This window comes from Martes martes, assembly GCF_963455335.1.
Source record: "Martes martes genome assembly, chromosome: 5".
NCBI classification, from domain to species: Eukaryota; Metazoa; Chordata; class Mammalia; order Carnivora; family Mustelidae; genus Martes; species Martes martes.
This window is the reverse complement of record NC_137892.1, coordinates 61,283,715-61,344,662: the sequence shown is the minus strand read 5'-3', so window position 1 is coordinate 61,344,662 and position 60,948 is coordinate 61,283,715. Positions and strand designations below refer to the sequence as shown.

General features: G+C 36.0%; 1 protein-coding gene across 1 annotated transcript; it reads left to right on the top strand.

Annotated features, from left to right (window-relative positions):
- Positions 1-3,105: 3,105 nt before the first annotated feature.
- ZFYVE16 (zinc finger FYVE-type containing 16) lies at positions 3,106-53,787 on the top strand. Its single transcript, XM_080804699.1, has 19 exons — positions 3,106-3,492; positions 6,656-6,705; positions 17,913-18,021; positions 18,863-21,120; positions 22,018-22,114; positions 25,072-25,233; positions 28,874-29,016; positions 31,005-31,383; positions 32,871-32,993; positions 33,686-33,841; positions 34,431-34,655; positions 38,530-38,612; positions 39,360-39,464; positions 39,839-39,986; positions 41,691-41,771; positions 46,398-46,560; positions 47,368-47,473; positions 49,156-49,323; positions 52,091-53,787. Exons 3-19 carry the CDS (start codon positions 17,952-17,954, stop codon positions 52,250-52,252), a joined length of 4,629 nt encoding a protein of 1,542 aa, XP_080660825.1. The 5' UTR covers positions 3,106-3,492; positions 6,656-6,705; positions 17,913-17,951; the 3' UTR covers positions 52,253-53,787.
- The last annotated feature ends 7,161 nt before the right edge of the window (positions 53,788-60,948 follow it).

Genomic DNA, 60,948 nt, shown 5'->3' with positions numbered 1-60,948 from the left:
AAGGAAAAAGTTTAGCAAACAACACTGCCACAGAGAGTCTCATTGAGGCACCCAGAGTATCATTCAGAATAGCCACCTCCAAATCTCAGAGGCATTAAACAAAGTTTATGTGCCATGACAGGCTAAGCTATGCTGCAGTAACAAATCACCCCCCAAAATCTCAGTGGCATATAACAAACCTTACTTCTTATTCTAAAAGTGATCTGTTCATTGGACTCTCTCAAGCACTCACACTGATGGAGAAGCCACAGTATCAAGTCTTGTTTGTTGCTGTGCCAGAGGGGAAGTAAGTTCTAGAATATCTTACACTGGTAGGTAAAAAGAACCCAGTCTAGAAAGACACATGTCACTCACTTTTCACAGTTCACTTGCCTGAATCCGTCACATGGCTCTATTCAACCACAAGGGGCCCAGAAATACATTGCCATCATTTGCCCAGAGAAGACAATTAGAAATACTTGGCAAAGAATTCTGACTTCCTTGCTAAGAGAACCTGTGTCATTACGCTGAAGCTGTATCATATATGAGTCCTGGGGATAACTGTACCTTGTTGCCACCTCTAAGACAGTATCTAGACATTTAACAGCCTTTTGGGTCATTTCACTCTTAATGACCCATAGTCATGCAGTAGACTGTATCCAGTATGCAATGTATTGATTGCATAAGGAATGTGAAATAATTGGTTGACTCAATTATAAATTTAGAAATACTTTTTTAAAGTGTTCTAGTTTCTCCTTGGATTATTAAAGTAATATGTTCTCATTGTAAACACTTGGAAAACACAAAAAACTAGAAAGAAAGAGGAGAAATCACTCATAATTTCACCTTCCAAAGATTATCAGTATTTTAGTGGATTTCCTTCCAAACTTTTTCTATGCATTTAAAAAAATTGATTCTCATAATCACCAAAACTATAACCATTTCTTCATTAGTGACATTGCTCCAAATAGCTAATCTAAGTGGCCCTAAGCAGATAATTAAAAAGTTATTTTCCTTATAACATGGGTATTCTAACATGTTAGATAGCATTAAATACTAATGGTTAACAGTTCCATGTTGCTTTCTGTGTTTGGGAGCAATGAACCCCTAGTTCGAAAATTGCTTATTAGTATAAGACCAGCCATGAAACAAATGAGTAATTGTAATTATTATTCTCATTTGCTTCTGGTATTTTCGCCATCCAGATTACTAATGGAAAGGGAACAGCTTTGTAAGTTCACATTACTGTGGAATTTAAGCCTCTTAAAATAATCAAGATTCTGGTTACCTTTCAAAATAATAAAAAAATGCTATGGTCTAAGCGATGATTAAAGTCTAAGGAATAAATTGGCCAAAAAAGTTACAATTGGAATGATTTCCTAAAGTTGAAACCATTTAGTTATAAATTGGGATCTTTAGAGGTCAAATATGACACATGGAGTTTTTCAATAAGTATTACTCAAACTTTGCAAGGACTCTTTTTCATTAATATTTTTACTTGACATTGCATTCCATGTGCAGATTTCTTCTTCATTTCAATCAACAAAAGAAATAGGAAATTTAATTGACAAAGAAGCTACAAAAACAGCTTGCAATTTTATTATATTGCAGCAACCTCTCAACTATTTATGTTAGTAAATAAGAGAATGACATGGAATTGTGAACTTCTTAGGGCAAATTTCATGAATTATCCATTTTTGTAATCCTTGCAACTCCTAGCACAATGCACTGCACAGAGGAAATACCCATAAACAAATGTGATACAAAGTATAACTGCATTTGTATATGAAAGGCATTCTAGTTTGGGGGAGTTTGCTTACTTTATTGTTATTTCATATAAATCTTTGTATTCTGCAATATGTTTTTGAAATTTCTAGAAGGGAAATTATTAATTTAGATCAAGTGAACATTTCTTGCTCAGATTTGACAAATAACTTTCCAAAATCTTTGTCCTAATTTATATCCCCAAAAGAGTGAGTGCTCATTTCACTCTACCTTCACCAATGGAATGTATTCACATTTTAAATGAACTGGCTAATTAGATCCACTGGAAATAATATCTCTTTTGTCTTCATTTCATTATTAATGAGTTTGAACATTAGTAAAATATACAGTAGGCACTGAAATTTCCTGTTTTGTGAACCGACCATTCATGTGTATATTTTTCCTATTAATCTCTAAGATCTGTTTTGTTTCAATTCTTTGTCCTCACACTACATATATAAGTATGTATTATACTATATGAATAGTTCTATATAAATACTTCTATCCCAAATAAACATTTGTATATATGAGTCTCTGCTATTAGATGGTGGTTCCAGAAGGGCAGTTACCCCATTTTATTTATCTGTAAATAACCCCTAACACATAGAGAAAATGCATACTGTACTTGTAGACTTGCTTAGGAATAAATGAGATAATGTAAGCAAAGCATCTAATGCAGTGACTGTCACATAGTAGATGCTCAATAAATTATTTTACGCTATCAATAAAAGTTTTACTGTTAGACTAAAACCACACAGTTTCATTTTAGTAAAATCAAGGCTAGAGAAAAAAATCAAGATTTAGTATTTTTGAAAGATCACAAGCTGTAATTGCAAATTGCAGATTTAGAACTGATTCTCAAATCCTTCACCATAAATCACATCTGAATGAAATACTACTGATATAACTGAAATTTTTTAAAAGATCTGAGAGAGAGAGCCCAAGCACAAACCAGAGGATCACAGGGAGAGAGAAAGAGAACGTCACGCCCACTCTGCACTGCGCTAGGAGCCCCACACGGGTCTCCATATCAGGATCCTGGGGATCAGGTCCCTGAAATCATGACCTCCCCTGAATTAACTGGCTACCCCGTTGCCACTAACTCCTGAAATTTTTTTTGACTAGTATGAATTATGAGCTGGTAACTTTTTGGCCACAGATGAATTATTCATACCATAGAGATTATCTCTTCTTCCCTCATTTAAATTTATAGAAAACTTGTAAAAATAGTAAAGTTTAACAAGCACAAACATACATCGCATGAGTAGCATTTATTTCTCCAGTTGGTTAGCTTTTGTTCTTAGACGCGGGGAGGCAGCTGTCCTTGTGGTCACTGTTAGAAAAGCAGAACTAAAGCAATGAGAGGGAAGGGCAGCAGCGTTGGGAACAGGCAGTCAGCTGAAAGGCTTGAAGCTCGGGAGTGGGTGGGAGCATTTTTGTAGCGGCCGGGAGGAAGAGGAGGGTGGCCAGTATGAAGTAAAAAGGCTTTCTGAGAGGACAGCAGCGCTGAGAGCAGGCCTGGTTAGCTGCCCCGCGGCAGGCGTGTCTGGTACAGGCCGGTGCGCCGCGCCAGCTGCGGAGGGGGGCGGGGGAAGCTGAGTCTAGGTCAACGAAGGGCAAAGGAAGCCGGACACTGACGCAGTCGGCCTCCCGATTCCGGCTTCCAGGCGTCTAGTGGGAAACCGAGTCCTCATCTAAAGCCGGTCTTCAAGCTGCCTCATCATCCCACAACCTTCCCAGGCACTTCCGGTAAGAAGCCCGGCACCCACAGCCCGGACTCCGCAGAGCAGCGCGCAGGCGCTTCGGGACCTGGCGGAGGCCGTGAACGCGGAGGGAGGGGGGCTGTGAGCCGTAGGAAAGCCTCTTATGCGCATGCGCTCTCAGCTCTTCTCCCCAACCCCCCCCCCCCCGCCCCAACAGGTCGGGGGGAAAACAAACCCTGAGCCGACGTAGCGCACCCCGGGGTTCCCGGCCGGGGTCGCTCTTCATTTCTCTGCCCGGCGTCGCATCGAGTCCCTAGAGAGCTCCTCTGGGGTGTGGGGAGGTAAGAGCCCCATTAACAGGCAACTTGGCCTCTCCTCACTCCTGCTGCACTCACGGAGGGGGCGGGGTGGCCGCTGGACCCGCCGACCTGGGTGCCGGCTCTGGCCCTCCTTTTCCTCCAAGGGCCGAGCCTGTGCCCCCGACTCGTTCTCTTTCCCAGGCCGCAGATTTGAACAGGGAATCACGACCCTCAAACCTCGCGTCCGCTCTGTAGAGCTTGGAGGGCCGGAGCGGGCAGGGAGGGCAATCTCAGCGGCTTTTTGCCGGGTCCCACCCACCCGGACCGCCTCGAGTCGCCCCGAGTGGTCGGGCAGCCGGGGAGCGTCCAGGGGGCCGCGGCGGGTGCAGGGAGAAGGGTGTCCCGCCAGGGGAGGGGCTGTGCCTATCTGAAGGGACTGTGGTTCCCGCGGAGAGGTAGTTTCTGCGCTGGGAGGACTCGGCTCTAGCAGAATCTGTCACTGCCCTAGCTCTTTCGCAAACCCCATTCTCGCACCGATGCATTTTCTCATCATTTTGGACAGAAGGATGCAGCGGTGTTCTTTTTTCTCCCTTTTCTTTGGTACCTCTGAAAAATTCTGAAAGATGACCTAACTTTTAAACTATTAACTTACTTGTACTACCGTGATTGCAAATTATTCCAGACTGAGTGTTCTTGTTAGTTTGACTCGTATGGAAACCAGTCCATACACTTGATAAGTTCATCTTTTTCATTTAACAAAATAGGAAATTGGTTCGTCGATTTAGCTTCCGTAAATTATTATTTTGAGCTTGTTGTCTTCTGAATTGGCGGAAGTGTAATGGTTTTTGACCCAGGAAAACTATATATTTTTTTCACCCCATTTCTCCCCTTTTTTCCCTCCCGTAGATATTAAACTGCATGCTTAGGGTCCAGAACAAAATCTTAAACATAATAAAGATTACGAAAAAATAATAAGCCATAATTTCACCATTTAAAGATAATCAACCACAGTTAATATTTTGACTTTTTACCTTCCAGTCTTTTTTCTCATGGCATTTTCTTAATTATGATGATTTTATAGAGTTGGATTACCTGCTTTTCTCGCTTAAATTTAAGTGTTTCCTATGTTTTTAAAAATCTTCATAAGTATAACTTGATGTTTGATTATACAAGTAATGCATGAGCAAAATATCTTTTGAAACAGTCACATTACAGATAAAGCTCTGTTCCCACTTAATTATAATCCCAGTGTTACATAATATGGTAGTATCACAGTTTTTTAACCCAGTGGGTCTCAGGATCCCTTTACAAATTTAAAAATTGAGAACTAAAAGAGTTTCTCTATAGTGCAATATATTTAGTATTTTATAAATTAAAACTCAGAAAATTTCCAAAAATTATGCATTAAAAGCCCTTCACATGTTGAATTAAATAATATTTCTAAAAAATATATTTAAAAAATTTAGTGAGACGGGTGGCATTGTTTTTTATTTTTGCAGATCACTAATGTCTGGCTTTGTAGAAGACAGCTGGATTCTCTTATTTGCTTCTCCCTTTAATCTGGTGGGTTATCTTGTCTGCTAAAGCACATTAGCAAAATCCAGCCATGCATAGATAGGTATTTGGAAAAGGAAGGACCCCACTGACCCCCTAAAAAGTTCTGAGGTCTTCCAGGGGTCCTCAGACCAGTTTGAGAAAGATGATTTAATTATTGTATTAATGCGCTGTTAGGTTCTTCACAATTTTGCACTGTTAGGAACATTTCAAGTTGAAAGTTATTTGTGATGTGTTCCCCCACACAATTGCTAATGTTTCTCTAAAAGTAGAATTACTTTGGATGCCTGGGTAATTTTCTTTTGTGTCCTAATATTGGGGTTTAAATGGTTTCAGTTAATGATTTGATGCAATGTCTTTGCATGTTTTCAGTTGCTTTGGATTATTTTCTTAAATTTTTAAAAAGAATTGTTAATATCAAATGGAATCTCTTCGGGACTATAGATACATGTTGTCACATTGTTTTTCTGAGAGGGTATACCAGTTTACTTCCTATCAGTAGTATCTGAGATGTTCTTTTTATCATACTCTTACAAACACTGAGCACTTTTATTATTAAAAAAAATTATGGGGGTGGCTGACTGGCTCAGTTGATCATGCAACTTTTGATTGTGAGTTTGAGCCTCATGTTGGGTGTAGAGATTGCTAAAAAGAAAAATTGTGTTCTGATTTAGTAGGCAACAAATGATATGTGTTCCAACTCATATTACATTGATAGTACAGATTGTGCTTTGAATATTTTTTCCATAATTTTATTAGTTGTTTGTACTATTTGCCCATTTATAGTCCAATGTCAATGTGTTTTTCTAACAGTTTTTCATTATTTTTTTTTTTTATATTTTAAGGATATGCACTATACTTTTTTTAGGAAAGGAACAAAATTATCTTTTCTCCTGTTTATAGAAGTAGTGCATTTTTGTAAAAAAACAAAAACAAAACTAAAATGCTGTAGAGATACATAATGTGGATGTGAAAGACACGCATTATCACAGATACCATCATTAACAGTTTGGTGTTGGCCCTCCATATTTTTCTTCTGTGTCTTTGCTAATACTTTTTTTTTTTTAAACAACTTATTTGTAAAAATGGGTTTGTACTGTGCATGACGTTTTGCAGTTTGATTTTTTTTTGTCATTTAGCATTATATATTGGCTATTATCCTATAGAAGTACATATAACTCTGGAAAAGTTTTATCCAGAGGGGCTTTAGGGACATTTATTGTAATCTTTAGTTGCCTGATGTCAGGCTCCTGTCCTTTTCTATATTCTCTTCCTAGGTGATCTCATCCATTAACAGGTATGTGTTGCCAGTTCCCAAATATTTTATCTATCTCAGACTTTTCTCCTGCATTCCAGATCCTTATATTCAACTGCCTATTGGATATCTCCCCCAGGATGTTCTCAAGGTACTGCAAACAATAGTCCAAATGTGAACTCATGTTTTCCCTTGGTCCTGCTCTTCTCTGTATCACCTGTCACGGTCAGTGGTACCACCGTCTACTCAGTCACCCATGATGGAAACCTGGCAGTAATGCTAGCTTTCTTCCTTGCTTTCACCCTCCAGAATTTACCACTCTTTAGCCACTTTGCTATAGATCTCCTTTCCTTCTGCTTTGCCCTCATCGTCTCTCATCTGAACCATTTTAGGAGTCTCCTTCCTATTGGTTTTGTTGGTTTTCTGGTTAATCTTCTATGTTGCTGCCACTTTTTTTTTTTTTTAATCACGAAGAGATGCTTTAAAATTATTTTTTGTAAAATGCTGTAAATTTTTTATTGTAAATCTGAGAGTATGTAAATGGTCAGGTGAGTAGAAATATTACCTAAATAAAATAGGTTATCATATGTACACATAAATAAACTTCTTCAGAATAGGGAGTGTATCTTATATTCCTAGTGTAAGTGGTAGATTATTGGCACACTAAGTACATCTTAGTTGAATGAAATGGGAAGTATGTGCAGCTTCAAATTTCATGTTAAAAGGTTTCATGTACAGTACTTATATCTTATATAAATTGTTGAATTCTGTTATTATTTATCTTACCTTTTCTGCACCTTTTTAGGCACCTCAGATGACATAAAGCTTAGTAGTACAGTGCTGTATAGAGATAACTCTGTAAATAGGTATTTCATGAATTCCATACTTTTTTAGAAAAATTGTTTTTTTTCTAATGAGAGACTATTTCTAGATTCCTATGATTCTCATTTCTGTGCTTTATGTTTTTAATATGTTCTATATTCAGAGTTCCTTTACTACTTTTTGCTATTATATTTCTTAATATAATGTTAATGTTTATCAAAGGGATACTTGTATGTAATTTAAAGAGTAAAATAAGACTACAGGGCTTAAAATGAAAAGTAATAATCTTTCGCCCCAGTCCTCTCTCCTGAATCCCACTCTGCAGAAGCAGCCTTTTTCAATCAGTGTTCCTCATCTGGAACATAAGTTGCAGTGCTGTTTCCTTAATTCCCCCCTTGATGGTTTAAAACTAGTAACACTTTTAAGCATGGGAAAGAAGGTAGTTCCTTACATAAAATGGATGCCCTAGGGCATTAAGGCTTCATTCTCTTACAGAACCCTTGCTGACAAAGGCTCCTGCAGAGTGAAGAGACTATTCAGCTCTTTATTTTTTGTTCAACTCTTTTTCACCTCTAGGTTTTTAAATAACCTGCTTACTTATATAGCTATCTCCTTGTCCTACTGCAGTTTTAAGTATTATTTACCAATTTCCTATGATAGGAGATGAGAAATTAAGTTTGTTACACAAGGCCCCACCTTTAAACACTGCACTTTTCATCACCTCTTATTTGCAGATTAGTTCTATGCTAATTTTTAGTTAAATGACTATTTAGTGTTTACATCATTTAACCATGTGCATAATGTGTACAGGTAAGCCAGGTATATTGTACTATTTGTTTGTAATATAATATTTTGGTTTTTCTTCCTAGAGTTTATAATTACCTTAGTTTTGTTTTGTTTTTCTAAGATTTTATTTATTTATTTGTGAGAGAGAGAGAGTGCACAAGCAGGGGGAATGGCAGGCAGAAGGAGAAGCAGGCTCCCTGTTGAGCAAGGAGCCCATGTTGGACTCCATCCCAGGTCTTGACCTGGGCTGAAGATAGACGCTTAACTGATTGAGCCACCCAGCTGTCCCTACCTTAGTTCTTCTGTATTATCTACCTCTTATGTATCTTTATGAATGTATGTTTTATATCTTTTTAATGTACCCTACATATTTTAAGATGTTATTTAAGTAATCTCTACCCCCAGTGTGAGGCTCGAACCTGCAACCCCAAGATCAAGAGCTGCACCCTCCACTGACTGAGCCAGCCAGGCACCCTTCCTTTATAACTTTAATTAATTAGTTAATTAATTTTTAATTTTTAAAAAAAGATTTTATTTATTTATTTGAGAGAGAGACAGTGAGAGAGAGTATAAGGGAGGAGAAGGTCAGAGGGAGAAGCAGACTCCCCATGGAGCTGGGAGCCCAATGCGGAACTCTATCCCGGGACTCTGGGATCTTGACCTGAGCTGAAGGCAGTCGCTTAACCAGCTGAGCCACTCAGGCGCCCATAACTTTAATTTATTAACAACCCTTCAGACAAGATACGTAAATCTCCTTTTGGTAGATTCAAAATGTCTGTTGTTTGTTTTGTAACATCTTTCCTGTAATAGCGTACCACTCTGCATCTGTCTTCTTGCCTTGCTCTCTAGGCCTATTGTTGCACGGCTGTCTTTGAGGTATGACCTTTTATGATCATCTGTGCATTGCATTTGTCTCTCCCTGTGTTGAATAGCCTGTTTCCAACTTCAGCCCTTCCTCTTTCTTGTTGTCTCCCTCATGTTGATAGAGTACATATTCTGAGAAAGACTGAAGGGGAGGCAGCGTTTTTAGATTCTTGCCTGTCTAAACATGTTTTTTAAAATTCTGCCCTCATACTAGCTGAATATAGAATTCTAGGTTGTAAATAATTTACTTTTAGAATTTTGGATGCATGGTTCCATTGTTTTCTGCCTTCTAATGTTGCTGCTGAGAAGTACAATGCCAGATATGATAACCATTCCTTTATATGTGACCTGCTGTTGCTCTCTGGAAGCTTTTATATTTATTCACTAGGTTTGTAGTAAGCATAATTTTTGTGGCAGGCATTGCTCAAGATACTTTGAATATATTGGTGAACAAAAATACAAGATATCTACCCTCATGAAGCTTAATTTCTTGGAGGGACGAGTTGTTCCAGATGGTAAACAATATAATGAATACATTATACAAAAAGTTAGAAGGTTGTAAAGTTAAATGAATGCTTTAGAACAGAGACGAAGGTGAGCAGGATGGGATGGGGCGGTCAGGAGTGTAGGGGAAAGGTGGTGGATGCTGTTACAGCCTGAAATGGGTTGATCTTTCTGTAAACCACTCAGGTATTCTGAAATTTCAATGATGGGGCACGATAAGGATTTTTCATTCATTGTGTTGGGCCTTGACTTGGCTCTTCCCACCTGGAGATCATATCCTTCAGTTCTGAGGTATTGTATTTGACAATTTCTTCCTTTGTTTATTCCTATACTTTTTTCCCCTGGACTTCTTGTTACTTGAGTATCAGACCTCATTAGATTAAATTTCTAATCTTTCTTCTTATTTTCTTTCCCTTTCTTTTTGTTTTACTCTCTAGGATATTTTCTCAAGTTTATTTTCCAGTGCTTTCACTTCATTAAAAAAAAATCTTTTTATTTTAGAACAGTTTTAGATTTATAGGATTATTGGGAAGATAGTCCAGAGAGTTACCATTTACCCCTCTACCCAATTTCCCTATTACATTATTTCCCATTATTTCCCTATTACATAATTTCCCATTACATTAATATGGTACACTTATCATGATGAATGAACCAGTATTGATACCTTAGTATTAACCAAAGTCCATACTTTATTCACATTTCTTCAATTTTTCCCCAATATGTTCTGATCTAGGAGTCCATCCACGATACCACATTTACCCTGATTAGTCTTGTTTCCTTTGGTTCCTCTTTGTTGTGACAGTTTCTCAGATGTTCTGTTTTTTATTTTCTTGAGAGTTTTGATACTAGTCCACTATTGAGAAGAATGTCACATATGGTTTTTCTGATGTTTTTCTCATAATTAGGTTGGGGTACTGTGTTCTAGGAAGAAGACAACAAGATAAAATGCCATTGTCGTCACATCATATCAAGGGTACATATTGTCAACATGACTTAACACTGTTGATGTTTTCTTTGATCCAATGGCTTGAGGTAGAATTGGTCAAGTTTTTCCACTGTGAAGTTATTTTTTCCCCCTTTCTGTACTGTACTCTTAAGAAGAAAATATGTGCAGCACACTTATGTTGCACTTCCTTGAGAGCAAAGTATCTATGCAAATTATTTAGAATTTTTCTGTGTGGGAGATTTGTCTTGTTCCCTGTTTATTTATTTATCTCAGTATGAACTCATTTTTTTTAATGCTATGGGTAATAAGCCTGTACTGGTTTATATATTTTGGGAGCTCTTTCATTTGACTCCTGTATCCTTTTGACATACCTCCTTCATTGTATGCGTGTATACATCCATGCATGCATGTGTACTTGCACTTTACTTTTGGGATTTCAAGATGCTCCATGCTCATCTTGAATATTTTCTGCCCCAGTCTTAGAATCAGCCATTTCTCCAAGGAGCCTTGGTTCCTTTTGTTGGAGAAACCATGTTCTGGGTGCTAAGTATGATGTCTTGGTTCTAGGCCCTGTCAGCTAACAGAGCAAGAGATATACATGTTTATACTAATATCTATAAGTATTTCAAGTAAAAAATTGGGACAGATATGTAACCATCTCTATCCATATTAAGCTAGCCATGAGTTTATACCAGTGTCTCCAATTCAAATCCGTTACCATGTAGATCATTTTAGCTTCCTTCTCTTTTGCTTATCTAACCTTCCCTTCCAACAGTGAGAAACCTGGCTCCTGTCATCAGCCATCCAATTACTTTTTCAATCCAGTATACGTGTATAATGGTTCAGAATTGTTAACCCATATCCCCTTGGGAAACAGCTTTATGAACTAGAGCACAATGCTTGTGTTCCTTTTGCCTTCAGTGTTACAGACTCACTCATTTCCAAAGGTAGCACTATATTCCTCTGCCCCTTTCAGTAAGGTTGTTTTATATATTTGTAATAAAATTGGCCCTTTTCTCACATTCTGCATTCCATTCTGAGACCACCTAGTCTTCTAAATAATTTTTTTAATATTTGAGTATGTTAAGGTTTATTCTCTGTGCTATAACCTGACAAATGCTTAATGTCTTGTTTTCATCACTATAGTATCATACAAAATAGTTTCACCACCCTAAAAAAATCCACTGTGCTTTACCTGTTCATCCATCCCTTACCCCAAACCACTAATGATCACTTATGTGTTTACTCTCTTTGTAGTTTTGACTTTTCCAGAATGTCATACAATTAGAATGGTATGGTATGTAGATGTTTTTTGGTTTTTTGTTTGTTTTTGTTGTAGATAGAGAGTGAGCAAGCAGCTGGGGAAGGGATGAGGGAATCTTAAGCAGGCTCCCACCCAGCATGGCACCCAATGCAGGGCTCAAGCTCATGACCCTGAGATCCTGACCTGAGCCAAGAGGTCAGATGCTTAACCAACTGAGCCACTCAGGAGTCCTACGTACAGTGTGTAGATTAAAAAAAAATTTTTTTTTAAGATTTTTATTTGTTTGACAGAGGGCAAGCATAAACAGTGGGGAAGGGGCAAAGGGAGAAGCAGACTCTGCTGAGCAGGGAGCCCAACTCGGGGCTCAGTTCCAGGACCCTGAGATCATGACCTGAGCCAAAGGCAGACGCTTAACTGACTGAGCCACCCAGGTGGCCCCAGTGTGTAGATTTTTTAAAATGGGCTTCTTTTATGTAGCAATACATACTTAAAACTATGTCTTTCTGTGGCTTGTTAGCTCATTTCTTTATATCACTGAATAATATTCCATTGCATGAATGTAACACAGTTTATTTATCTATTACTTACTGGAGGTCATTTTGAATACTTCCAAATTTTGGCCCTTATAAATAAAGCCATTATAAACAATCACACCTAAGTTCATGTGTGGACATAAATCTTTATAAATCAGTTGGGTAAATATCTAGTAGGATGAATGCTGGATCATATAGTAAGACTATAGTTTTGTAAGAGACAAACTGTTTTCCAAAGTGGGTGTACCATTTTGCATTCCCACCAGAAGTAAATAGAGTTCCTGCTGATTGGCACCCTTCAGCTTTTGGTATTGTCAGTTGTTTGGATTTTAGCCATTGCAATTGATGTAAAATGGTATCATTGTTTTAATCTGTAGTCCCTAAAGACAAATGATGTGGCGCGTTTTATCATATGTTTCTTTGATAACTGTGTATCTTCTTCGGTGAGGTGTCTGTTTGGAACTTTTGCTAATTTAATTGGATCGTTGGTTTTCTAATTATTTAACATTAGGTGTTTTTTTGTAGACTTTGGCTACAAGTCCTTTATCAGGTAGGTGTTTTGCAAATATTATCTTCCAGGATGTGGCTTTTCCTCTCATTCTCTTAACAGTGCCCTTTTCAGAGCAGATGTTTTTAATTTTAATAAGGTCCAGCTTAATCATATTTTTTCATGGATCATGCCATTTTTACATTTAAAAACTCATCACCAAACCCAAGCTAATGTAGATTTTTCTCTTATGTTTTCCTCAAGAAGCGTTACAATATTGCACTTTACATTTAGATCTGTTATCCATTTTAAAAACATTCAGGTGTAAGGTCTGTTTCTAGGCTCATATTTTTGTGTAGGGATTTCCAGTTTTCTCAGCACCACTTGTTGAAAAGACTAGCCTTTCTCCTTTGAATTGCCTTTGCTCCTTTGTCAAAGATGCATTGACTGTATTTGTGTGGGTCTGTTTCCCAGCTCTCTATTTTTTTCCATTGATCTATATGTCTATTCTTTTGCCAGTAGTATATTACCTTGATTATTGTAGCCTTCTAAATCTAAAATCAGAGTGAGTTGTCCCAATTTGCTTTTCTTTTTCAGCGTTATGTTGGCTATTCTGTCTTCTTTTCCATGTACACTTGAGAATTTTGAGTTTCCTGAGTCCTACAAAATAGCTTGCTAGCGTCTTGATTGGGTTGCACTGAGAACTGACATCTTGACAATATTCTATCCCTGACAATAGAATATATCTCCCATTTATTTAGATCTTTGATTTTTTTATCATTATTTTGTAGCTTTCCACATATAGGTCCTTTATATATTTTATTAAGTTTATACCTAAGTATTTAATTTTTTTGAGGTGCTATCATAAATGGCATTTTTAAAAAAAATTCCAAATTCCAGTTGTTACTTGCTCATATATAGGAATACATTTGATATTTGTTATTAACTTTGTATCCTGTGTCCATGCTGTATTCATTACTGTATTTCAGGGGGTGAGTTTTGAAGATTTTCTACATTGAAAATCATGTCATTGCAAATAGAGACAATTTTATTTCTTCCTTTCCAAATGGTGTACTTTTTATTCCCTTTTCCTGTTGCACTGGGCGGGGGGGGGGTGGTGGTGTTTCATTTCAGTACTATATTGAATAGGAGTTGTGAGAGAAAATATCCTTTCCTTGATCCCAGTCTTTGGTGGAAAGGCATCCAGTTTCTCATCATAATGTATAATGTTAGCAGTAGATAATTTCTAAATACTCTTCATCAAATTGAAGAAGTTCCCCTCTGCTCATAATTTGCTGAGAGTTTTTATCATGAGCAGGTGTTAGGTTGTCAGATGCCATTTTTTTTTTGCATCCATCAATATGATTATATAACTCTTCTTATCCTGTTGATATGGTAGATTATATTAATTAATTTTCAGAGGTTGAACCAACCTTGCATACCTGGATAAATCCCACTTGGTTGTCATGTATAATTCTTTTTATACGTTGTTGGATTCTACTTGCTAATATTTTGTTGAGGATTTTTAATGTCTGTGTTCATGAGCAATATTGGTTTGCCTTTCTTGTAATATTTTTATTTGGTTTTGGTATTAGAGTAATGCTGGTCTTATAAGTGAATTAGGAAGGGTTCCCTCTTCCTTTTTCTGAAAGAGATTATGAAATATATTTTTCTTCCTTCCTTAAATATTTGGTAAAATTCACCAGTGAAGCTACCTGGATCTGGTTATTTGTTTTATGGAAGGTTACTAATTATTGGTTCCGTTTCATTAATAGATACAGGGCTATTTGGGTTATCTGTTTTTCTTTTTTGTTTTTTTTTTTTTTAATTTTTTTTTTTTTTAAGATTTTATTTATCTATTTGACAGAGATCACAAGTAGGCAGAGAGGCAGGCAGAGAGAGAGGGAGAAGCAGGCTCCCTGCTGAGCAGAGAGCCCGATGCGGGGCTTGATCCCAGGACCCCGGGACCACGACCCGAGCCAAAGGCAGAGGCTTTAACCCACTGAGCCACCCAGGCGCCCCTGTTTTTTTTTTTTTAAGATTTTATTTATTTATTTGTCAGACAGAGAGTGCATAAGCAAGGAGAGCAGGAGGCAGAGGGAGAGGGAGAAGTAGGCCCCTTGCAGAGTAGGATCATGACCCAAGTGGAAGGCAGACGTTTAACTGACTGAGCCACCCAGGCAGCCCATGGGTTATCTGTTTCTTTCTGTGTGAGTTTTGGTAGCTTGTATCTCCCAAGGAATTGGTTCATTTCATCTGATTATCAAGTTTGTGGGCATAGAGTTGTTAATAATATTCCTTTATTTTCCTTTAAGTGTCCATAGTATCAATAGTTATATTCCCCCTTTCTTTCTGATACTGGTAATTTGTGTTTCTCTCTTTTCTTGATTAGCCTAGTTTATTAATTGTACTGATTTTTTTCCAAAGAAAAGAGTTTTTGGTTTCAGTGTTTGTTTGTTTTTTTCCTATTTGTCTATTGGTTTCTCTTCTGTTCTTTGTCATCTTTGTTTCTACTTGTTTAGTTCTCCTTGCTCTCCTTTTTCTAGTTTTCCAAGGTGGAAACTTAGACAATTGATTTTTAGATCTTTTTTTAACCTGTGCACTTAAGTTATAAATGCTCCTCTAAGCACTGCTTTCACTGCATCCAACAAGCTCCACTTTGAATTTTAAGATTTTTGCTATCAATTTCCATGATCACTTTTGCCCCCCTCCATATATTCTTTATTTGTGGCTTACCATCCTTGTGTCATAGTTGCATTGTTATGTTTCTGAGAATATTAATTAGTTTCTTTGAAGTTTTCTTCTGTTCCCTGCATTGTCTTTTTCTCCAAGTTCCTTTTGTTTGTTTTGGTGTCTGCGTTTTTGTATACTATTATATAGGGAATAACCACAATTTAAAAATAGAGGTAAAAGAAGTAATGTGCTTTGTTAAATCAGGATGACATACCATTGTTACTGAAAATTCTTCTGAAGTTTACCTGTTGCCAGCATAATTATTGTTCCTTTTAAGATAACCATTTCCTAAGGGTACTCAGTCTTTGGGGTACAAAAGTTTCACTACAGAGTGGCCACTTGTGAATTTCTCTTTATTTAAATTGCTTGGTATGAGTCACCTGTATCTGTTGAGTTGTGTTTTTCATCAATTCTAGAAAAATTCCTAGGATTATCTTTTCAAGCATCCTTGTTTCATGCTCTGTAGCTTCCGTATGGGACTCCATTCCCATGATGGATGATTTCTACCATCCATGTCTCTTCACCTGTTATATTTTCCTCTTTCTTGTCTTTCTGGGCTGCATTTTAGGTCATTTCTTCAGTTAGGTTTTCCAGTTCATTCAGGTCTCTCTTAAGCTATGTTACATCTATTTAACTCACTTTAAAGTATCCTTATTTTTTCTGGACCTCAAGTATTTTTAGTTTATGGCAACTATCTTGTAAAACACTCTCATTTGTTCATTTTTCTCACTTCTTTTTTTTTTTTTAAGATTTTATTTATTTAACAGACAGATCACAAGTAGTCAGAGAGGCAGGCAGAGAGAGAGGAAGGGAAGCAGGCTCCCCGCTGAGCAGAGAGCCTGATGTGGGGCTTGATGCCAGGACGCTGGGATCATGACCTGAGCTGAAGGCAGAGGCTTTAACCCACTGAGCCACCCAGATGCCCCTATTTCTCACTTCTTACTATTCCTCACCCCAGGCAACTGTTCACATGTGCTTCATAATGTCTGTTTTTTTGTTTGTATGTATTACTGCAAAATTTGTATTGTTTTTATTGAGCTTTACAAAGGTAACAGTATGGAACACATTGGAAAATTTTTTTTTTTTTAAAAAGATCATTCGCCAAAGACCATGTGAGGGACATTGCTGTAGAGTGTTTTACTTTCTGGGTTTAGCTGATTGCTTTATTTTGATATCACCTAACTTGTCCCTCTATGCTTGAATTTCCTATAAATACGCAGTTCTAAATGCTTGATTAGATTCAGGTTCACTTTTTTAGGGGGCAGGAATACATTATATGGGATGTTGTATCTTCCACACCAGGCACATAATGTTTGGGTCTTCCGCATTTATTGATGGTAAAATTGATTAGTGGAAGTCAGATGTGTTTGCCTATTCCCACCATTATAAAGTTACCCTCCAGCCTTTTATCTCACACTTCTAGAATATATTGATAACCATTGCCTAGTCCGTTAGTTGCATTAAGGATTTCCAAGAGATAATTTTTAAAATTTTAATACCCATCTGTATTTATTAATTGGAATTCTTATCTAAAGAAATTTCCCTCGGCAGCTACTTTATTATTCTAAAGTACATTTTGTAAATAAAGGGGTGGATAAATTATTGGCTCTTTTCCCTTAATATATGAACTCTCAGAGTAATGAGTTTGTGCCCTGGCAACCCTCTAATGAGTGGTGTTACTTGTTTTTGTTTTTAGTATCATTGTGATCTCTAGGTTTCTTATCTATTTGATTTGTGTTCAGTACTTTGTAGCCTTCATTCATTTGATGTTTGGTTGTCCCATTTAAGACAGTAAGAGCCCCTATCAATTAGGCTCCTTGCCCTTTTGATTTTATCCCTTTAGTCATTGATAGATTCCTTTAAGGTGTCTCAGGCTCATTTGTGGAGTTGGTTTATCTACCTTATTTGTAAAAGTAACTTATTTGCACCTCTTTCGAATGTTCATTTTCTATTAACTCCTGCTCTTAGTTTATTAGTCTTTAATCTTTTTTCTGTTCTGATATAAGCATCTAAAGCTCTAAGCATTTGAAGTACCACTTCTGCTGAATCCCACAAGTTTTTGTATGAAGTATTTTTATTTGTATGTAGTATGTTTTATATTTTTGTCTTATATTTGGCATATGGTACTTAGAACTATTTTCAACTTTCAATTATGAATTCTTTGACTTATGTAACTTATGTAACATGAGTTACTTAGATAAGTCTTTTAAAATTTACAATAGTATATGTATGTATGTTATGTTGTTACAGTTGGTTTTCATGTCATTTTGTATATAAGGAGGCAGTTTCCCCAACTAAATTATAGATTATTCAAAGCAATTTGTATCTTTTTCTTATGTTTCTTGGTATTCAGTAGATGGCATAATATTTATATGTTAGAGAATCAAACAAACTTTCATAACTTTTTATTTTCTAGGCATATAAGGATTAAATTCTGAATAAGTGTACAAGAAGGATGGACAGTTATTTTAAAGCAGCAGTCAGTGACTTGGACAAACTCCTTGATGACTTTGAACAGAATCCAGGTTTGTTGGTTTTTAATTTTTGATACTAAAGAAATTTCAAGTGTCTGTGATTCAGTTATCCCAGATATAGAGTACTCTTAGCAAAATTTGGTTTCAGTTTTGGTCACATGGTTGTATTGTGTAAGTTCACATTTTATTATAACATACTAGTCTGTTCTTATATTGATAGAACCAATAGCCAGAAATAGAAGAAAAGAAAGTAAAAGTTTTATCTACAGATACAAATTTAACTAAAAGACCTTTAAAATCAACATATGAGGGGCCTGGGTGGCCCAGTGGGTTAAGCCTCTGCCTTTGGCTCAGGTCATGATCTCAGGGTTGTGGGATTGAGCCCTGCATGGGCTCTCTGCTCAGAGGGGAGCCTGCTTCCCCCTCTTTCTCTGCCTGGTTCTCTGCCTACTTGTGATTCCTCTCTGTCAAATAAATAAATAAAATCTTAAAAAATCAACATATGAGCCAGCTAAAAGCAGCTTGAAAACTTTACATAAACTGGTATTTCATTAATATGAGAGATATTTTACTCATCTAATAATGAAGACTAGGAAACCAGAGAGAGAACCAAGAGGTTAGATTGTTTTTCAGCTCTTCCTCAGTCTGGTTTTTATAGTGCAACTGAGTTATTTTGAGTGGAACTTCTATCACACTGTGACATCTACACTGAAAAGTAAAAACCCCAAGTAGTTTAAATAAAACTACTTTTGGAGGTTATTATCATTTCATAAGAGAGTAATCTATTTCTGATCTAAACAAAAGTTTAGTTAGTTTAGGAGTCTTAAAAAACATATTTGTGATAATTTTGCTTTGGCTTTCCTGAATAACATTATATCTCTATTTTAATTAGATGAACAAGATTATCGCCAAGATGAGCAAAACGCATATGATTCTAACCACTGTTCAGTTTCTTCAGAGTTGGCTTCCTCACAGCTGACTTCACTGCTACCAAAGGATCAACAATGCATTAATTGTTGTGCCTCATCAGAAACATGCTATGAAACAAATCAGATTTCCCTTAACAAAACACTTGAGGGACTAGCTTCCATACAAAATGAAAAAAATGTAACAGGACTTGATCTCCTTTCTTCTGTGGATGGTGGCACTTCACATGAAATCCAGCCTCTCTATATGGGACGATGTAGTAAACCTGTCTGTGATCTGATAAGTGACATGGGTAACTTAGTTCATGTAACTAATAGTGAAGAAGATATTAAACAGTTACTGCCAGATGATTTTAAATCTAGTGCAGATTCTTTGACTGGTTTGGATTTATCTTCAGTGTCAGAAACTCTTTGTGCTTCTTCAGCAGACCATGATGATAATACTCTCAGAGAGGAACAGAATGATGTCAACTCTGAATTACAAAACAGAGAAATTAGTGAGGCTGAAGAATTGGGTACAAAAGTGGATACAGCAACTTCAGATTCATGTAATTACAGTGTGAAAGAGAATTTAAAGGATAAAAAGATCTTTAATCACTTAGAACCAGTTGTTGATTTTAACATGCCATCTGCTTTGACTCAACAAAGTTCCAAAATGTTTGATGCCAAAGACAGCCTACAGCACAAGGACCAGCCATGTGAATTACTGAAAGCCGATAATGGTTTGGTAAAAGAGGAAGTAGACGTGGCAGTCATAGCTGCCACAGAATGTTTAGTAGAAGGAGACCGCACAAGTGCTTTGCCTTGCAGTTTTCCAAAAAATGAAGATTTATACTTAAATGATTCAAATGCAAAAGATGAAAGTTTCAAATTACCAGACTTTTCCTTTCAGGAAGATAGGACTGCTATAGTTATAAAACAGTCTGCAAAAGAAGGCTCAAGAGATGTAGATCTTAAAGATGATAATCAAGATGTAACTCAAGATTCCTCACCAGCTCTACATGTTTCAGGTGAAGAGGTATACTCCTCACTGACCTGTCTTCCATTACCTGGGTCTTTGTGTGGATCATTAATTGAAAGTAAAGCACATGGTGATTGTTTACCACAGAATGAACATAAAGAAAACAAACAAGATGCAGTGCCAGTACATGAAGAAATACAGAAGAGTGTTATTCTGGGTGGGGAACCATTGGAGGAGACTAATCTTTTGAAACAAGAAAAATGTAAAAACATAATGGAACAGGTGGGAAATAGAAAGGTAGAGTCCAACCCGATGATAATCAGAGTTGAGTCTTTGGATCACCCTGGTAATGCAAATTCTTCTACAGCCACAGAATCTCAGATGGAGCCTTCTGGTGCTAATGCCCCAGAGTTTCCTGATCATTGTGATAGTCTCCCTTTTTCAGGCAATGATATTGATGGGCAAGACTTAGATTACTTTAATATTGATGAAGGCATGAAAAGTGGTACACTAATTAGTGATGCTGAACTTGATGCCTTTCTGACTGAACAGTATCTTCAGACCAGTAACATAAAATCATTTGAAGAAAGTGTGAATGACTCAAAATCTCAAATGCATCAGATAGACGTGAAAGGCCCAGATGATAGGAACGTCAGTAATACGTATTTCAATGCTGAAACAGGCGCTACTGGAGAAAGTCCTGGCGTTAATATGATTTGTGAAACAGTTGATAAACAGAATACTACAGAAAATGGTGGCCTTTCTTTAGGGGAAAAAAGTACAATTCCAGTTGAACAAGGGTTATCTAACAGTAAACCTGAGATTACAAATGAATTATCAGTCTCTGATATTAACAGTCAATCTGTTCATGTTGGAGGGGCCAGACCAAAGCAGCTGTTTAACATTCCATCAAGACCAAGGGGTTCAAAGGAACCAAATAAACCAGATGTTCCAAATACGCCTGAAAGTGAGCCCAGCATAGCAAATATGATTGTTCCAACCACTTGTACTACCGATTCTACAACTGATCCTCAGGTTAGCTTCAACTCTAATTACATCGATATAGAAAGTAATTTTGAAGGCGGATCCACTTTTGTAACTGTGAATGAAGAATCTCTACCTGTAAACACTTGCAAAGAAGGCATGGTTTTGGGCCAGAAACAACCTACTTGGGTTCCTGATTCAGAAGCTCCAAACTGTATGAATTGCCAAGTCAAATTTACTTTTACAAAACGGCGACACCACTGCCGAGCATGTGGGAAAGTGAGTTACAAAAATCTTTGTCTTTTATTCTTTTCAGACATTTTAAATGGAATTTAATGTGACAGAGAAGCTGATTAAGAGATGATTAAAAGTTTTGGCTAGTTTAAAATCATTTTTCACCTACATGGAAATATATAAAGCACTGTCATTTTACAGATTGCTTGAGGTGAATGAATGTCACCTTGTCTTGAATATAATGTACTTGGAAATGAGGAATGCTCATTACTAGTTTTTGTGATATCTAAGAATATGTCTTTATCCCTCTAACATTAACACATGAGCCCAAATTCAGTCATATCCCCCTGTGTCATTGGATTAATTTAAAGACCACTCTGCAGTTAGTGCTATAGTCTATATCTAGAGAAACATAGAGGGGGAAAAAGCAAATTGGCTGCCATAGCTTCAGAATGTTGAAGCTGACCTTGTTTCCATTCTGACTGCTTTGTCTATAAACTCCAAGGGTTGCCTGTAGAAATAACATTGCATTTTTTATTCAGCAATTTCCAGTATTATGTTGGTCTCAGATCAACTCTCCTCTCTTTTAGAATAATAATAATACTCTGCTTTTAAAAGTTTTAAATAAAGGACCACAGGAAGCTTTTTAAATTTATAAACTTATTCATTAAAGAAAATTTTTGTTCTTTTCTAATTAACAGAATTGATTTAAAGGAATTCTTCTCGTCAGAGACACAATTTTAAATTGCAGAAATCTCACTGAAGTAAAACAAAAAAGAATCATTTTAATAACTACCTGTGATTATAGTGATTAGAAAAATTATTTATGTAATCAGAAAAATGGTGTTTGGTTAATTAGATTTTGGGCCACCTCTTCCCCTGCCTTCCATAGGTATAAACATGGTTCACACAAAACCAAATTTGATATTTTATTCTTTATAGGTATTTTGTGGTGTCTGTTGTAATAGGAAATGTAAACTACAATATCTGGAAAAGGAAGCAAGAGTATGTGTAGTCTGCTTTGAGACTATTAGTAAAGGTGAGTATTAACCTGACATATTTTCTTCCAGTAATTGAATATATCTTAAAAACAATTGGATTGTGACAAAGATAAACTTCTTTATTTTCTTAAGGCGAGGACCTAGTGTTGACTTATCTGGCTTAGGTGGGACATCCCATGGCTTGGTTTCTCTTCTTTTTGTTCTACTCTCACAATTAATACTACCAATCTGGAAAGGAAGCATTCAGTTTCTGGAGTGGCAGTTCATTAACTTTTAACAGGTACCAAGTCCCTAAATGCTGCATTTCATCTTCCTATTTGTTTTGTCATCATCATTGCCATCTTTATCATCTTAATCTAAAAATTTACAGAATACTTAACAATAAGTAGAATTCAGTGTTATAAATTAATAGCATAAAGCAAGATAATAGTTCCCACCTTTTTGAAAATCATACGCTAAGATGGGAATGCAAAATAAGGTAATAATATTTATGATTTTATAGATAAGTTCATAGGACTGTCACAGTATTGGCACATTTTGTCTCATATATTTTTTCCCTTCTCAATTTTGGAATTTTGTTTGTATGTATTTCCCATTGTTTTTTGCTCCCTAGCTTAGCTACCATTATCAGCAATAATCTTCGTGGTCTTATTTGTGTTCTCACAGAGTGTGTGTGTGTGTGTGTGTGCATCGTATTGTGGGTTTTTTCCCTCAAAGACACATTGGCCATTGGAGTACTTGGCATTTTCAAAGATTTGTTGACAGTTTAATTCCCAGCAAATAGTACTTGGGACTTTTCAATACCAGACCTGTATAGTAGCTCAGGTACTGCTTCCTGTTAGCCAGGAGAATAAATACCTGATAATAATTTGTTTTTCTCTTTTTGAATGAAGATAAATTTTTTCAGCAATTCTCCAAAAAGCTCTGATGTGAGTCTATTAGCCTGAGGTAAGCTGCTTTTCTCCCTGCTGTTGACCTCTGCTCTGGAAGATAATAGAGTGTAAACTTTTTATATTTCCATCCTACCAACCTTGTTTATGAAGAGATTAGTTCAAGACTTCATAGTTGTTTTGTTTTTTTCCTGTGCTATTTCAGTAGTCTAGAAGCCTGCTGGGGCTATTAGCCAGACAACCTGCTGGAATTCAGAAATATGAGAGCAAGTTCCCACATAATTCTCCCTCCCCACTTGAAAATAATTAGCCATTAAGATTTGGAACATTATTTGAGTTGACAGTTCAGATTTTTGGGTGAACATTAAAACATTTTAACTGTAAGGGTCCAGGAGAGGAGAAGGTATAGTCATTAAAGAGACTCAGTATGATATTGAGATCATGCTTTGGTTTATCAAAGAAAATATCTTGGAATGAATTTTGGTTATCTAGTTGTCTGTTTTATTTATTGTGTGATGATATCTAATAATGTGTATTTTCACTTAGGGTTCTATTTAACATTAATTTCTATACCACAAAAAAACAAATACCAGTTATTTTAATATCAACCTTAGGGTGGAAGATGGTAGAAGTGATCATTTAAAATAATGTTATTAAATAAGATGAGAAAGATGGCTCAAGGTGTGTAAGACAAATTCCATGAAGGATTAAAAGAAAAGATAGTTTAAATAGAGATTATGGATAATGAGGAAATTGTGCTGAGACTGTATACGTTTCAGGGAATCTTGCATGTGAGTGCCATTAGGTAGATTTGGGGCAAGTTGGACATTACTCAAAACCCAGGGTAAGGTATATGGATTTTATTTCGTGAGTTGAAGCCATTTCGTGACAGTGCTGTCATTCATGGGTACTCAAGGAGGATTACTTTAGCAGTGGTGACATTTATAGCAGATTGGTTTGGAGAAATAATGAGGGGAAAGCTACCAGTGCTGTTCCATGTCATTTGGATGAAAAATCATTCAGCAGTATTCAAGCACTATTTTGGAGTTCCAGCTGTGAACAGAATATACTCCTGTTCTCATGGAGCTTATTTCATGGAGCTTAGGTATGTGGGGAGAGGTAGACAGTAAGCAAAGACAATATCAGATGGTGATAATATCCTAAATTAAAATAGAGTATAAGAGGGAAAGATAGTAAGAGATTGGTGGCAAGAGTTGTATTTTTTTTTTAAGATTTATTTATTTATTTGACAGACAGAGACCACAAGTAGGCAGAGAGGCAGGCAGAGAGAGAGGAGGAAGCAGGCTCCCCACAGAGCAGAGAGCCCGCTGCAAGGTCTCAGGACTCTAAGATCATGACCCAAGCCGAAGGCAGAGGCATAACCCACTGAGCCACCCAGGTGCCCCAAGAGGTAGTATTTTTTAATGATAGGCAGAGTTAGGCTTTATGATAATATGACAGTCACATATGTGAGCAGAGACCTGAAGTGCGAGAATAAAGCTATGAGTTTTTATGGGAAGAACAGTCTAAACAGAACAGCAAGAGCAAAGACTAGGTGAGTGCTTGCTTGACTTGTTGAAGAACCAGGAGGCCTGGATGGCTGGATCATAATGAACAAGTGGGATAGTAGTGAGAGATGAGGTCAGAGAGAGAGCTAAGTGGGAAGGCAGAGGAGATAGGGATATAGACTATGTAGGGTTTTGAGAGCCACTGTAACAACTGAAATCTTCACTCCACTTGGGAAGCCATTAAAAGATTTTAAACAGAGGAATGATGTGATAGGGTTTATGTCTTAAAGAAATCACTCTGAACTGTGTTGTAAATAGATTATAGGGGTACAAGGACAAAAATAGTCATATTAAATAACGGTTACTTTCTTTAGTAGATAAATGTTTGCCAAATATAATATTGAAGTAATTAATTGGTAACTTATACTGAAGTGGAGTGCTGCCAACTGGAGAAAGGACATTATCTTTGCCAAGTACTACTTTTTCTTGCTTAGCCATTCATTTCTTTCTCCTCACAACTTGAAAAATAGATAATTTATCATAATTTACTTTGAAGTTCAAAAGTATTTCAATATTTTAATATTTTTCCCTTTCTAGCTCAAGCATTTGAAAGGATGATGAGTCCAACTGGTTCTAATCTTAAATCTAATCATTCTGATGAATGTGCCACCATCCAGCCTCTTCAGGAGACCCAAACATCCAGTATACCTTCACCTACAACTTTACCGATCTCAGCACTTAAACAACCAAATGTTGAAGGTAACGAGAAGAAAATGATGTGTCTTAGACTAAAGATAATTTTTTAATGGAATTTCTAGTTTGATAAGGTTCAGTGAAGACAGAGAGACCAGACTAGATATCGGAAAGAATTTGGCTAACAGACACATGAAAAAATGTTCATCATCATTAGCCATCAGGGAGATTTAAGTCAAAACCACATTGAGATACCACCTTACACCAGTTCGAATGGCCAAAATTAACAAGACAGGAAATAACAAGTGTTAGAGAGGATGTGGAGAACGGGGAACCCTCTTACACTGTTGGTGGGAATGCAAGTTGGTGCAGCCACTTTGGAAAACAGTGTGGAGATTCCTTAAGAGATTAAAAATAGAGCATTTATGACCCAGCAATTGCACTACTGGGTATTTACCCCAAAGATACAGATGTCGTGAAAAGAAGGGCCATTTGTACCCCAATGTTCATAGCAGCAATGGCCACAATTGCCAAATTGTGGAAAGAGCCAAGATGCCCTTCAACAAACGAGTGGATAAAGAAGATATGGTCCATATATACAAAGGAATATTATGCTTCCATCAGAGAGGATGAATACCCAACTTTTGTATCAACACGGATGGGACTGGAGGAGATTATGCTGAGTGAAATAAGCCAAGCAGAGAGAGTCAGTTATCATATGGTTTCACTTACTTGTGGAGCATAAGGAATATCATGGAGGACATTAGGAGAAGGAAAGGAAAAGTGAACTGGGGGAAATTGTGGGGGAGATGAAGCATGAGAGACTGTGGCCAACAAACTAAGGGTTTTGGAGGGGAGAGGGATGAAGGTAGAAAACAAACTGAGGGTTTTGGAGGGGAGAGGGATGAAGGATTAGGTGAGCCTGGTGGTGGGTATTAAGGAGGGCACGTATTGCATGGAGCACTGGGTGTGGTGCATAAACAATGAATCTTGCAACACTGAAAAAAATAAAATTGCATAAAATAAGAATTTGGTACAGGGAACTGGTATGTATGTGTGCTAGAAGGTTGGAAGAGCAACTCAGAGAGTGAGTCAGAGATTACTAACTATTGGAATCAACCACTGCTCCTAGGGTTGGAGTAATGAAAGGCGGAAGGCAATATTCTAGAACTCAGTTCCGGAGTACTAAGAGGTGTTTGGTTCTCAGACCTGGGATTCAGGGTGTGACTGGTGTTACGATTTCTGGAAGAACACCAAATAGCAAATGCTGGAACCATCAAGGGGCTTCATAGGATTGGTGTTTAGTTGAATGAAGGAATATTCCAGCCTTGATGTTTGGAGTACTGCAAATCACAGGGCATGCACCTATATCTGGTGGTACCGCTGCTGTAAGGATCCTGGCAGGAATCAGAAACAGAGTTCTTACACTTCCCACCTTCCAGTCTCCCACCAGTGCTCTTGGCAGAACGTGACCAGAGCCAGCCAACAAGGGGATCTGGGAGTTGTACTTTTCCAGACTTCGACCTGGCATCAAAGAGCACCTTATAAAAGGTTGGGCTTGGGTTTGAGAGACAATAGGTAAATAACTGGCATACCTCCCTTTCTTTAAAAATCTGTTTTTAAATGTATATTTTACCACAATAAATACGTTTTCTTTAATCTATTTAAAAATTTTTGGGCTCTCTGTTCTTTTTATATAATCTGTTGTAACTTAGGACCTTGAGTAGTGCCTATATACTTTTTTTAAAGGATTTATTTATTTATTTTAGAGAGTGAGAGAATGAGCAAGCGGTGGGGAGGGCCAGAGGGAGATAGAGAATCCTCTCAGCAGTGCCCTGATCATCTCTCAGGATGCCCCGCTGAGTGTGGAGCCCAAAGTGGGCTTAATCTCAGGAACCCGAGACTGTGACCTGAGCTAAAACCAACAGTTGGCTGCTTAAGTGACTGAGCCACACAGGCGCCCCAACCAAGCCTGTATACATTTTAAAATACAAACTATTAGTCTCTAACTTGCCAGAAAATAACTGTAAATGTCAGTTAAAAACAAATTCAGATATTTCTGATAATTACTTTGGATTTAATTTTATCTAATGTAGCTATATTCTGTCATTATAACTTAGATAAGGAGATTCAGCATATATGGTTATATGTTACAACTCTAAAATGAATAAATATGCTTTAAAAATGTTTACATGTCCTTGGGACACATGAGTGGCTCAGTCAGTTTGAAGCTTCTGCTTTTGGCTCAGGTCATGATCCCGGGGCCCTGGGATCGATCAAGTCCCGCATCAGGCTCCTTGCTCAGTGGGGAGGCTGCTTCTCCCTCTGCCTGCCGCTCCCCCTGCTTGTGTGCTCTCTCTCTCTCTCTGACAAATAAATAAATAAAATCTTAAAAAATAAAACAACCAGGGCACCTGGTTGGCTCAGTGGGTTAAGCCTCTGCCTTCAGCTCAGGTCACAGTCTCAGGGTCCTGAGATTGAGCCCCCGCATTGGGGCTCTCTGCTCAGCGGGGAGCCTGCTCCCCCTCTCTCTTTGCCTGCCTCTGTACCTACTTGTGATCTCTCTCTGTGTCAAATAAATACATTAAAAAAAAAACAACAACCAAAAAAAAATTTTTTTTAAATTTACATGTTCTTTCATATTGACATCCTAAATTACTAAATTATAAAAGTATTGCAAGTATCTGAAAGATACCTTATTTAGTATGTCTACCCATATTGCAAAAATTGTATGTAATTCCAATTTTCTCAGTGTTATCTGTATTGTGTTCTGGAAGGCAGATGTTGATCCTTTGATTTTTATATTGTCCTAAAACCATCTGGCAGCTATTTTCATAACCTTCCTCTGTGGATGGATGCTTAGTAACAAAAGAGAACACATATTTATTCTGATACCTACCTACTTCCTCCAAATTGGGGAGGAAAATATTAAAGTTCTGTATCCACATTATAAGAACAAAAAATATCATGTTTCTCTTGTTAAACACATTAAAAAGAAAAAATGAACTAATTTAAATAAAGAATTTTAAGAAAAGGACCTCTGATGCACAAGTGATCCCATATATTCTTTAGCCTTTTTATACTTTTTTCTGTTCTTCCCATGTTTTTCTTTGCTTATCTGTCATCTTCCAGTCTACATTTTTCTACCTTGTGCCTTCGTCTTTAAATTTTATTCATTCTTGGGGGCCTGGGTGGCTCAGTGGGTTAAAGCCTCTGCCTTCAGCTCAGGTCATGATCCCAGGATCCTGGGATCGAGCCCCGCATCGGGCTCTCTGCTCAGCAGGGAGCCTGCTTTCTCCTCTCTTTCTGCCTGCCTCTCTGCCTACTTGTGAACTCTCTCTCTCTGTCAAATAAACAAATAAAATCTTAAAAAAAAAAAAAATTTTATTCATTCTTCACTCACTACCTAGTAATATGGGCTTTAAATCTGCCCCCAGTGTCTTAAAGATATAACCTTTCCTATCCACTCTATTTCTGAATATGTGATTCCTAGGGTTACTCCTGCCTTTTGTATAAAAAAAGGAAAAGACTTCCATTCCAGCTAGATGAATCACAAAAGGCCACTTCTTTAGGCCTTTGCAGCCCTGAGAAGGCAGATCTTGCCAGTGGATAGCAAAAAGGTTTTGAAAACATTTCCCAATTGATTTAGTATTAAACGATTGCAGTATACCAAATTCAAGTGCTTTACTTTTTAAACTGATTCTAGGATTATACTCCAAAGAACAGAAGAGAGTATGGTTCGCAGATGGTATACTGCCCAATGGTGAAGTTGCAGATACAATAAAATTATCATCTGGAAATAAAAGATGTTCTGAAGACATGAGCCCTCTCTTACCTGATATGCCCTTGGTAAGGAATCTAAAGAATGACTTGTTAATTTAATAACATTTTATTTTAAATATATTTCGTGTGTGATTATTAGAATACTTACTTGTTTTAATACCTTCCTAAAATGACAAACATGTAATGTAGTACTGAGTATATTTAGATTGTACCTTTTTTAATGTCAGTTTAAGGTAATGATTCTCAAACTTACTGATCTCAAGATCCCTTTATGCTCCTAGAAGCATAAAGGGATAAAAGCATAAAGTTATTGAGAACTTCAAGGAGCTATAGATTATGTGGGTCATACCTAGTGATAATTACCGTATTAAAATTAAAATTGTGTGGGGGCGCCTAGGTTGCTCAGTCAGTTAAGTGTCCAACTCTTCATCTCAGCTCAGGTCTTGGTCTCAGGGTCATGAGTTCAAGCCCTGCATTGGGCTCCATGCATGGAGCCCATTTAAAAATAAATAAATTTATTTATCTAGTTAAATTAAAATTGGAAAAATTAAAAATTAATTTAAAAATTAGTTATATTAATAGAAATAATATTTTTATGAGCCATATTTTAAACCAAAGTTTAGTGAGAGGAATAACACTGTTTTACATTTTTGCAAAATTCTTTGATGTCTGACTTAATAAAAAGATTCTCACATCTGCTTCTACACAATGTCTGTTGTGATATGTTGTTTGGTTAAATTATATGAAGAAAATCCTAGGACCCCAATGACTCCCTAAAAGGGTCTTGGGGACCTCAGAGAACCCTGACCCATATTTTAAGAACCCCTGGTATAGGGAAATAGAACTGAGATTTAGTAATTTAATTTAGACTAATATTTGTGGTTTTTAAAAATTTTTTAAGATTTTATTTATTTATTTGAGAGAAAGAGCGAGCACAAGCAGGGGGATCAGCAGAGGGAGCAGGAGAAGCAGGCTCCCCGCTGAGCAGGGAACCCAGTGGGGATACGGGGCTCAATCCCAGGACCTTGGGATCATGATCTGAGCTGAAGACAGACACTTTAACCAACTGAGCCACCCAGGTGCCCAGACTAATATTTGTTTAATGATTTTTAAACATTCACTAAAGTATCTGATAGTGTATTTATGTTTGCATTTACACAAATGTGCTAGGTGTTAAAGATATGTAATACAGAATCCCAGCCCACTAAGAACTTTCATGTAGCAAAATATTCATAGAAGCGAGTATTCATACATGAAATAGGAATGTATTTATTCAGTAAACAGATATTTATTGAGCATCTACTCTGTGCCAGTTGCCTGGTTTATCCTGTGTGTATATATTAGACAAGATAGGTATGTATCCTGCTCTCTTTCACATACCATATAAACCTATGCTGTTCATCAGGTTTCATGAGCTAGAATTTACAAAATAGCCCTAATTACCATAAGCACCTATCCTCAATTGATATTTTAATAAAATGAAAGTTCTAAACAGCCTAATAAATTTTACTCGAGTTCATAAATGCTTTTCATTTAATACTAACGCAGGTTTGCCCAGTTTAAAAAGAAAGGGGCTTAACTGAAGCCGGCTTGAAGTGTTTATTTGTGGTTACTGTTGAGGAATACACCTACCAGTTTGCTTCCAAACCATTCCCCTTCCTGCCTTCTCCCCACCCCGATCTGTCCCTGGCTACCTATCCCCACTCAAGGCTTTTTGGCTGTTGTCTGAAGGAGAGTTGGGTTCAACTAAGTTTGCTTACTGTGTGATACGGTACAGGATACTGAGGTTCTCCTTGCCTCCTTCTAGTCTATAAAATTAAAGTCATTAATATCTACCCAAGTATATGATACAGTAAAGCTAAACCTTACTTTTCTGAATTTAAAGGAGCAAAGTGGTACCGTTTGTTAGCAAAGTTGGCTTCTGAAGAGTTTCTGAGCCCATTTTGGTTTTAGTTATTCTTATTAAAAAGGTATCTTTGGCTATAGAGATCAACATTTCATAGTTGAATAGAGAATATGAACTGATGGTTTTTTTTAAATTCCATATTTTACAGACAGTAAACACAGTGGATCATGCCCATTCTACTACAGTGGAAAAAGCAAACAATGAGATAGGAGATATTACAAGAAATGAGATAATTCGGAGTCCTATTTCTCAGGTTCCATCTATGGAAAAACTGCCTATAAGCACAGGCACTGAAGGATTACCTACTTCTTGTTCCTTTACACTAAGTGATGATGTTTTTACAGAAGTTGAGGGACCACCTAGTCCTACTGGTGTCTTAGTTCACAGCAATTTACCTGTTGCTAGTACCTCAGATTATAGGTTACTGTGTGGTATTGACAAGAATGTTTGCAATAAGATTAGTCTTCTACCTAATGATGAGGACAGTTTGCCCCCTCTTCTGGTTGCATCTGGAGAAAAGGGATCAGGTAGGTTAATAGTTATTTAAATTTTAAAAAGAGGGTCTTTTTTCTTTCTTTCTTTATTTTTTTTGAAAGAATGTACTGGTAAATTTTGTGACATGTGAAATTCATGTTTTTTAAGCTGAGACAGTTTGGTTGAAATATGTACTATAGCTTGGTATCTTTAGTTTACAAAAAGTCTTGTTATGTGAAACCAAATTCTAAAAAGATCTGAACTCTTAAGTTGAATATGAATCATTTATCTCATTTTGAGTCCCTAATTTAGAATGAGGCAAAAGTTTAGTTTGACAGGGAAACTCATACACTTTTAAACCTGAAAATATTTCTATTTATTAGAGTTTTAACTCCATATCATTTTTTTCTCAGGCTCCCCTTCCATAGCACCTTTTTTTTTTTTTTTTTAAATAAAGAAAGGAGCATAGTGCCTAAAGAGAGTATTGGATTGGATAGCAAAGCTAGGAATTTTAGTTTCTCATCTGCTACTTAATACATCTATGACTTGAAGCATGTTAATCTCTTTGGGCTTCAGTTTCCTGTGTAAAAGATGAGCACCTATTTGATCTCTATGATCCTTTCCAAGCTGGAGGTTCTCTGACTAGCTCCCACCTCAGAGTAGTTCCCTAGGGATACATCCTTGTCACCCCAGGCATTATGCTGCATCGTGCAACCCGAAATGATTGTGTTCTGTGCATGATAATATAGGGGAATGAAGTTGAGGATCTCTGTGCTGTCACTGGGAGCCATTTCATGAACCTAGCTATAGTGACAGAAATACCTTAAACCCTGTACTTCTCATGCCATACATATTTTCCTGTTATTTTCAAGATCCTTTTGATTCTTGGTCAGTGACTAGGGCATATGGCAGCAAGCAGTATGTACAACCTGAGTCTAGACTACTTCAAGAGTTGTAAATTTCTGAATTTATTTATTGTTTTGTTTTTGTTTTTGTTTTTAAAGATTTCATTTATTTGATAGAGATCTCAAGTTGGGGGAGAGGCAGGCAGAGAGAGAGGAGGAAGCAGGCTCCCTGCTGAGCAGAGAGCCCGATGCAGGGCTCAATCCCAGGACCCTAAGATCATGACCTGAGCTGAAGGCGGAGGCGTTAACCCACTGAGCCACCCAGGCACCCCAAATTTCAGAATTTATAATTGGAGTGGCTGTCAGTCTTGAATCCACTTTATAAAAATGTTTGTCTTAAAATTGTACAGGGGCTAAAATTATAGAAATATACTATTTAATCAATATATTTGCATATATAATATATGTAATTTAATATATCAGGATTTATATGTATTACAATATTAATATCTTTAAGTAGAAAAGTAAAAATGAGTATATAATAATTGTCTGGGGTATTAACTGATTTTTATGAGATGGATTTGCTTTTGTTACTAAGTTTGATCAAGCCATTGGTGGATTTATAATTTTTTTTTATTGCAAGCATATTTAACAGGAAGTCATATTCTAACTAATATGTTACTTTCGTGATTTAGTGCCTGTAGTAGAGGAACACCCATCTCATGAGCGGATCATTTTGCTTCTTGAAGGCAAAAGTTTTCATCCTGTTACATTTGTCCTAAATGCTAATCTACTGGTGAATGTCAAGTTAGTATTTTGTAAGTAATGATTGATCTTTCTTTGCCTAATTGGTATGTGGGATTTCTGAAATTAATTAAATTTTGACTGGCAACCATGAAAAGTAATCACCTTTGGATATTGCTTTGTCAGCCACCTATGAATATAGATTTTGCAAATTTATATTCAGTAGGACTCGAAACTAACTTAAAGATTTTTACTAGTGTCCTTCATTCAGTCCCAGGTTAAGGATATGGGCTCCTAGCTGTACCTGGTGCTCACAATACAGTTGACTATATTTCATACAGCTTTTTGATAAAGTGAAACTTAATTAAGCAAGAATCTTGATTTAGTTTAAAGAAAAGTTTTAAAGAAAAAAGTTTTAAAGAAAGGATTTTTTTTTAATTAAAAATAAGGAAGTAAATAATCCTCAGTACTCATCAATGAATCTCTCAGCTTTTCATTGTCTGAAACAAACTTCTTATCCACACTACATTTCAGCATATTAGTACATCTTTTATTTTTATTTTAGTGTTATTTATTAATTGACTCCAAAGATCCTTTCTCTTTTTACATTAATCTTAAAACAATTCAGTTGTAAAGTTTTTTTTGTGAGGAGAACTTTGGGAAAATAAGGAATTTGAAAAGTTGTGCTTCATGCAAAAGACAACTGTATTAGTTTCTTCAGCTAACAGAAGTTGATATTTATAGTTGTATGCTTTTATTGCTTAAGATTCCTCAGACAAATATTGGTACTTCTCAACCAATGGACTGCATGGCTTGGGACAGGCAGAAATTATGATTCTGTTACTATGTTTGCCAAATGAAGATACTATTCCAAAGGACATCTTCAAACTATTTATCACCATCTATAAGGATGCTCTAAAAGGTATAGCGTTTTATTTTGAATTGTTCAGAATGGGGGGATGGATTAATTACAGGCATTTATGTTTTTGGCTAGGCTAACTGTACTAAAGATGTATTTTGTGAAGAGACTGATTTCTTAGAAGATCTTAGTTATCATTTTCAGTCTCCTTAAATCTAGCATTTTACGTGATTAGTGTCTTTATACTAATTTTTTTTATTTTAGAAATGGAAAGTTTAAAAAATTTTTTAAATTTTTTTTATGTTAAAGATGGAAATATATTTGCCTTCTTGATTTTTTTTATATGTTCTGTATACTTAACCTGTCTAAGATTGGGGGAGACATGATGAATTTTTACATGGTCATGCAGTAAAGAGAAAATTTTAAAACCCCCTATGGTTAGAAACATTTTCAAATTTTTGTTCACAATTCCCAACCTCCAGGAATAACTGAACTTGGTACAAACAAGTTATTCAATAGATGCTTCTTCAAGTATGGAAATAAGAAAAAAAATCCACATTGCTGTTATTTAAGAAAGTTTATACTGCAACATTCAAACTCAGAATGCCTTTAAAATAACTTAAAGTCTTTTTATTAATGGTTTTATTTCCAGGAAAGTACATAGAAAACTTGGACAATATTACTTTTACTGAGAGTTTTCTCAGTAGTAAGGATCATGGAGGATTTCTGTTTATTACACCTACTTTTCAGAAACTTGATGATCTCCTGTTACCAAGTAATCCTTTTCTTTGTGGAATTCTTATTCAGAAGCTAGAGATTCCCTGGGCAAAGGTGTTTCCTATGCGCTTAATGTTAAGACTGGGTGCCGAATATAAAGGTAAGTTTTAGAATAATAAATTAAATCACATAGGTTCAAATGTAATAAATGTAAAATACGAATTTCAGGGATATCATTAAAATAAAATTTTTAATGAATTTAAGGGGACTACCTTTGTTTTGATAAACTTTTAAAATTCCAAGAAAACCCTCTTCTACTTCCAAATGAGTCATCTAGACAACCTTGGTATGTCATGAAGTTTCTAGATGTTACAATTATATTAACTTACCTTAAAAAAAATTTTTTTTAAATCTCATAACAAAATACAGAAAACATTGAAAGGCTTTCTTAAAAGCATATACTGTAGAGAGCTCATTTTGTTATGTTTCTTATATTTGTTATGTTTCCTATATTTCCTAAATGATTTCCCCTCTGAATTTGTATACATCATAAAGACAAACATGAAAGATTGTGAAATAATGGCCCCAGTTTATGTATATGTTTATTTCTAAGTCGAAATCATTTTTCGTGTTAAAATTTTTGAATTCCCACCCTTTATCCTTGACTTTTTTCAAGAAATTATTTATTTATTGCATATAAAGTATATCAAATGAAGTTTTAGGCATTTGATTCTAATTAAATAGGTATTTCCTTGGAGGAAAATTAAATGGAGGGGATTTATAAAATTTATAAATATTTCAAAATGGACAAATTCAGTGAAAGAGATATAAATCTCTTTGGCAAATTTAGTAAACTCTTTGATTTTGTGAGGGAAGTCTTTACCATTTAGGATTTTTTTTTTAAAGATGTGTTTATTTATTTTAGAGAAGAGAGGGGAGTGCATGGGAGCCAGGGGAGGGGCAAAGTGAGATACAGAATCTTAAGCATGCTTGACTCCCCACTGAGCATGGAGCCCAGCTCCAGTCTTGATTTCACAACCCTGACATCATGACCTGAGCTGAAACCAAGAGTTGGATGCTTAACTAACTAAGCCACCCAGGCAGCCCACCATTTAGGTTTTAAATATGTGATGCTGTTGTGTAAAAAGTATCAAAATGTAAATTTCATCACAGGTTTTTTACTGTGTAAGTGACAGAGCTTATGAAAGTTTATTTTGCATCAAGTGTTTCATCCATTCAGCCTGATATTTTGTCTCTGCTATAAATACTTGAATGCTATTTTTATGGAAAGTTAAGTCAATATATAATCTTAAGTCATCATATATTATATCAACATATAATTTATAAGTTTGCCCCATATTTTAGTCAGTATCACTTCTAGATACTACATCTGTTTTTCTCACACACAAAGAAGGAAAACCATGGAGCAACTTGTGGGATTTCTCAAAGGATCACAGGGATTGGAGCTGCAAAGCTATGATGCTGTTTAGTGATGATAAAGATAAAAATTTCCTGTTATACAGGTTTTTCCCACTGTCCGAAAGTAGAACATTCCTGTGAAACCTTTTGTAAGCCAAAATGGCATAAAGCAAAGAAACCATTACCATTTCTTTTTTGTTGTTGTTTAAAGACTTATTTATTTATTTGAGGAGGCAAGGGGCAGAGGGAGAGAGGGGCACAAGCTGGTTCTGCACTAAGCATGGAGTCAGATTCAGGACTCCATCCCACGACCCATGAGATCATGACCTGAGCTGAAACCAAGAGCCGAAAGCTCAACCAACAGCGTCACCCAGGCACCCCAGCCAGTACCATTTCATATTTCTTTCAGTTAGTGAAAACAGGTTCTAACATGGGTCTTTTGTAAAAGCAAGTGGTATAAAGCAAACTTTTGGATGGGAGGAAGCTTGTACCTAGAAATTAATGAGTCTTAGCTATTTTTTGAGTTCATTGTGTACTGCTGGATTTTAGATATACTGACATTTTGATGTTACTGGTGCCCATGCCTCTAGATATGAACTTGCAAATGTGATGTATGTATGTATATGTGTTTGTTAGAGATAATGGATATATGGAAGATTTAATGGCAAAAATTAGAGTCCCAAGATTAGAGACTGAAAATAGTGGTCTGAAATTAGTAATTTTCAAATGGGGATTATCTACACTTACATTAAGACATTTGGAATACCATTCACTGTTGGTTTAAATGATTTATGAGGTCCTTTATAACTCTGACAGAATATCTAAGTCATAACCTTTTGAAAATACTGTTTCAAATAAAATTACCTCAATCAAGTTGTAAAGGATGTTCCCTTATTCATAAAAGATAGAGTAAGAAGGCATCATTTATCTCAATCATATCTTATCATTTTAATGTCTTTTACCACTAATGCCCTATGTTTTTTTCCAGTCTGCAACCTCTGTCCTCTAAATAACATAGTTGTCCTTTTAAAAACTAAAAACTAGGGGCGCCTGGGTGGCTCAGTGGGTTAAAGCCTCTGCCTTCGGCTCAGGTCTGATCCCAGGGTCCTGGGATTGAGCCCCTCATTGGGCTCTCTGGTCAGCAGGAAGCCTGCTTCTCCCCGTCTCTCTCTCTGCCTGCCTCTCTCCCTACTTGTGATCTCTGTCTGTCAAATAAATAAATAAAATCTTTTAAAAATATAATAAATAAAATAAATAAATAAAAACTAAAAAGGGGCACCTGGGTGGCTCAGTCATTTAAGTGTCTGACTTCAGCTCCAGTCATGATCTCGGGGTCCTGGAATCGAGCCCATGTCAGGCTCGTTGTTTAGTAGGGAGTATGCCTGTCCCTCTGCTCCTCCCTACTGCTTGTGTTCTCTCTCTCTCTTAAATAAATAAATAATCTTCAAAAAACAAAAAAACACTTAAAAAAAATATGTTGGTAGTAACAAAGATGTGAGTCACTCTGACTTAATTTTTTTTTCTTTTTCTTTTTCTTTTTTTTTGGGGGGGGGGGACAGAGAGCATGATCACAAGTAGGCAGAGAGGCAGGCAGTGGGAGGGGGGAGCAGGCTCCCTGCTGAGCAGAGACCCTGATGTGGGGCTCAATCCCATGACCCTGAGACCTGAGCCAAAGGCAGAGGCTAAACCCACTGAGCTATCCAGGTGCCCCCTGACTTAAATTTTTAAAACAGATGTCAGGTGTTGTGTTTTCTTAAGAATTTTAAGGATATATATTCATATAAAAGATATGAGAGAGGTTTGTTTGCTTGGTGATCTAGGCTGAGAACTGAAGGTTAAAAAGGTTTCTGCTCTTTATCATTGTAGAAATTGTTTTACCTTCCTTTTCTTCCAGAAGCCCTGCTGCATTGCCAACCAAATAGCTTTTCCTTTTTGGTGAATAACACTTATAGTGCCCTAAAGAAAGAGAAAAGTAGTTAGGTGATAGACTTCATGTTCCTTCTATTTCTCTGCACTGACTTCGCTCTCTGTGCCCCTTTTATCAGGCTGACCCAGGAACTGTAAAAGTTTACTATTGTCTATAAATTTGCACAATTTAACATTAATTATACATGCTTTAAAAATCTTGAGTTCTTCATATTTCTCTTTAAATTATCAGAACTTTATAGGGTTCTATCCACTTACTATAATTTTCCTGTCATCATCCTTTTGTGGAAACAACATGTATAATGAAAAGATGAAATGCTTTGGAATCAGGCAAGCCTAAATTTTAAATCTTTTTCACTGATTATTTACTTAGTCACCATAAGCAAGTTTATTAATCTCTTATGTCTCTACTTTCCCATTAGTAAAGTAGGAGTAAACATATTTGCCTCACTGAGTTGTTTTGGGGCTTAGATAAGATGTTGTATATAAAGTTCCCAGTTCAGTGTAGCATCCAGTAGATGCACACTATAGGTTAATGTATCTCTCACTTTCCCCAGAGAACTGATTGGCTGGTATTTAGCCATAAAGTTTGAGAAATGAGAAGTAAAAGTAATAAATTCAAGACTTTTTTGGTTTTTTTGTGGGTTTTTTTTTTTTTACAGTAACTAGTTTTCCTTTCTTGTGTATAGCATATCCTGCTCCTCTAACGAGTATTAGAGGCCGCAAACCTCTTTTTGGAGAAATAGGACACACTATTATGAACTTACTTGTTGTGAGTAATCAAACTATTAAGTGTCTTTACATTACTATTTTAAAATTTTGTTTAGCATGTTCTACATATTTATATTTTCTGATTTTAATTTGGCATATTTGGTATAATGGAAGTTCATTTATAATATATCTTAATTTATTTAGCATAAATGGGCTCTTTTTAATGAATTGCTTTTTGGAACACATCTCCTAATATATGTGTACCTGACTGTAAATGTTTTTTTATTCATTCTGCTGCAGTGCTTTCAGTTGTAGGTAATGTGAGATCTACACAGTTGTTGAAGTGTTAGCAAAAGTGTTAGTACACTAAGTCCATCAGTTTGGGGATTTTGAGCAAATTGCAGCCCAGGTTTCCTCATTTGTAATAGGAAGAATTGGATTAGGTAAGCTCAGGTTCCCTTCCACCTCTTTTTTCTGTAATTGTTTTATCTATAACCATAGAAAAATATTTTAGTGGACTTACACATGTTTACTTTGAAGACTAGTTTGGAAGATCTGTAATTGGAAAGTTAGTTCACCCCCAAATACTACAGAATTCTTCCTGAGAATGATATTCTTTATTACTATTGTGGAGTAGTTAGAAGGATTAGTTGGTTTTTTCAGTTGGCAGTGCTTTCTAGATGGCATTTTGATAGTTATGTATCAGAAGTCTTAAACTTATGGACAATCTTATAAAAGGATTTAATGAATGGGTAAAATGTTTGTGGATAGTTTAAGGTTTATAGAAATGTCATTATTTTATATGTAGGACCTTCGAAATTACCAGTATACCTTGCATAATATAGATCAGCTATTGATTCATATGGAAATGGGAAAGAGCTGCATAAAAATACCTCGGAAAAAATACAATGATGTAAGTTTAATTTCTTCATGCAGATTTTGAAGATAATTATTGAACATTAGATTTCTTTAAAAGTGTGTTAATTTGTTTCGAATCAGGCTGTCTAATACATAATGGCAAAAAAATACTATTTTTGAAATTTTAGATTTATTTCCTAATAAGGGATTTGTTTTATCTTGTTCTTTAAAACTTTTTTCTTTACTGTTTTGTCTATTAATTAAGGTAATTTTATCGTAAAACATTTGTTTCCATCACATTCTCGGAGTTATCCAGACCAAAGCTTGATAATTATGAAGCTGGTCAGAAATGTGGCCCTTTGAATGACTATAATTAATAAAGATATAACATGTTACTAGTGTTTCTAAATGAGTGTTGTTTTTCTCTAGGTGATGAAGGTTATAAATTCTTCCAATGAGCATGTCATTAGCATTGGAGCTAGTTTTAGTACTGAAGCAGATTCTCACCTAGTCTGTATACAAAACGATGGCATTTATCAAACACAGGCCAACAGTGCCACAGGCCATCCTAGAAAAGGTAAGTAAGTGTTGGTTTCTAGTATTGATCTATAAAACTACCTCAATAAATGGAATTCCTTTTAAAGGGGCAATATATATATTTTACTTTTTGCTGATTGATGGTAATAATACAATATCATTTAAAATTTGAGCTACACAAACAGATTAAAAATTGCTTCTAGTTTGTGTTTTCTTCTTGGTCTACGTTAGGTTTTTTAAAGACTTGGAACACTGTATTTATTTTGATACCTTCAGGTCTAATTTACCTATATGGTGTGAATCTTATTTTCACTAATTTCTCTTTGGAATGAGGTATGTGTTACCTTTGTTTGCTCTCTGCTCCAACTCCTCTTAGGGGAGTAAAGCCTGGATAAGGATGAAGAATGGTTTATAAATCTGTAAGTAGCTGGGGATATAGAAATGGTAAAGATGGTTTAGTAGCATATATGAGTGACATTACTCTCAGTTCTGGCTGAATGGCCTCATTGACTTTCTGTGATTGTCAAATCCTTGCAGTAGGGGGCCTAACATACTGAAATTTAAGTAGAAGTGAGTATTTCAGAAAATTAATACAGTTTAAAATAACATATTTAAAACAGTCTGACATCCTGACTGGTAGTAAAATTAGCAGCCTCTGATTATAAAGGTAATGTATACTTACTTTGTAAGTTTGAGAAATAAGTTTTAAAAAGTAGTAAAAGAAAAAAAGTGCCAAGATACAGCCATTGTGGACATTTTAATATATTTCCTTCTTATATTAGTATATATCTATTAAATAGATGGTTTTATATTGGATATTCACACTTTTTTATTTTTTTACTTAATATATCATTACTACTTTTGTAATTAAAATGTAACAACTATTTAATATTTGTTTGTTGAATAGGTATATGTGTTACAAAATTTGAAAGGTATAGGTATCTACGGTATGAAATCTCCTTTCTTTACTTGACTCCAAGTTTACCCTCTCCTCTTCCCCATAGGCACCAAACGAATGTTACCAGTTTTTTGTATATCCTTTTAGAAACATTTTTGCTTGCATGTATATTTAAGCAAACACCCACACATCTTTTCTTCCACTTTTTAATTCTTACTTTAAAAAATTTTTTTAATTTTTAGCAAAAATTTTTTTTAATAAGTCATAACATGTGTTCCATTCTGCACCTTGCTTTTAACACCCCTTGGAGATGATTCTTTTAGTATAAAGAGAACTTCTGCATTTTCCATAACTTTTCACTTTATCTGTGTACATCATATAATTGTCTCATTAATGGACATAGGTGTTACCAATTCTTGGTTATTTATAAAAATGTACTATTAATAACCTTGTATAAATGTGCAATTCCTGGTTGTGGAATTGGTGTGTCAAAGGATATATATATTTATCATTTTAATAGGTAATTATTAAGTTGCCTTCCATAGAGATTCCTCTGATTTATGCTCTTACCAGTGGTGTATATTTGATTTCCCATATTTCCACTGACAGAGACACAAACATTTTAAGTAGTACAGTAGCTATCAGTTGTTATATACAAACATTCCATAACCTTTATGCCATATTTTATCTTAACTTGGTTTAGTTTGCTTTTTTTATTAGCTTTCTAATAAAAGTGGTATGGGCATTTATCAAGTACTTAAATGTGCCATGCTCCACATTATACATTTAACAAACATAGCATTAAAAAAAAGGCCAGTTAAAACATAAATGTATTTTTCTTATCAGTGACAGGTGCAAGTTTTGTGGTATTCAATGGAGCTCTAAAAACATCTTCAGGATTTCTTGCTAAGTCCAGCATAGTTGAAGGTATGAGTTTCATCTTTAGGATTGTTTTAATGTTAAGATGTTTTCCACTTCCTTTTAAAATGAATTTGATACTTATAAAAGAACATATGGGGGTGCCTGGGTGGCTCAATCAGTTAAGCGTCTGCCTTTGGCTCAAGTCATGATTCCAGGGTCCTGGGATCAAGCCCCACATCAGGCTCCCAGGGAGCCTGCTTCTCCCTCTCCCTCTGACTGCTGCTCTACTTGTGCTCTCTATTTCTCTGCCAAATAAATAAAATCTTTGAATAAAAAAAAAAAAAAGAACATATGTCAGTTACAAAACACAGTACCACAAACTTACATGAAATCATTACCCAGCTCAAGAAGTAGAACATGGTCAATATTTGGGTCTATGTTAAGCATAACAACTTTGCCATAACCTGTACTTCCTGCCTGTACAAAGCCTAGAAGTCAGCCTGAGGTAAGAGCTTAGGGCATTTCTTTAGCATGCAAACATCTTGAGTATGCATACAGTATTGTACATGTGTGTGGCCTTCTAAATTCCCAGAAATATGTTAAGAGCTTTTCAGAACCCTTATGGACCTCTCATTCACCAGCTTTTCCTTTTTTAAGTCTTTGGTTGGTCTTTTGTTTCCCTCTGCTATTATCTGCTGCCACAGGTAGCTGAGATGTTAATTATTGGCTTCTAATTGTTTTTCACAGATGCTCCCTGAGAAAAAACTTTTTGCACTGGGCAAAATACTCAACATTCAAAAAAAAAATGATAATTCTCTGATAATGAGGCTTTGAAGGAGCTCCAGCCTCCATTTGCCCTTTCCAATGGCTACCAGGCTGTTGGTTTTCACCATGATTCCAGGCTATTGGCTTCTAAGGCTTCCACTGAGCTATAGAGGAGTGAATGGGAATAGGAAGGTTAAAATGACAAAAAGAACAAAGCTTTCTGTTCTTATGAAGATCCAGCCATTTTTCTTAAATAAATACTCCCCAGACTGCTGCAAGCCTTTGTTTAATTTCCAGGGTTCTGAAAAAATTTCTTCTTTTTATTAGTTTCATTGTTCTTTAGGAGGAGAGTATTTTTGGAGATTGTTAAGTCTGCTTTTTAACTAATGTCGTCCTCCATACTATCTCAAACATAGCTTTATGGGAAGCCCTTCCATCTCTGATGCCACACTCATACTTTTTTCCTCTTTTCAGTAGTGCCTCTAAGCCTTTTGACTTTCCATATTAATTTTAGGATCAACTTGCAGGTTCTAAATGGTCCATTGGAATTTTTATTGGAATTGCATTAAATCACCAGGTTAATTTTGAGAAAAACTGGTATATTTTCCATTCTCAGTGTTCCTATCCATAAAAACAGGCTATCCTCAATTCAGAAGATATTCAATGTCTTTCAGTAAAATTTTATAGGGGTGCCTGGCTGACTCAGTCAGTAGAGCATGCCACTCTTGATATCAGGGTTGTGGGTTTGAGCCCCATGCTGGGTGTAGAGATTACTTTAAAATGAAACATTTTTAAAAATAAAAATTTACAGTTTTTGTATAGGTCTTACATATCTTTTATTTATTTGAGGGGGGTGGAGGAGGGGCAGGGTGAGGGGACAGGGAGGGGGAGAGGGAGAGAGAGAGACAGACAGACAGACAGACTGAAGAATCCCAAGCAGACTTGCAGCCAAGCATGGAGCCTGACTCTGGGGCCAGTCCTACAACCCTGAGCTGAAATCAAGAGTCAGTCACTTAACCAAGAGCCACCCACAAGCCCCACATATCTTTTGATTTATTTCTGTAACATAGATTTTATTACTGACGTAAATTTATCTTTCTAAATTAAAATTTTTTTCTGTTTTGATATATAGAAATTCATTTTTATTTCTGTATTTTTATTTTATAACCAGCTATACTTCTGTACTCTTATTTAAAATAATTAGCCAGGGCACCTGGGTGATGGCTCAGTCAGTTAAGTGTCTGCCTTCAGCTCAGGTCAGGATCTCAGGGTCTTGGGATTAAGCCCTTCGTCAGGCTCCCTAGTCAGTGGGGAGTCTGCTTTTCCCTCTTTCTCCTTCTGCCCCTCCCCCTTGTTTGTGTGCTTGCTCTCTCTCTCTCTGTCTGTCTCAAATAAAAATAAATCTTTTTTTAAATAACTATGTTATTATGTTGACATATTTTTGTTGATTTTTTTTAAAGATTTTATTTATTTATTTAGGGGAGAGAGAGAGAGTTTGCCCTGTGACCTCAATTCTCTGATCTAAGAGTTGTTCATTTTCAGTTTGTTCAGCATTTGTCTTTTGAGAATGGAAGGGACAACATCCAGGCTCTTTATATGTTGGAGCAGACACAAGAAGTCAGTAGCATTTTTTGTAATATAAGTTGGTTGGCTTTCATTTATCTGAAGCTGTCCTTATTTCATTCTTAGTTTTGAAGGATATTTTTGGTAGTTAACAGAATTCTTTGAAAGTTTTAATTTTCCTTGAAGATGTCATCTCGTCTTTTGGCCACCGTTGTGGCCAATGACTTCTAATGAAGTCAGTATAATTTTTTATATTTCTTTCCCTGTATTTAATGTGCCCTTTTCTCCAGTCTGTTTTCAAGATACCCTCTTTATCTTTGGTTTTCACCTGTTTTATTATGATATGCCCTAATGTGGTTTTCTTTGTATTTTTCCTGCTTGGTATTTATGGAGCTTCTGGATATGTGTGTCAATATTTTTCATCAAATTTGGGGAATTTCTTACATTATTAAAATTTTTAAAATCCCAGTCTTTTTCTCCTAGGAGATATCTATATGTTTATATTATGTATGTATGCATGTGTGTATCTATATTTATAGGTATACCTGTTTTATATCATTCCTTGGGTCCTTGATGCTGTTTATTTTTCTTTAATCATTTTTCTCTAGGTTCTTTATTCTTTAAGATTTTATTTATTTGTCAAAGAGAGAGAGAGAGAGAGAGCATAAGCTGGGGGAGGGGAAGGCAGGGGGAGAAGCTGGCTCCCACTGACTAAGGAGCCCAATGCAGGATTTGATCCCAGGAGCCTGGAATCAGGACCTGAGTCATAACCACATGAGCCACCCAGGTATCCCCCTCTAGGTTCCTTAGATTGGAACATTTTTATTGATCTTTCTTCATGTTCTCTGAGTCTTTTTCTTGCCGTGTTCAGTCTCCTGTTAAGCCTATCCATTGAGGTTTCAATTTCAGGTTACAAGTTTCAGTTCTACAATGTCCCTTTAGGTTTTTTAAGTTTCTGTTTCTCTGTTAAGATTTTGTAAATCTGGGGCACCTGGGTGGCTCAGTGGGTTAAAGCCGCTGCCTTCAGCTCAGGTCATGATCTCAGGGTCCTGGGATTGAGCCCCGCATCGGGCTCTCTGCTCAGCAGGGAGCCTGTTTCCTCCCTTCTCTCTCTCCCTGCCTCTCTGCCTACTTGTGATCTGTCAAATAAATAAATAAAATCTTAAAAAAAAAAAAAAAAGGTTTTGTAAATGTTTATTCATTTAGCCCATATTTGCTTTCCATTTTTTTTAACTGTTTTGCTTTAGTTCTTTGAATATATTTTAGAATAGATGTTTTAAAGTATGTGTGTATTTAATCCACTGTCTTGGCTATCTCATGGTTGGTTACAGTTGTATGGAGGCTCATATTTTCTTATAGTTCTCTCTGGTAATTTTTGATTATGTACTTGTCATTGTTAATAGGTTTTAAGACTTTAGATTCTCTTAGCTTTCTCTGAAAAAGGCTTATTTATGTTTAAGCAGGCATTTTCATAGCATTTCATGTTGAGCTTGTGTAGTCTCTATTTTTCACTTTGTTAACAGATGGATCTGTGGAACTCCTAAGGTGTTTACAGTCTGGCAGGACTCATTCTTTGAATCCATTTTGCCTACAGATTTTGTAAGGGCTTTATTTTGCTTTGCCACAGTGTAAGTTAATGAAGTGCTCATAAGGTCTCTCTACTGTGGTTGGTCCATACTGTCAATATCCCCCAGCATTGCTTGATTTCTAGTATCTCTTTTCTGTTCCCAAACTTAATAGCTGTTCTCTTTTAGGAGTCATCTAGTCCCACCCTATTAACGTGTCCCCAATTCTGTCCCAAGTTCTAGTCCAAGGACTCAAAGGGACCCTTACACACCGTCTTCTGGTGCCTTCCTCTTCAATGTCTTGACCCCAGATTCCAGATTCCAGGCTTCCCCAAACTTACCTCTGATTTCTCAGGCCAGTGTGGCCATTGTAGGTTAAATGGGTCACCAGGCAGAATTGTCTTAAAGGAAGGAGCCTGGGCAGTTGTAGGCTTACCTGTTGAGTTTTCCTCTAGGAATCACAGTATTGCACTTCCTCTTGTTCGGTACCTGAAAACAACTGCCTCATATATTTTGTCTAGTTTTATGGCTGGTTGTTATGAAAGGACTGTTTGGCATCAGTAATCTCATTATAGTTGGTAATGAAAAATCTCACCATTATTTAACTGTTTTTTAAAAAAAGAATCCTTAACTTTGAAATATTTTTCATATTTCCTAGTAGAAAACAATCATTAAGATTATTTAACAGATGATGTAAACCTTGTATCTTATGCAGAACATATTTTGATAGCAAATTTTATGGGTTAGACATATAAATTGGTATTTAATAAAAGGGATGTGAAACATACCTCATTATTAGATGGCTTGATGGTACAAATAACACCAGAGACTATGGATGGCTTGCGGCTTGCTCTACGAGAACAAAAAGACTTTAAAATTACATGTGGGAAAGTTGATGCTGTAGACCTAAGAGAATATGTGGATATCTGCTGGGTAGATTCTGAAGAAAGTGGAAATAAAGGGTAAGAATTTTCTGTTACTAAAATGTAATTGATTTGATGGAGGGGGAAGGATAAAAATGTCCTAACAAATTAAACATTTTATAAGCAAATATAGAATTATGCCATTAATTTAAATGCTTACACACTAATGAATATAGTCTGTTTTTTCAGACATGTACCTAACCAGCCTCCTGTGTATTTTCTTGGTCAGAATGCCATAAACTTCTAAAGGGTGGTCGGTTTGGGAGGGGACCGTGATAAAATGTGCATTGTGTAGCAATGTGACCTCGATGCCAGTGTACTTTTTCTGTTGTTTCGTATCTATTTTTGCGAAGTAAGTAAAGGATTCCCTTTGAATGTTTAGTCTGTTTTTTATTGCTTCACTGTAAATACAACAACTGAATTAAATAATACACACACTAGAGGCCTCATACAATATTACTGCCACTCCTTTTCAATTATTATTTTCTTTTTTTTGGAGATTGCTTAAAGGGTCTACAGCAAATAAGGAAAAAGAGGGCTAATGCTGAGGGATTCTAAGATAAAGTTTTTAAAATTCATGAGACCGCTTTTCTGTTAGGAAACTAAGGCATTTTAAACCTCAGGTCTGAATTGGGCATATGAAAGAGTATATATAAATTGCTACACAATCAGTAAGTCTTGGTAAATGAATGGACTATAGTTTTAATTGTTTTGTATGTAATTGAGTTATCCTAGTGTTATAAATATATAGTTCTCATATATTTTCTCCTTATTTGTTCAAATCTAATATTTCATAGAAAGCAATTTGGTATTAATACTACTACTGAATTACGTTTTATTCTATAGTGTTATTAGTTCAGTGGATGGAATATCATTACAAGGATTTCCAAGTGAAAAAATAAGACTGGAAGCAGATTTTGAAACTGATGAGAAAACTGTAAAGTGCACGGAGGTAACTGAGAAAGAAGATTCCTTCCCTTTACATATTGTATTTGGATATGGCTTTTTAAATTTTTTTTAACTTGGGAGATTTCTCATTGCAGCTTATTAATACTTTTTACATTACATCTTGAAACACATTTATTTTCACCCCAGACTGCCTTTTATATACCACATTTGGGTTTCTATAAGATTATTTCAGGCTATTGTATGCTGATACTCCCTGCCAGCTCACAGTTAAGTTTTGGCAGCATTGCCATCTTTGTACAGTATATGTTATTTGACCATATTATTTTCATTTTCCTCTTATTTTACAAAAAATATATATGTAAATTTAAAAAAACCTTATTTATTTACTTATTTATTTATTTTCAGTAGGCTCCATGCTGGGCCTACTTAATGCAGGGCTTGAACTCACAACCCCAAGATCAAAACCTGAGCTGAGATCAAGAGTCAGTTGCTTAGCTGACTGAATGACCTAGGCAACCCCCAAAATAAAATGTTTTATAGATAACAGTTCTATAGTCAGCATTCACATATGAAAATTATTTTTGATATTATAGACTCCCAATCCCTTAGTGTACTTCTGTACTCCTACTCACTCTGCCTCCTGGGTCAGGCAATCTGTTACTAATATTTTTTGTATTCTATGTGATTTTTATGCATTACAAGATAGATAGAAACTATAGAGGATATAGAAATTATAGAGCATCGGTGCACCTGTGTGGCTCTGTTGGTTGAGTATCAGCCTTTGGCTCAGGTCATGATCCTGGGGCCATAGGATCAAACCCTGGTCAAGCTCTCTGCTCAATGGGGAGTCTGCTTCTCTTTCTCCCTCTGCCTGCTGCTCTCTTTTTGTGCTTTCTCTCTCTGTCAAATGAATAAGTAAAATCTTTAACAAAAAAAAAAAAAAAAGGAAATTATAGACCATTATTTCTTTGTTTGATCTTAACTTTATTAAGATGTCCTTACAGGAAGGTGATGTTATAGGGTGGACTCATTAGTACACTTCTCTAAACTGAATTAATAGGGCTTTTGTTGCAGCAAGTTAATTTTAGGTAAAAATAGCTAAGTCATGCCATAGTCCATAATCTTTGGTTTTAGGCTTTTACTGCTTACAGATCAAGATATATATTTATACACACAGTGTTGTTGTTGTTGTTAATTTTAAAGATTTTATTTATTTGAGAGAGAGGGAGAGTGAGCACCAGCAGGGGGAGAGACAAAGGAAAAGGGAGAAGCAACCCCTACCCCCTACTCAGCAGGAAGCCCAACATGGGGCTGGATCCCAGGACCCTGAGATCATGACCTGAGCCAAAGGCAGATGCTTAACTGACTAAGCCACCCAGGTGTCCCCCACACATTGCTTTTAACTAATGAATTTTATGGCATTAACATTAGAATTTGGGGGCACCTGGGTGGCTCATTGGGTTAAGCCTCTGCCTTCAGCTCAGGTCATGATCTCAGGGTCCTGGGATTGAGCTCCGCATCAGGCTCTCTGCTCAGTGGAGAGCCTGCTTCCCCCCACCCCCTACCTGCCTCTCTACCTACTTGTGATCTCTTTGTCAAATAAATAAATAAAAGCTTTAAAAAATTGGAATTTTATTAATAAAGTTAAATTGAAAGTAGCAATTGTACTTTTAAAGCTGCTTTTAATCTTAATCATGACTTGTTTTCTAATTAAATACATTTCAGGTGTTCTACTTTCTTAAGGACCAGGAATTATCTGTTTCAACAACTCGTTATCAGTTTGCAAAAGAAATAGCCATGGCTTGTAGTGCTGCACTGTGCCCTCACTTGAAAACTCTAAAGAGAGACGGGATGAATAAAATTGGCCTCAGAGTTTCCATTGACACTGATATGGTGAGACATGTTTTTGTGAGGTATTTTTGAAATGAATGTATCATATATTAAAATAATCCAATGGAGTTATTTTTTATTTGGGATGAGTGAAGAGAACTAAAATTTGTTGAACATCAGTGTGTGCTACATACTTCCTCTACATTATCACCTTTACTCTCCACAACAGGGGTCAGCAGACTTTCTTGTAAAAGGCCAGACAGTGTATATTTTAGGCATTACGGGCTGTATGATGTCTTTTACAGCTATTCAGTCCTGCCATTATAGTGCACGAGTAGCCATAGACAGTATATAACTAATGAGCTCACCATGTTCCAATGAAACTTTGTTTATAAAAATAATTGGTGGGCCACATTGGCCCACAGGCCATAGTTTGCTGATCTCTGTACTGTAGCAGTCCTGCTTGATAAATAGGTTTTTTATTTTTTCATTCTGACTTTATTCTAAATTCACGATTTAAAATTACAAAAGTCCAAAAGTGTTAAAAAAGGAAAAACTTAGTCTTTTCCTTCCCATGTAAGGAAAAAGCAGTTCTTCCCTACCTTGGCTTTTTCTTCCTGTGAAATCTCTTTTACTACTCACACAAAATACTTCATTTCTGACACTTCTGGTCACCAAATATATAGAGGGTTTCCCTCTTCCAACAAGCAGTTCTTAGACATCAGCAGGATATCCAGGAATTCAACTCAATTTTGACATTCTCTACCCAGATATCCTCAGATGCCACAGGTTAAAGGTTCAGTCCTATAAGACTGTGCCTGCACATGGCTTTAGGTGCTGATCATAAGCCCTGGTTATTGGCCATGCTTCTGACCAACCAGCTGTAGATCAGAAGTTCTAACAACTCCCTCCTTGGGTTTAATTACTTTGCTAGTGCTGCTCACAGAACACAGGGAAACACTTATGTTAACCACTTTATTAAAGGATATACAGATGAAGACATATACATAGGGTGAGGTTTGGGAGGTTCTCATCTGCCCCAGTAGAATTGGGGTGTGTCACCCTCCTATGGATGTATTAGCTGCCCTGAAACTCTCTAAACCCCCCTCTATCGGTATTTTATGGAGACTTCCTCATGTAGGAATGATTTAACCCCATTTTGTAATCCCTCTTCCCTCTCTGGAAGATGAGGGGTAGGACTGAAAAATCTAAAGCTTCTAATTATGGCTTGGTCTTTCTGGTAACCAGTCCCCATCCAGGAGCCCACCCAGAGTCACCTCATTAGAACAAAAGATACTCCTAGTGCTCTTATCACTTAGGAATGTACAAGGGTTTTAGGAGCCCTATGCAAATATTAGAACAAGAGATATTTAGAGTGTTCTTATCACTTAAGAAATTACAAGGGTTTCAAGAGCTGGGTACCAGAATCCAGAGGTAGAGAACAATATATTATTTTCTGTTATCTCACAAGTGTGTATATAATAGGACCATCTTATCCAGCATTTCCAGAGAGCAATACTCATGTTGTCATCTCTGTAATGGGTAGCCCCTTGAGATACTGACCCCAGGCTACAATGTACATGGTTCCCAGTAGAGTTATAAAAGGTAATAGCCCTGGAAAGATCTCCTTCCCACTTTTAACTCCCAACTCTGAAATCTGTCTCCATATTCTTCCTCATCCTCCCTTCCTGGTCAGGCAATCAAATGTTACCCATTTCTCTGTAGTCTCTGATTTTTTTGCATATACAGCCAAATAAATATGTAAGTCCTTTTTATTTCCCCCTTTACTCTTACTTTTTTTGACCTTGCTTCTTTAAGATGTTATATTTTAGAGATACTTCATATTATTATGTATTTTTTAAATAGTAGTTGTTGATTATATAAATGTACCATAATTTATTTAACTAGTTTTTATATAAATTTAGTATGCACTGATTGACATTTAGGTTATCCACAGTATTTTGCTTCTGCATAAGTATGAGTATAACAAACATTCTAAGAAGTAGAATTGCCAGGTCTAAGAATGTACTCAATAGATATTACCATATTGTCTCAAATACCACAATTTGTATGAGAGAGTTCTTTTTCCTACATCTTTACCAAAGCAATATGTAATCAAACTTTGGAACTTCATGAATTTTATAGGTGAAAAATGGTACTCTAGTAGTACTTTAATGTTCTTTTGTTTCCAACATCCAATATAATCTATTTCAAAGCAAGTTTTTCATTAGAATGGTTAATCTAAACATGAATGAGGTCATATACTGAGGATCTGCTTTTCTTTAATTAGGTTGTGTTAAACTCCTAGTTCTTTTGTGAAGAACTTACATTTTGATCTCACTGTTAAAAGTTCCTTTTTCAGGGAGGTAATAACTTGTTATTTCAGCAGCCCGTTAATTTTTTTAGTCAAATGCATTAAAATGTAATTTTCACCAGCAACATTAAATTCAAATATTAAATATTTTTGCAACAACAAATTCAAAACAGTTTAAGTAGATTTTTTAATACTATAGGTTTTTATTAAGTCTTGTTGGTAATTATTTAAAACCTTGGTTCTCTAGTGTGTTTACGTGTGCATTGAGAAGAAACCTAAAGTATGAAGTAGTGGCATTTAAACAATTTTTATGATATGTGTGGGAGAAAGAATGACAATTTATGTAAAAGATAAAATACAGGAGAATGTGGAACATTTTATGAGTAAAATATCAAGTATTTTCTTAACATGCTTAAAATGAATTATGTATTTTAAAATAATTCATACTCATCTGCTGAGCTAAACAAGATTGCTTACTTTCTGGGGTTGACTTACCAAGATTCTTTTCTTCCCCAGGTTGAATTTCAGGCAGGATCTGAAGGCCAACTTCTTCCTCAACATTATTTAAATGATCTTGATAGTGCTCTAATCCCTGTGATCCATGGTGGGACCTCCAACTCTACTAGTTTACCACTAGAAATAGAATTAGTATTTTTCATTATAGAAAATCTTTTTTAGTGAAAGATATGAGTCATATATTGCATACTAATTTGTTAAAACTAAATTCACTAAAGCTGAAATGCCACAAACACTAAATGTTTGCTATTTGAAACATGTAAGTTTTGCTTTTTAGGCAGGAAATGATCTTTTTTAAATCATTAGCACAATATTTAAATCTCTAAAAATTTAAGAGACCCACAGTTTTTGAAGCTTTGACTTAATACAAGTACTAAGATAAGGATTTCTTCTATCTTTAATAAATTTGTAGCATTTACTGTGTTATTTAAATGCAAAGCCAAAGTATCTGCATTTATGTATACCTCGTTATGCCAAGAATGACTTAAATGAAGACTCTTTTCAGGTGTAACTTTATGAGGGAAATAGCTGTTACATATGCCAGTACAGTTGCTGGTTTCTAAAGTCTGTTAAAAATGAATTTCAGGACACAGTTTTCAGATCTTAGTCTTATATGATGATTCTTTGAGTAAGGCAGATAACTTATTTGTATAATTGGAGTGGAGACCTACCTCCATGATTAGATAAACTCTGATTATTTGGATTAAAAATCAGAATTTTGCCTTTTTTCTTCTCAAATTATTATATATATATATGTTTTTTTCTTGATTAAATGGGTATTCTTAAAATAATTGTGGGTGCTTCAGAATTTTGTGCTTCTATATTTAAGTACATTGTTTTTATAGCAAGAACATGTGATTCAGTATGTGTTTTATAAGTCTAATAATTTATAAATAGGTAATATTTTTGTATTGCAGTGCATTATTTTCCTCTTTTCCTTCAAAATATACCCCACATTATTTACCACTTCTAAGAGGGATTGACAATAGGCCATATGACCCTTTAAGTAGTCATTATGTAGCAATAAATGAAGCCTAAAAGAGGCTTTTTTAACTTCTCCTTTAAATCGTAGAACTTTGTTGGCAAGTCTGCATATTTTCATCGACACCAATGTATTCAATACACATTTTAATGAACTAATTACTTTTGCATATTTTAAATTCTTTATATGGTAGTTATTTTTATAACAGGATATTAACATAAGTTACATTCTATGTATTTGAAACTTACAGAACCTTCCTCTTCAAACAGCAAAATTTTAAGAAGTATGTTGTGTCAAAAAAAAGTGTAGGGGATGTTTTAGTTCTGTCATTTACATTATATAAATAAAATACAATCATTATTTTGATGCTTTTTTAATTCTTATATGGTATATGTTTTTGTATCAAAAACACTCATTGTATATCTCAAGAAAAAGAAACTACATTAAATAACCCTGATGTAAGAAAAATACTTATGAAGCATCTCAACTTGAAGACCAAGTCAGGGTTATAACTCAGGATCTGAGGTCTCAGGCTAGGAGAGACTGAGAATTTTACTTCACTGGTCACATGGTCGTACTGAATCACATCTGTCGTACTAACCAAAAATATCCTGTGAAGGAGATTATCAGTCTTCTGGAAGTAGCTACTTAATAAGCAATGTAAAATGTTGTGGCTATTAAATAAAATGGCAACACAAAGTAACCTGTGAAATGTATTGAAATGGTTTAAGATTATTTTTATCAGTTTATGTTTTCTTTATATAGTGTGTGTTTATTTTGCAGTATAAGTAGTTGCACAACCTATGAATACTGAAATTATTTTATTTGTTTATTTTTTATTTTAGTAATCTCTACACCCAACATGGGGCTCAAACTCACGACCCCAAGATCAAGAGTCACATGCTCTTCTGACTAAGCCAGCCAGGCACCCCTGAAATTACTTTAAAATAACCAAATGGTGGAGAGTTCTTCCCATGATAGGATAGCTTTAGATTTGTTTCCAAAAAGTCTCTACATTTAATGAAAATTGGAATAATGTGTCTTTGGAGAAACATTTTAAAGTATTCTTTGTAGATGTAGGTTTCTGAATGCAGTTGTTACTTACTTGGTCATGTTCTTCACATTGGTACTTTTAAATTTTTTTAAATGTAAAGAAATAGAATGGTTCTTTGTATTCAGTCTGCAGTGATCTGTTTTTTGATCTGCGGCTTTTTAATACTGGTCTCTTTCTCTGAACTCTGAAATATAAAGTAAAATCTAGCCCACTTGTTCTGTGCAACCACCCATCACACTTTGTCTATATACTTGCTATGTGCAGAGCATTTTGTTAGGCTTCACTGGTTGAAAGATGAGTAAAATAGTTCTTTCCCTATTGGAGCTGAATATATGAGACAGGTAATTAATGAAGTAAAAGTTACTGCTATAATAGAAATATGAATCTTGACTATGTGGTTGGAAAACAACCCAGGAGGCAGCCCTCTCAGGTCCCCTCCCTCTTCAGGAGCTTTATACTATCACTCAATAAACTTTGCTTTCGCTGCCCACCAAAAACAAAACAAAACAAAACAAAAAAGGAAAACAACTCAGAAGGCTGGTCATACCAATAAGAAGACGGCTACCTGAGAACTTGTTGGATAGTGGGCATGGAACTTGGCTAGGTAAGAGATAAAAATCTGAAAAGTAGGTAATATGTAAAAAGACTGAACTTATCTTTTAAGGCGATTTGCTTTAAAGAGTCTTCTATGTTGTATGAATATCTTACCCTATGATTTAATCATAAAAGCAAAAGCTTGTCTATGGTGTCTAAACTGCCTAATTTTATAACAGCCTAGATTCTGATACTGTTTTATAAGTAAAGAACAGACTTTTCTTTTTTTAGGCACAAGCATAGCTTTGATAACCTAACTCACATTTTAATCGAAGATATCCTGAAATAAACCAGAAACCTATAAACCCATCTTAGGTTTTAATTTTTTCTTTGTGATTAAATAAATGTCTTATATCGGTTCAATCATTGTGTGTGTGTGTGCGTGTGTGTTTCAGAAATCAGAAAAATAAAAAGAAACTTATCAATACAAGTTTTACCTTCTACCTTGTATGTATCTACCTTGTTCTTCCTACCCTCCAGTCTCAACCAAGTAATCCTTTTTATTAGTTTCTTACATATCTTCCCCTGGTTTAGGTGTAGTAGCAGCAATACAAATAGATATATGTATTTTTTTTCTCTTCTCATTTATACAAAGTGTAGCATGGTGTTTACACTGAAGAACACATTGATTCCCTCAGTTACTTTGAGTTATGAGGTTCATACTTAGAATCTTAAAGGTTTCATTCCTTCTCAAACCACTTTTGATTGATAAAAGCATATTACTGGAATTGTGACTATATGTTTCAGTAGGAGGACTGTTTTTCTCATAACAGAATTTTTTATTACTAAGACACTTGCAAGTTTATTTTTTAGTTAGCTATATTTAAAACCTTTTTTTTCCTACCAGACACTAAGGCTTGCCATCTAAATTTATCCTTTACCATTTAACTGAGATTTTTTCACATCAGATTTTTAGTTTTAAATCTTTATATTCTTTCTTTTGGATTTAGTTTGGACAAATTTAATATATAACACCGTTTGGGAAATATTTTGCACATCTGCACTGATAAAATTACAACCATATTTTCATGCTTTCTACAAATGAAGAAGTGGGTTTAACGCAAGTGCTTTGTTAGGAACCTCTGAATATAATAAAGTTTTTCTTTTTTTTTTTTTATTTTCTTTTGGTAAAATACAGTGCTTCCTAACCTCCAAGATAAGTCCCTAGTGATCCCTACCTCCTGGTGTTCATACTGTGTAGTCCCTTCCCACATAACATTATTGGTCTTTGTGACCAAAAAAATACGGCAGAGGGCTTGGGATGTCATTATGTTGTAAACACCTATCACTTCCATCTTTGGTGCATTTCTCCCCATGTTCTGTCTTTTGTCCCTCTCTTCCTATCCTTTCCTCTTCCCTCTGTCCCTCACTCCCTATTAGATCACTCACTCTTGGGGAAGCCAGCTGCCAGGCTGTTGGGGAGGCCCACCGGCAAGGAACTGAAGCCAATGGCCACAGGAGTGGAAATGGATCCTTCAACCCCAGTAGTAGCTGCCTTCCAAATTTTGCAACCTCATGAGAACCACCAAACTAAGCCATTCTCAGATTCCTGAATCTCAGAAACTGTGAGATAATAAATGTTGTTTTAAGCTGCTAAGTTTTCTAGTGATTTATGTGCAGCAAGTAATATTAGATAATTAATAAAAGATACGTATATTTTTTGAGCAGCTATACATATAAATTGCTAAAAGTAATTACTTGCTGACAAAATTAAGCATTTTTCCTATCAACATTTATGGATTATATGCCACAAGTAGCATGTGCTAAGTGCAGAGAATACCAAAGAAAAGAGTAGGGTTTGCCCAAGTAGGAACAAGGATGCAATTGTGGGAAACATTGTTTCTGGGAATTGTATGCTAGGATACTTAGATCCATACTCCTGCTGAAAACCAAAGGTGATTAAAATATAAAAATCATCTGAAAAAATCAAGATACTAAGACAGTAAGGAATGTTCAGTCCAAAAGGAAAGAGAAGGGAAGTGGGCATAGGATCCTATTGAGACAACCTTATGGGGTGAGGGAAGGGACCAAAATTTAAGGCCCACACAATGTTGTAAATCTAATTAGTATCATGAACCTAATCGGTGCTTCCCCGTGGCCACCCCCACCTCGCCAAAGCGTTTTTAGCCTTTGGATGAGGATGAACCAGAAGTATAAAGTATTACAAAACTAGTCAAATTTAGAATTGCCTCATCACCCAAAGAATCATAAGCATTTAAACTTGCTTTAGGATGGTTCCGCACTGGTGATTCCTCTAGGTGCCAGGAGGAAAAAAACAAAACAAAACATAGATCCTCCCTTAGAAAAGTAACTTCAATGCAGGCCACAAATTACTTTTCAAATATAACATTTACCAACACCGTTAAAATAGAAACAGTCACATAAGGAAATTACTCCAGAGCCAAAAGTTAGTAGATTAGTAGAAATAATAAAAAAACTCCTTTAAACAAGTATTAGATTTTCACTTTCTGTGTTTTAAGAAATAGTCAAGTATGAGGTACCTGTAGGGAATGGGAAACCATACAAAGTGATGGAGCTAATTAGGGAAAGATGTGAATATACATGGTGCTAGAATATGTAAAAACTGGACTGTTAAGCTCTAATTAAATAGATTTAAGTGGCAGAATATAATACAGCCAGTGAGTAGAATTTATAAACAGGGATACAAATAAGGAGAAATTATCCAGAGTACAGCCAGAAAGACAAAAAGATGGAAGGATGGAGAAAAACAGACATACAGAGCAGATAGTGAGAAACCCTAACATATGCTTAATTAGCTGCAGGAGAGAGGAGAAAGGATACAACAAATATTTTTAAATACAAACTTTTCAAAGTCAATGAAAGACCTTAACTCCACAGACTTAAGAAGTTAGATCCCAAGCAGAAGAAATAAGGAATTACAGGGGCGGCTGGGTTGCTCAGTGGGTTAAAGCCTCTGCCTTTGGCTCAGGTCATGATCTCAGGGTCCTGGGATAGAGCCCTCCATCGGGCTCTCTGCTCAGCAGGGAGCCTGCTTCCCCGCCTCTCTCTGCCTGCTGCTCTGCCTACTTGTGATCTCTCTCTCTGTCCAAAAAAAAAAAAAAAAAAAAAAATCTTAAAAAAAAAAAAAAAAGAATTATAGATACCTAACAGGAAAATGAACTGCCAGCTAGCACAGAGCTCAAAGAACAGTTTGCTCTCTCTAGTCAAAGAAACAGGAAAGGGGTTGGGGGCTGTGAGACAGACTCTGGAATTTATTTGACTTACTCCAGGGGAGCTGCAGAAAGGCAGCACCCCCCTCCTCATGATGTGCAAACCCTGTGAAGAAGAACCTTGCTGTACACCAAGCTAAAGATAGCAAAACAGCATCACTCCTCCCTACCTACAGATGCAGTGGGGGCACACAGTCAGACACTGCAGGGTGGAATACTGGGAATGGTGAAGGGAGGCTTAAAGCCCTGACTTTCTAACAGAAGACCTAGGAGGAAGATCTTGGAACCAGAGTGTGTGGGGGAAGATCATAGGAAGGAACTAAAGAAAGTGAACTCCAAATTTGTGTATAAAAATCCTGGGACCACCCCCAACCTCTGCATGTATGAAACTGACCAGAAGCAGCTGAGCAAGTGTTTTAAACACTGAGCTACACTGTAGCTCACTACAGGCATAACTCAGAGATTCTGTGTATTCTACTGTAGAGTATAAAGTGAGTATTGCAATAAAGCAAGTCAACTTTGAATTTTTTGGCTTCCCCGGTGGATATAAAAATGTTATGTTTATGCTATATTATAGTCCAGTAAGTGTATGATTATGTCTAAAAAACAAAGTACATGCCTTAATTTTAAAATATTTTATTAGTGAAAAATGTTAACCATCATCTGAGCTTTTAGTACATCATAATCTTTTCACATCTAACCTAAATCTTTGGTGTCACTTCAGTGATCTTCGCAGCATCTCCACCAGGAGCAGATGCCATTTCAAGAAACCACTTTCTTTGCTCATCCTTAAGAAACAACTCCTCATCCATTCAAGTTTTATCATGAGATGGTAGCAATTCAGACACATCTTCAGGCTCCACTACTAATTCTAGTTTTCTTGCTACTTCCAGCACAAGATGTTACTTACTCCACTGAAGTCTTGAACCCCTCCAAGTCATCCATGATGGCTGGAATTAACTTCTTCCAAACTTGTTAATGTTGACATTGTGAACTCCTTCCATGAGTCACAAATGTTCATAATGGCATTTACACCAGAGAATCCTTTCCAGAAGCTTTTCAGTTGACTTGCCCAGATCCATCCAAGGAATCACTATCTAAGCTATAGATAGCCTTACAAAATATATTTGTTAAATAAGAATTGAAAATTGAAATGACTCCTTGATCTATGGGCTGCTGAATGGATAGTGTTAGCAGGGATGAAAACAACATTAATATCATTGTACATGTCCATCAGAGCTCTTGGGTGACCAGGTGCATTGTCAGTGAGTAGTCATTTTGAAAGGAAACTTTTTTTCTAAGCAGTAGTTCTCAACAGTGAGCTTAAGATATTCAGTAAACCATAGTGCGCAAACCAAGTGTTGCTATTAGAAAAGTGGCATTGATAGACTTGCTTGACCCAGGGTTGCCACAAACCTTCAATTAGTTAAAAAACAGTATCTGTGAAGTGCAGTAAAATGAGGTATGCTTGTATGCAGGTTTCAGAGTGGCCACTGGGTGGTGCACAATCAGGGCAGATTGGAATTGCACTGCAACGGTGTTGAAAATTAAATTATCATTGAAACCTCAACCCACATAAAGCTGCCCAGGATATGTGTTCTGAACTAATTGGATGGACTACAAGCTAAAACCAAAACAAAACAAAAGCATTCTTTGAAGACTTAAACAGGACTGACACTTTCATTATACTCAAAATATCTAGGAAATAATTCAAAAGTACTCAACATGTAAAACAAAAGGAAATCTAAACAACTCTCAAGGGAAAAGATAAGGAACAAAAGCTAATTCTCAAATTTCAGAATCATCAGAAAAAGACTTAACATGTTATTTTAATTATGTCCCATAAAGCAAGGGTAAACACTATTTAAGTGAAGGGAAGAAGGCTTCACCAAAAAAATGGAAGCTATAAAAAGAACCAAATTGAGGGGTACCTGGTGGCTCAGTAGGTTAAGTGTCTGCCTTTAGCTCAGGTCATGATCCTGGGGTCCTGGGATCAAGCCCCTCATCAGGCTCCCTGCTCCTCGAGGAAGAAGAATCTTCTTCCTCTCTGACCGTCTTCCCCACTTGTGCTCTCTCTCTAGCTTGCTCTCTCTCAGGTAAATAAATAAAGTCTTAAAGAAGAACCAAACTGAAATTTTATAAGTGAAAAACACAAATTAAAAAATTTCCCAGAGGGTCTTAATAGGATGGAGACAACCAAGGGAAGAGTCAGCAAATTTAAAGATATTTCAGTAGAAATTATCCTGTCTGAATAACAGAGAAAAAAGTAGAAAAAAAAAAAAGAAAAAGCTTTGAGGACTTATGGGAAAATATAAAAATATCTAATATTCATGTTAGAGGAGATGCAAAAGAAGAGGAGAAAGATTGGAAGAAAAAACATTTTAAGAAATAAATAGTAGCTAAAAACTTCCAAAATTTGGTGAAAGAAATAAATTTATATATGTTTACATGAAATTATATTTACAGCATTTATACTGGCACAGCAAATTGCTAAAAAGTTAAAAACCATACCCAGGCATATCATAACCACACAGATTAAATTAAACATAAAGAAAGGATCTGAAAACAGCCAGAGAAAAATGACACTGTTTACTTTTTGGAGAACAAAGATTTGAATTATGCCGTATTTCTCACCAGAAACCAGAGACAGTGGAACATTACTTCTAAAGTGCTTTAAAAAAACCCTAATAATTATCAACCCAGAATCCTTTAACCAGCAAATACATCCTTTAGGAATCAAAGTGAAATAAAGACATTTTCAGAAAAAGGAAGACTAAGATAATTCATTGCCAGGAGAACTGCTGTAAAAGAAATGCTAAAGAAAGTTCATAGAGAAATAAAATGGTATAAAAGGGAACACCGAAATGCCAAGAAAGAACAATAGAAATGGTAATATCTGAATAAATAGAATAGAGTATTTTTTCACCTTTTAAGTTTGTTAAAATATGTATAACTACTGAAATAAAAAATTTATAACAGTCTGGTGGGATGTTTAACAGATATAGATCTAATACACATGAGAACAACATCCTAATGG

Excerpts from the sequence above, each read along its gene's own strand:
- ZFYVE16 (XM_080804699.1), top strand. The coding sequence starts at position 17,952 with ATGGACAGTTATTTTAAAGCAGCAGTCAGTGACTTGGACAAACTCCTT. Across the intron at positions 18,022-18,862 it reads TGACTTTGAACAGAATCCAG|ATGAACAAGATTATCGCCAA; the intron begins GTTTGTTGGTTT and ends TATTTTAATTAG. Across the intron at positions 22,115-25,071 it reads CTTTGAGACTATTAGTAAAG|CTCAAGCATTTGAAAGGATG; the intron begins GTGAGTATTAAC and ends TTCCCTTTCTAG.